Here is a 72,089-nt window from a genome sequence, read left to right on the forward strand (position 1 = left end):
AGATAAAATTACTCCCAGTAAGACTAAACCACAATATATATTAGCAAGGAAAATGCTTCTCCTAATCCCATTCTGAACTGTTTTTACTTTTTTTCATAGAATTCTTCTGAAATATTTCCATCCTGAAATAGACTTCAGGATAGAAAGGATAGAAAAAAAATACTCAAACAGATAAAAGTCTGCAAAGATGCAAGTAACTGAAAATAACAACTTAAAAATGAAATGTGTCATGCATTCCCATGACTGGGAACCATCACATTGCCTATGTCTGTTATGAATGAGCATGAAGTATTCCTCATTCATTTATGATGAAAATCTGGCTATGGAGAATTGAAATGTCAAGCACAATAAAATCAGGATTTACTAAACTAAACAAACTCATTTTCTACCCTGCTTTCCAGAATTGCCTAATAGTTTTCTCACTTTGGGCTTGTCAAGATTTTTCTCACTGTTTTAAAATCCTTCTCTTGCAGCTTAATGCAACACCTATTAATTCCATTTTTAAAAGTCAGGATACGCCAGTATGATCTGAGATTAATACTAAGTAAGATATAAACCCAGAATGTTTAATAATTTTAAAAGTATCTGAGGTAAGGTATAAATAAATAAATAAATTTGAAAAAAATACAATAATAACAATAATATCCCCAGCATTCTACCATTTGACTTCACCTGATTTGTATGCATAGTCTGAGAATAACATATTGGGGATGAGTTTGGAGACATATTTTGAAATCATCAGTAATTTTTCTAGACAAAGAAGTAGCAACATTCATAAGAGAACCATATAAATGTGCACAAAAACAAATATTTAACTTCTATTGGTTTATGAAAATTGTGTAATTAAAATCACAAATGAAAACTTACCATAATGTAGCTGGGATCCAATTGTGGTCTTCAGATGATTATCTTCATTTTTACAGATCCTCTAAGCGGTGAAAGAAAAACTCATGATCCCTGCGTGTACTACATCGGCATGCTACACTGCATTTGCATGAAACCAATGGAGCTATCAACAAACATGGTGTGGTTTAAACAAGAAGTTTTGCACACACTTATTTCAAAATAATTGGGACACCAAACATCTTTCTTTATTATTATTTTTTAAAATCAACATCTCTATAAACATACAAATAATCCAAATATATTATATTTTTGTTGAAATACCATCTCAAGGTTTTATCATTAAGGGTTATTTTGAGTTTTCTGCTGAGTGTAGGAAACATTTAGAACTTGTAACACTAAATATAAATACATATCATTTTGATTTTCCTACCTTATTCTCTAAAGAATGCTATCAAATTTAAAATTAGATCCTTAGACTGAAGGAAAGCAAAGTAAACAAAACATGGAATAGAATACGAAACTAATTTGTAAGGAGTCTGAAATATCTTTGTTTAGACAAGATTCAAAGTTACAAGTCTTTATTGCCTTTGATCATGGAAACATCCAACTAAATGTTGAATGTCATTCAACATAGCACTTGGATTTTAAGCACAGAAACATATTTCACCAGAGATAAACACAGTGCAGGGATAAAAGTCATTTTACTGTGTAGCACTCATGAAAATAAACCACTTTGCCTTTATAGCTGGACTCTCTTCCCAACAACATACATAAGATTGCTAACGAATTGTGAAATACTGGAGAATCCAACCTAGATGCTTCTTGCAATGCCAATGAAATTAAACTATACTTAAATTAAAATCCAATACACTGAATACTAATGGTTCAGCCAAGCGGTTCCCTTGCCTGAATACAATTTTGTAGGCCAACCCTCCTCAGCCACATTTTCCCTGTAAGCACTTCTGTCTCCACTCATACAAGAGAATGTGCCTTCATTGCTTCTAATTCCAACCACGCTTCGGAAATGTCTATTTTACAAGTTTATTCTGAATTCAGAACTGACTCAGTAATTCAAAACTATCCACCAAAAAAAATCACATTGGAAGGATAAACCACTAAGTGACAACTGTCTACAAAACAGAGCCTTACAATTTCTGTAGTTCAGACACCTTGGGCTCAGTGTTCTTACTGTTTACATGAGCATAAATCAGAAGTCACTTCACAAAGTAACTCAAGAGTGCAACTATTTGGACAAGAGATAAGAGCCTTTCAATACTCTTTTCTATCACTGGTCTACAGAGTTGGTAACCAAATGACAACATATCATATCTTCATAGCGGAACTTTTAAAAGTAAAAAGCAGGATGTTAAATATGCAAATGAATAATATTAACCACCATTAAATAGCTAACAAATTATGAGGAACTCTATTGGTGGCCACTGTAGTGGAGCTTAGAGGAGGTGTTCAATAATTACAGCAGCAGATTTCAAACACAGAGGTCTGAGAGATCCCCTGTAATGAGAAAGTCATTAGGAACATAGCTAATTTCCAGTTATCTTCCCAAACATTCTGAAAAAGCCTTAGGAATTCAAGATTAGTGGTGAAAATCACATGAGATGATAAACAACTAAGCTACAACTCTGTATATGACAGAGCATTATAAGCACGTTAGTTCTTGGCAAGTAACTGGAAGAGAGCTGTAGCTGTTAGAAAGTCAGTTACAAGAAAAATGGGTGTTGTTTTCCAGTCAATCCCATGGATTTCATGAGGCAGCGCAAACCACTTATGTGTATGTCATCCCAAACAGAGGGGACGTTTTTTTGTTTGTCCCACTTCTTGTGCTCTTTTGGTGCAGGACCTGGCTGGACTTCTTTTCCAACATTAAGTCCTATGTAACAGCGCAGATTTTGCTGCCAGCCACAGGAAAATTTAACGGAAGAATCACTTTCTCCTCAAATGTTTTATCTCACTTTAGAGATGTGGTCATCAGTAACACCATACACATACAAACATTCCTGTAGCCCACCAAATTTGAGAAACACGGGACCAAGTTTGGTATCAGTTATTACAACAACAGCTCCAGTGAAGTCCCAGAAGTTACACTGGTCTGAGAGCAGTTCTGGGGAGAGAGTTATAGTGCCCATGAACAAAATTTTAACAAAACAGATTAATTTTATCTCATTTTCCTGCATCATCTTCAATCACAGTTTCTCCACCATTGTCCTTGTGGCCTACTGTATATGCAATTTTCTGGACTCTCTGTGCACGTAAAGGCTATCTCTTGCAAGAATCTCCAATAGAAAATTTTCATCTCTAAGAAACCATCCACTAGTCTGTTTTCTCTCAGTGTCCTTTTAGCTGCCAGTTTAATGAAATTTGCAGTGTTGACCCTAAAAGTGATACTTGCAGAGTATTCATTGCTAAAGTATTGCTCACAGTAATTCTTCCAAGAGGAGACAACAGGGAAGGACTGGTAACAACCTCTCTATTCCATTTTTATTTGCATTGTTGTTCGTTGGTTGGTTCTTCAGTGCACAGAAAAAAACAACGAGGGCTGTTTCAGTGTTTCCAAAGTTCCCATTTTCCAGTGGCTTCCTCTTTTTTCCACTCAACTCAGACTTCTTCTAGTCTGGCTGCATCAGCAGGCTGGCTGGGGCAGGCTGGCAGGACTTGTGGTGGGCTCTCCAGGCAGTCTGGGAAATGCCCTTCTCTGCTTCCGCGGGTTCAATAAATTTTTCTCTGCTGGGAACCTCTTCTGGGTAGCCCTGCTCTTCCTTCTCTTCCACCAAAGTCTCTGCCACTTTGTCATGTGTTATAGGCTGTTCCACTGAACAAAATGGGTATATGTTACTGAAAGCCCATTAGGATGCTTCACAACGCCTAAGCTAAAAGACAGCGAATGGTAACTTTGAAGAAATTTACAAAAAATTTAGAAAAACAACTGATATAAAAAGAATAAAAAAGAGAAAAAGTCAAGAACATGACTGAGATTTTAATAAGTGACCTAGTCATTGCCCTAGGCAAATCTCATACTTTTCTACTGTATCATGTAAGATCAGGGAAAAGACATGCCTATGACAGGAAGACCACTTGCCTGGCAAAAGTAAAGCCCCCACTCCAAAGTCTAAAGGTCTTAGAATTATTCAGTGACATGGTGAAGAACCTTCCTTAACATCTTAAAAAAAGGCATTAGATTATTTATCAGTCTTGTTCCCTAAAGTGGTTGAACTACTTTTCTGAAAATTTTCAGACACCTGTCATGTGAAATTTCAGCTCCAAAAGCTGCACCTGATGAAACTATAAGCAAGAACAGAGTCTCCTAATGGGAAACATCAGGCTCCCTTCACTGGATAACATGGTTCTACACCTTCACGATATTAGTCCAACCAAGTAAATGTGAGGCATATTTTCTCCTGATGAATAAACTGACTTCCCCAAATATATCTAAGGATAGGATACACAGTTATGAAGATCTTACAAGATGCTTGCCCATTTCAGTATCCTCAAATATTTGTGTTTGTGTATTTCCAAATGGCTGATGCAAACCAGGCTGTCTGGTAATTTCTGTGGACAGGAAGTAAGTATGATAAATTAGACAAATAGTTAAGGGCATCCATCTTTCCCCATCAGTTTTCACCACATGCGCAATTAGGAGATTCAGCTGACTCTACAGTTCTGAGTTTTCTAAACTCAGAGCAATCCAGCTGGTAACCTGTGGGCCAAGAAAGACTGTTGTGCGCTCTTGTGTCACCTGCCACTTATGCATCAGTGACGGGAGGAATATCTCCTTCATTCATCTCATCTTTTTTTAAGCACCATGCATTCCTTGGGCAGTCAAATATCTTGTTTAACACAAAAAAGCAAAACTGTAGTTGCTGCACCAGGACAAAATGTTTCTAGGGAGATCTGGAGTCTTCACACCCTGTCAGTTATCCTGCTTGAATGAGTAAGAACTGTCAAAGCATATCTTCCCAAGGATATGCATTCCCCATCAGTGTGATTTGGATAACCCATTGCTATGAAGCAAACCCGTGAAATTTTATGAAAACACAAATATGTTATTACTATCATGAGAAGCATCTGGCTTCTTATGAGTGTGAAAGCATAGCTGCAGTATAATTCCTGATGAATAATCTGCAAAGCAGAGGACCAAGTGATTTCACAACAATGCAAACATCGTTTCTGCGGTGCATAGTCTGCTTTAAACAAGGCAGTGGTATCATTTGATTTCTCTGTCTCCTCCACCAGCCACTGCTCCTGCAGGTACAAAGGTGAGGAGAGATGTAATAAGGAAGGAAATCCTACTCACCATATTGTGAAGGACAGGCAGGATGAGGGTCTGCTGTCTCACACTCAATTAGATCAACCGCTTTAGTCTCCAGAGAACTGCTACACTCCTTGACAACCACAAACTGCAAATACATACAATACACACAAAACATAGCCCAAATTAATATGAAATGAACCAGTTTTCTGAAACCCAAGAGGCAGACTAGAAAGGCCACACAATCCAACCAGAGTAGGGGGAAAAAGGTCATCCTGGCTTCTGGGATGACCCTTCCCCTGCAGATAATTAAACATTGGAGTTGATGACAGCCCTGGTCTTTCTTTGGAAAGTGTGAGTCCCAGTCTAGTAAAGAAGTGCCCGCTCTCTTGCTCTGCAAATCAGCCTTTCCAGATGCAAGAACAAAAGTACATGAAAACTGACTCTCTCCACAGTATTTAGGGCCATATTTAAAGTATTAAAAATGCCGGTAACCAGACAGCAGGAAACACTGTCAGACACAGGGAAGGAAGCAAACCTCCCTTTCCCAGCTCCTGGCAGCACCTGAGGGTGCAATTCCTGTGACAGCAGAAGACAAGTGAGACCGCACCATGAAGATGGAACCCTCTAGGGGAGCGTGTTGTAAAGACCAGAGGGAGAAGAGAAAGAACAGGCAAAGGGGACAGTGATGTACTTAAATAGTATAAAGGGAAAGAGGGAAACTCAGCTGAAGAATAGGAAAAGGGCCGGGGGGGGGGGGGGGGAAGGAAGGTGGTATTTAAAGAGCAGAACCAGGGAAGAAGAGAAAATATCTGTAAATAAGATGTTCCAAGAAGGTTATTGACAGATTCAGTGGTCTAGGTGGAAAATTGGTGGAGTTGTGTGACTAGGTCACATCTGTATCCTCTGTGACCATTTAGGCATCTTTTTGCGTGCATAAAATCCATGGTATTACAGCTGCTAACCCACAAGTGTCAGATCCCTCAGAGGAGCTCCAGCTACACACAGTTTTGCAAAATATCTTTGATTATGCAAAATAGAACACTTGCAGGTTTATAAGTCTCAGAGTAGCATCAAAATCCAGGCATGTGCTGAAGTTTACCAAGGCTTCCATATTCCAGGGACAAAGCTAGCCTGGCTTATGGATCTCTAGTATGAATGTGAAAAAAAATACCAAATTTGAATGAGGCATACCTTCACTCAAATGCAGCTTTCTTTAGCAAAATAAGCAGAGAAGTGAATGGTCATTAGGAAAATTGTAGGTATAGTTTCGATATCACTATACCTAGCATTTGGCAAGTGTGATAGGATAAAAACTCATCCAATACATTAGCTTGAGTGGGCAACACCAAGAATGTCTTTGCACTCCATCCCTTTTGCCAGAGTCACAAATTATCAGGAGCACTACAGGCTACAAAAGGAGAGAACTTCATCAGTTCTTTATTAGAACTGCTCTTTTTTTTTTTAACATAAATCTGCCCAACAAACCACTTTAAGTGAACAGAAGTGGGCAACTTTCTGCTGCTTTTTGGCAGCTCTTCATTTTCTAACCTGTGTGTGTGCATGCATGGAGCCCCACTGAACTTAACACATATGGTTACATCACCACAGAGAAAAATCACATGCATGAAACCACAGGAATCCATTACTGTGAAAGATGCAATAATCAGCAAAGAGTCAGTGATTTCCCCTTACAGTCTCCAGCAAACCATTTACAATGAATTACTTTATTATTAATGCATTTGTTTTCTCCCAGAAGAAGAATGTGTGGTGAAATTCAACACAGGTGTGTAATAGATGAATAGGTAGGATTTGTTTTTGTTGATTCAGTCCATTGCTTAGCTGTCTAATTAGTCCTATGTCTAGCAAAAATATCACCAACCACTAGCATTAACTGCAAGAATAACAGCAGGCAGGGACAGAACTGATGAGTCGCAGGCCTCCTAGAGCAGGGCTCCCAGGCAACAAGCTGTTCTCAGTCCCAACAAATGTTTCTGATTTTGCCAGTTCCAGATATTTGATATTTTGCAAACCACTTTTTTTTTTTTTTTTTTTTTGTCTCTGCTGTGAACAAATGATGGCATCACAAAGATTCAGCACATTTGTTGTCCAGTATCTGGAGGAAGAGTGCTGGCCAGGTCAGCAGCTAGTAACAAAAGGTCCACAAAACTCTCAGGCTGACCAGCTAAGGAGCTATTTCACATCATAACTAGGGTCAGTGCTATTTGGACATGTTCAACAGTGTATTTCAGCAGTTGCCTGCTCTCAAATCCTGCCAGACACTCAATATAAACTATATGTGAGGCATTCTTTGTGTTGATTAAAAATGTTCAGATTTGCACTACAGATAGTCCATGATTCTCAGCCCTTCAAACATACCCTCAAGCAGAGCAAGCTCGTCTCTTGCTGGATTCAAAGTGCAGGAGCAGAGCCAAACTTCAGGCTCAGGCAAATAAAGTCTAGATTTAAAACTAAAGTATCCACTATCATTAAAGTAAATGTATAAAGCCAAATTCATCTGTGATCTTGTTTACTCTGCACAGTTTTCATACCCTCCAACTGTGGCTTGACGTGAAAGGCTTTCAGTCCTTTCAGTAATACCTATACTAGAATAATATGTGTGCTGTTATCCCAGTAAAAAGTAGGTGCATCACTAGAATTCATCTCCAAGCCAGCACAAGTAAACTCTTTCAGCAGTCTTTCCCACTGGCATAACTGTTCTTATTTGAAGAGTATATGCTGCTTAGCTAATGCGATGCTGCCTAGACGTGACTGCTACCTGCATTACAGCAGCTTATACAGTGTTGGACGATGCATGTGTGCAGACAAGATCTCAGGCAAAGTCATGCTGTTCTGGCAGTAATTTCTGCTTGGGCACAGAAGTAGCCACAGATGCCAATTATGCCATTTTGTCCCAAGGTCCAACTGCCATCACCCAGCAGCATAATGTTCTTTTAACACCAGTGAAAATCAGGTCCCTAGATCAGATCGCCTGGGTCCAAATTTGCTGGTGCATCTTCAAAATCGACAGTAGGAACAGGTCAATGCAAGCATGGCACTTCTACCTACATCTGTGCTAAATTCATATTTTATATTCCCTCCCAAACTGCTACTAACATCCTGGGAGGTTCTCTTTACAGGGCAGCAGCTCCTAACACCACAACATTTAATTGCATCAGCCCCCAAAATAAAGTTCACCATCTCAGGTAGCACACACAATACTTGTCTTCCAAGAAGCCTTTTATATGGAGGGCATACTTTCCTGTGAAAATAACTCTGATATGCCATGTCATCACATTGCCATTTCCTTAATTTAGAACACAGTTCCCCAACTGTTGTGTTCAAAGCTAACAATAACACCCGCTAATGGTTGCAATACATCCAGGCAGCTGTGAACTTTGAGGGATAACAATGAGGTAAGATGAACTAGGGTTCACAGCAAAGCACTCGATGACTCTAGCAGTTATTTAATGTATTTAAGATGTGAATTATTTGATGGATAAGCTCAAGTGGATCCCTAACACTCTTTGATCCTTCCTACTTCCCTCTTCACTCCATATTAATATAGTTACCCGAGACTTGTTGCAAGTAGGTGTCACGTTCTCATTGTCAGTGCAGCTACTGGCATCTCTTATCGCTTCTGCATAATGGTTCTTCATACAAAAGTTTTGACTTCTGTAACAGAACAAAAGATGAAACAAATTATTTCACTTTGGGAGGAAGAGATACTCTTTCCTTTCACATTTTACTCTGCAGGTATTTACAGAAGGGACATGTATTTTGTTTTATTTCATTTCTCTGAGAAGAAGTATTAGTGTTAACTACAGCATAGAAGTTAAAACAGACAGCTTAGAAATAAAAGTCGGTAAGAAGCGATCTGTGAAGGTTCATTCATTAGAAAAAAGTAGACCTTGTAATTTTAAACACCCCTTTCATTTTCTTATACTTTTCTATAAGTAAAATCTTGAGTTAAGAAAAGGTTAAAAAAAATCAACTCCAAGAGGCTATTCTCTACACATTCAAAAACGCTTATTTTTGCAGTTCAACTGTGATCACTTGTAAGGAAGGATTAAAAGCCAGTGTAGACTCCAAAGCAGAGGGCATCGTCAGAAGAAAAAGAGCTCATTTACACTGTGTGAGATTCAAATCAGCACATCCTTACTGACTTTATGTACTCAATTTTTCTTCTCCTCAACATCAGATAAAGAAAAGTCATGTTTCACTCTTTGAATTCCTGAATTTTCAAGGTATAGCTTCCTTTTACTTGATCTTTTTAAAATGAAATTTAACAGGCATGTACCTAATAAAACAGGAATTTTCCCTTTATTCTTCATAGGTCTTACGCCAACTGGAAACATGCATCATGCCATAATTACCACATGTTACTCCCCTAATGAAAATCCAAGGTAAATAAGACTTGGCTTCTGCTAGAAATGAGATAGACACATCTCCATCATGGATTTTCTCTCCAGATTCTCTATAACTTGCTGCTACGTGTTCAGCCATTAAGAAAATTTGTAATTGTCTCCAGCAGAGTGTAAGACTGAATCAAGTAGGTGTCAGATCTGAGGACATATCCATGAAGCAGAATGCTGAGCAATAAGTTAAATTACTCCATTTTTACCTTCCTGGCACCACAGCAAGTTTGTGTTTTAAACCTCACCTGGACATGTCTGCTCAGCACTGCAACTCATCGTGCTAACAGAAGTCGAGCCCATTGCTCCATGGGCAAAACAGAGCAGAGCGCATTGCACCACAGGCACAGCTCTCGGAAGGATGCCCTGCTCAAGAGGATCACTCTAATACTGTGGCTCACTTTGCAGCTCACAGAATGACAGATGCCAGACGGACTCGGTAGGCACAGCAGTCTCTGTGAGCACAAGCAGGAGGTGGAATCATGTTGACTGAGCATGGGCAACAAGCCAAAGATTTCTCAGTCCTAATCGCAGGCCTTCTGCCGATCTTTGCGTGACCTCAGCCAAGCTGTGGGTGTTAAATTTGTGATTTTTGGTTGGAAGAGAAATTGTTTCCTGGCTCCCCAAAGAAGACAGAAAACTTGGAATCCTATACATATGGTCAACATAAACCTTAAGTGAAGGGCAACACTGTTCCCTACAGCAGGCTACAGCCACTGAACAAACCAATACAATACTCTGGCACTCTCTGCCTCCAGTTCATACAATTTTCAAACTGGAAAATGGAGCTCTTTGTTTCCTCCAATTAGAAAGAGACTGAAGACTGCATCATACTGGGGAAGGAATCGGACACCTGTAGACTTAATTGGTACATTTCAAAATACAGTAGATTATGGGAAAAAGCACTATAGTGATTTCAAGACAAATATTGGTTTCTAGACTCCAGTTAAACAGGGATTTCAGATCAGCAGTTTCATTTTGATCTAGTTAGGCTAGTAATAGCTGCAGTACAAATGCAGTCAAGCATGTAATTGAAAACTTGTTGTTGAGATAAATAGTTATATTGATCAAAAGCATTTGGCGAGAAAGAAAAGTAAATCAGGGAGGAATGACATGAAGGAGAGGAAGGGAAGAGATATTCATTATCTTTATACCTTAAAACTGGCCATATTGTAGCTATTTTCCATGACAGTTTAAAAGACATATATGGGAAATACAAGAATCTAATGATTTGTCTATTCTGCATGTATCATTCCACTGATTAGCTTCTGAATCCCAGGTCATGAGAACAAATCAGCCTGCACTTAGCTTTAAATCTGGAGCTCTATCACCAGCTACCATCACACAGAAATGTGACAGCTTATCTACTTTTATGGACTAAATATGCTGAGAACCATTAAATAGGAGCAGAAAATATTAGCTTTCATAGCTAGCTTCTCTTGCAGCTTAACTTTTTATGCCCAGGAGGTTCTAATTTTAAAATTAGTCTAAACCACAAAGAAAACCCCATACATAAGAAAGGCGGGTAGGCATGCAGTGGGGGACTGTTGATTTGGCTGCTGTCTGGCTTTTTGTTTGTTTACTCTGTTACTTGTTAAATAAAAAAAAATGTACATTTAAACAAGAGTCTCTGAGAACAGTTTTCTGACAAGGTCATGGCCAAAAGACTAACTTATTAAATGCTGAATACTTTCCAGTCTAAGGGACATCAATGACATTTATTTCACTACAGAGTGGGTTCTTAATGAGTTCTTAAATAGTGACTATAAGGATTTTTTCTTTTTGCCACAAGAAGAATCCCAAACTTGCACAATTCATTACAGCCATGGAAAATGCCAGGGAGTATTTTTCACAACGGTGTGGGTTCTTAAATAGTGACTATAGGGATTCTTTTTGCCATGAGAAGAATCCCAAACCTGCACAATTCATTACAGCCATGGAAAATGCCAGGGAGTACTTTTACAACAGATGTGCCTTAGACCCACATCTACTACCAGGAAAACTGTTTTCACATTCACTGCTGCAGGCATCACTGTAGAGATGGGCTCCTGGAAGGGTAACACAGTGTTTTTCTCACTGGCAAGGAAATATCAAGGTATAGTCCTACACTGAAAGGCAAGTGAAACAAAACTGATACATCTAGCAGAGAAGATCAAAGCCCTACCGTGGCACCTGCAGGCATCCAGAGCTCTTACAGGAAACTAAGGAAGAAGTAAATACCATGCTCTGAAACTCTCTCATCAATACAAATTATGGCTCCTCTTCAAACCAAAACAGGTTTATTCTTTCTCTCCCCAGACACACGTCACTCTTTAACATCAATGTGAGTACTGCAGGGAAGGGGCATGCCAGAATTTTGTGAATTATTCATAGAACCAATTACTGAAAAGCAAGAGAGGAGCAAGGACATGATGGGATTTCCAACAGCTGAGGAACAGCACAAATTCTTCTCCACGAGCCACCTGTGAAGGCCACAGGCACCTCGGCCCTTCTGCCACGTGCTCACAACATGAGTTTGGAAGCAGTACCTGGAGCAGTAGGCAGCCAGTGACCCCAGCAGCAGCAGCAGCACGGCTATGCACACGGCGATGGTGATGTTCCGCACCTTCACCCGCTCGGCGTGCTGCTGCTCCCACCACTCCAGGTCGCTGAACTGGCACCGCTCCCCAACGTAGCCTGTCACACAGCTGCCAAAAGGAAGCAAGAGCACTTTGTGAGTGGCAGCAGAGAAAACAACCCAAATCATCGCCTCAGTCACCTTGCGTATTGATTTATTATTGGCAACACCTACAAAATATCTTGTTGAATTTAGCAGGGGTAAAGACAAGATGACATTAAAGGAATGTCTGCCAGAACATGTAGAATTCAATATTAAATGTAAATATATTAATGTTATTGTAACTTTAATATAAATCTATTGAAACACTCCATCGAATTATTCAGTGAGATTGTATATCTCAGATTCCAAAGGGTAAAATATTTTCAAAAATTCCACAGACTGCTTTTTTATGATCTGTGTTTCCCTTGGATTTTCTATTTAACCCATTTCAGCAGCAAGGTTCCCTTTTTTTTTTTTTTGATCTAGGCATCATACAAGTTATTATCTCTCAGAGCGTCATTTTGTTGAGGAAATTAAATTTTAATCTGAATAATTACTAAGAGAAACAAAGGTGTTTGAAAAACGTGTATGGGTTAGAAATATCTTCATAATTTAGTTTTATTACAAGCTTATTTTGTAAGTTCTTTTTGTTTATTACTTTGAAGATTTTTACCACTGTAAAAGCCCAACATTGAAATAGCTTGTCGAGGAATGGAACATATATATCAAAATTACTAGAAAGTAAAGAAACACGTCAAAAATATTAATATAATTAATGAATGAATACACTTTGTAATTTGTGAAAATTCTGCTAGATAACGATTTTCCATGACTTCCCTCTGCTATTTGCAGCCTACATGAATGAATGCTGCCACCTAGTGTCCACTGTGTAGAATCAGTTCAGAGCAAGTCCTCTCCCTCGCAGAACAGAGCTAGGTAGGGCTAGTTCTCAATTTATTAAACATCTTCCAATTCCAGTACCGAAAAATACAGGAATGTGGGTTCTTATTATGCAGTAACAGTTAAAAAAATTAAGATAAGTTCCCATTTAAATGTTCTGCAGTTGTAGACTCTTCAGTTTCAGTATGAGGAACTGAATGTGGAGAAAAAATAGACCTTTGAATGATTCTGTTATTTATTCTAAAAAATTGTAGCCAACACCAGAGATGTGCATAAGTCATACCAACTCCTACAACAGCCGTGATGACCTTAGCAGATCCACAGCACAAAGCATCTACTTCATTCTCATACAAACACGTAGAGACATATGTTCTCCAGTTTTTCTTGAACATACAGAGGTCAGGTGGTAGCAGTAAAAGAACAGCAAGGCCAACAGGCAGGCGTGAGCCAGCACCAGAGGGAGAGTAAGCACCACCTTCGCATAAGGCTGTGAGCACCAGGTAATTTAACAATTTATCTCATACTTCAAGAACAAAGAATTGAGTCTTCAAGGAACAAATCCAATCCTACTAATAATTGCAATGGGCATGAATGAAGTGAAGGTTTATAGAGAAGTCCAGAATCTAATGATAATTACCAGCATGGGTGATGAAGGGACAACCTATGGGCAAGCACTTCATAATCTGCACTCAACTGTGCCCCAAGGATGCCATTAATCAGCACAGACAATATACAGTTCTGTACTTACTTGCAGGCATAGTCTTGTAGGTCGGAAACATAATTGCACACTCCTCCATGGAGGCAATATGAATCATAGGAAGGGGGGCATACTACGGAGTCACCTGGCAATGGGTGCGTAGAGTATTCATCGCTGACAACAGCAGGAGGCAAAGTAGATTCTGAAACACAGGATTTCACAAAGACATATCAAGCTGTTGGCTACACTGGCATGAAAGAGTTCCAGAACTTCAAGATAGGATAGTAGATAAGAATCTCCAATTTCAACCAAATATTTGTTTTTAATCTATTTGCTTATTTTTATTATCAAATTTAGGCACACATAGGTTAGCTGTGTTCCGTCAATTTAGATGTGTGAGTACAATCCTGGAAAACAAACAAACAAACAACTATTTGTTGCCTAGTTATTTACAAGTAAATGATTTCTTACCCTACTTGATGGTACAATCTCCACCATGCACAGAGTCAGACGTACAGGTGAAGGGTGACTGCACTTTGTGCATATGGATCTCAACTTGAAAAGTTTTCACAGGCAAATGGACATTTTTGTACAAACTATATCTGCTCTGCAGCCATCCACTTGATAGCATCTGTGCAAGCTATCTCAAGTATAGTTAACAGCTTCACTGGAAGCAAAGAACTCCTCTGACCCAATTCTTCAAAGATTTCTGTAGCCTGCTCGCAACTGCAGAGACGATCACCTCCATAAGAATCCCAGCTGGCTAGTGTTATAGGGAGCTCCGATATCTCTACGTATGACCTATATTGCAGAGATGCTTTTATAGGACTGGAGCACATTTTTGCCTACTTCAGTGCTACACTGAATCTGTAAGTCAGAACCGAACATCCAGACAGAAAAGAATTTCTAGTAGTGTGGCTTAGCAGCAATATACCTAATCCCACACATTTATGGGATCATTTTTATGACTCATACCAGTTTTATTGCAACATGACCTTTAATGACATTTGTTTTCTTAAAATTTCATTTGCAGGAGAACTGTCAGGGCAAAGAGCCCAGACTGGAAAGGAATAAGTGATAGCAGTGAATCCCATGTGTTCTGCATTCTGCAAAGAAAATTTCAGCCTGCTGAAAGAGCTTACTAGGCAAAGACTTAAAACAGTGTGTTAACACACATGAAGACAGGAGATCATATTTACAGCTGAGGGATCTATAAGGCATTACTTCCAAGTCATACATCACTTAAAATCATAATTTCCTGAGCAACACTTGAAACTACTGAAAGCTTAAATGACTGAAAAGAGGGTGAGGATTCTGATCGATGTTCTGCTTTAAAAAGCCATAACTTCCTTCTGCTTTTCTGCAGAGAAATGCCTACAACAATCACACAGTGTCCTTCTGTCACCAGTCACTTGATCTGAGGTAAAATTCACCCCGATGAAGAAGGCTGACACAGAGGAAGGCTATGTGTCACTTTGCTCCACATTTTCAGAAAATGCAGCTGTCACACTGAGGCACTGAAATGAGCATCAGATACTATGAGCTTCTCTTTTCATTAATTTAGTAACCACATTTTCTGTAGAGTTTCACAGCCCTTTGAAAAATTAGGATCTGAAAAACTAAGTTATTCTGAAGAATGAAATGGGACTTCAGTTACGAGCAACCCTTGTGCTAGAGTCCTGCAGAGATAAAGAAAGCAGATTGGAGAATAGCACGGCCCAAAATCAACTCCAAAAACATCATCTCCGAGGAGCATTTACTTCTGCTTTTGATTTCAAAGGCCATTAGGTAGATGTGTCATTTCATTTAGGCAGTATAATTTAGCACTGAACATTAATGTAGATATTTTCTAACAACTAAACTCAGATCCATTCTCATTACATCATCCCAAAGCAGCTACTTGCAATGTGGCTGCCTCCTAAAGCAAAGCTGAATGGATTCACAAGCTGCCCGACATACCACTGCGTGGTCGTTCCTTAATTTCCCAGTATAACAATTTAGCTGAGACCGCAGATCCTAGTTATGGGCCACTTCATTTTAATTCTCACTCCAAATACTCACCACAGTCCACAGCAGATCCAGAAGCATCATCAGGACAGGAGCAAGTGAAGTTTCCTTCCAAATTTGTGCAGGTTCTGTTCCCTCCACAGGTGTGGGTCCCCATCTTGCACTCATCAATATCTATCACCCAAACAGTCTGCAGTTAGAAGAACGAAATGCCTCAGAGCATCGGTTAAAGGGGCGGCAGCAGCACCACAGTCTCCTGGCAGTGGGGAAGAATGCTAGGGGCCTTCTTTCCACACATTTGCCTTGGTAGAAATTGGAGCAGAAGAGCAACCAGCTCTGTTGCAATATATTCATATTCCAAGAAACGTGATGAAACACAAGATCAGTTCATCTTGTTCTATCTCTGAATGTACTTATAGGTTTCTAGACACTGTGCATACAACTAGGCATCTAAAACTGAAGTATAAAATTACTTAGACATCAGTTTCTGTTTTTTTACTGTACGTTTCAACTCAACAAATGCAAAAGTAGTTTCAGTCTTATTCACATCAAGACAGAATATCAATGTTTATAAAATGTTATGGAAAAGTATCTGGCCACATCATGAACTTGAAGACTTGAAGATAACAGACTATTTTTAATAACAGTGATGGATACCACAGTGATTCTAGTGGAGCACCTGAATCACAGATAGCGAGAACCCACGGCTGCCTGGAGGCTTGCCTGGTAGGTGGTGAGGGACAGCCAGAGGAGGTAATCACTTCTGTCTGCACTCCCAGACATTCTCAAAAAAATATCTCTGACCTCTGGGATAGAAAGGTGTCTCCAGACTCCTGTCTCTGACACTCTCTACATCCTGCCCATAATAATATCTTAATTTTTCAGTGGCCCTTACCTGTGTTGGAGAACCAAAGTCCAGTAAAGACCATGTAAGATTTGGGTCAAGATTAATGAGCTTTGAATTAGGCTATAAAGTAGGAAGGAAGAGGAAAAGGACAAAAGAGAAATGAAGACTCCCTCAAAGCTCTGAACAAACTGTACTACTCAAATACTGGAGGGGAAAAAAAGCTTCCCATTCCTTCATATTTGATGTAAAATGGATTAAAAAAATTAAGAAATGTAGGTAATGAACTGAAGACCTGGCAGTAGAGCTGGGTGGGAGAGTCAGTGAGTCTGATTATTAACAAGACTCTAAATGTATTCAGATTCTAAGTGTCAACACCTTGAACCTCATGCCTATCAAGCCAACTTGTAATTGTTTGATGAGTATTATGACACACTCAATACCTGCTTTCGTTTGTATTCCTGACAATGATTTCCAATAAAGCTCTACTCATTTGCCTCCATTTCTCTCCTCCACTTCACTCATCCTTTCCCTCTTGCTTTAGCTACTAAAAAGAGTGCAAACAGAGAGGAACTATACACTGACAACTACAGGCTTTGCATAATGATTAGCTGTTGAGGCTGCCACACTTCAGACAGGAAGGAAAGAATCAAAAAGCAAGAAATGATTAATGTCAACTGTCTGGGGGAGCCACTGTTAGGATCCACACCCTTACCAGATTCTTTAAAAAGAACCAGAACTAATCATTATGGACATGAGACAGCTCCACAGCTTAATGCAGAGCTAGCCCAAATTATGAGAAGTGTCTCTTGCTCATTCCTCCTGCTCCAATTGACCAGAAGCAGCACAGCCCTCATGCACTCCCATACCTTCACAATGGAGCCCATCTCCTGTGTAGCCCTCCAGGCATTTACAGACATAGCCCCCTTCGGTGTTGATACAGCCTGACACCTTTCGATTACAGTGGTCCATATTTGCAGCACACTCATCGACATCTGTGAGACAAAACAGGGAGAAGGCACACATAGGTCATGAAACCATCATCTCTCTCAGACAATGCCGTTACCTGTCATTTGCATGCATGAATTAAAGAGAAAGAGAAGAACTTTGTGTTCTTTCTTTGGTATGAAATATGACAAGGATGCTCTAAAAAGCCTGAAAAATCAAGCAGCTGCTTCCAGCCGCAGACTCAGATGATCCACAAAAAACATTTGCTTCAAAAAAAAACCCTATTTGGATGGAATTACCCCATTCAAAATTAGTCTTCTATCCTTATCGTCTTAACCTCCACTCAGAGACAAATTTTGTGTTGAAGGAGAAACAGAGTGTAAAAAATAAGTACCACAGGTCATTGAAAATAGAATTTACAGCCAAACCACCTCCCTTTTTCTCTTTTTTTTTCCCTTTCTGTATAAACATAGACTCCTGTGAGTCTCCATGCTTGAACAAAAAGAAGTAACTTGTTCTTCCTCTGATGCCTCCTGGTACGCACGTCCAAAAATTTATTTTAAAGAGAGTGATCTTTAATCAGCAAAGTGTCTGATCATTAGCTTCTCTCTAGAGCTAGACAAAAACAGAAGCAGCCCTTCTATATAAATACTACATTAGGAATACTAACTTTTAAGAGATTTCTTAGCATGTACTTCTAAATTATACATCAACTCTCATGTCTATGGACTGAGTTTTTATAATTGGACAATTTTTACAAATAAATACTCTAGGCTTTTATTCCTATTATCTCCATTATTGCTCGTTAATATTAATAGGATTAACACTCATGTTCAGGGGAAAATAAGCTGTGTGATAATCAGCCATTTCATCTCACATGCCCTCTGCTCATCACCCATTTCAAAACAAGTGATCTCATTGACCTTTTTGTGATGGCTCACACAGCAGAGCTGCCAATGGGAGAAAAAATAGGTTTGCTTCCTTTGCCCACATCTATGTTTTTCCTGAAGGTTGTGTTAAATGTTTTCCATTACCATAACATGATTTGCCCTTCCTGGTAAATCCTTTCAAACACTGGCACACAGCACCATCTTCCAGTAAAACACACTGTGCATTGACATCACATTCTAGTGCAGAGCAGTCATCTTCATCTGTAGCACAAAACACATATATATATTTGTATGGATCAAAGAAGGCACTATATTAAAAAAAAAAATCAATTAGAAAAACAAAACATAGGATCCTAGTTTGAAGCACAGTGAATGTCATTGAACTTTATTTAGGCCTGGATAATATTATCTACTTTTGTTGGCATAGCAAAGCATCACAAAAACAAACAAAAAAGCAGTTCTACATGGCATAATTGCATAGACCAATCTTCTTGCAAAAATGTTAAGAACACCATCAGTTTTGGCTTGAGTCTTTCTTTCCTTAAGACATAATTTCTTAGTGAAGGATGGCAATTTTCAGATTCTACCTGATATCATGATTTCAGCCATCAAAAAAACTTCAGTTTTCTTCTTTTCCCCATTGTCTGTATCCTTAAATATTGCACTGCTTCGTGTGCTCTGGAGCAGGGTCTTTGGTGTTGGCATTGGCCTTGCCTCCTTATGCATGGAGATGGTTTCTGAAAAGGGAAGAAAAAAGTTACACAGACTATTTACATTTACTGAACTAACTTTCTGATTTTCTATAACTGATCTACTTTCCAATCATCACAGTGTCCATTTTTTAAAAAATAAAAATAATTTTCCACCAGGCTAGCCTGTTTCTGGCTTCAAATTATTCTTGAAACCACTTACTAGTGGTTTTTCAAATACAAAGAACAAGGAATGCAACTATGTCAGCACCACAGACATCTCTCTGACAGATAATATCAAAGGAAACTTGCAATGGTCAGATGACACCTTATTGTCCTAGGACAACATCCCAGTGCTTCTTAAGGAAATTTGTTCTATTTGTTTCTTGCAAACAAACTAAAGCATTCATGAAAAAGTATCTTAGATGCATTAGTCCCTCAGAAGGAGTGGCATGTCCAGATGGGAGACAACACATCACCTGTGGAGAGCTGGGGCAGAACTGCCAACTGTGAACTCAGGGTCAGTGTTCAAAACAGAGTACAAGGACAGGGCTGGAAAGCAGAGTTCATTCTGACATATCTCGAGAGATACAGTAAAGAAGTTTCCACTCTCACATAAGCTTTGGTACAATGTAAACGTCCTTCTTCCTGCAGTGTCTGCACCCAAACAAATACCAGTAACTGTTCAACTGAGCCGTATCGGTTCAATTAGCTGCCAGTTTTACTAACGGACCTTGTGAAGTTTCTTGTAAAAACAAGACGTGGTTCTAATCACAACACCCTAATCAAAGTACCACTAATCCGTGCATGAAAAATTACATCACAAAACTTGAGTGATTCAGCCTCCTTGGCATGGAAAAAAGAGAGAGAGACAAGGTGAGAAGCAGTGTGAAACTATATTACATACAGAGGAAAATGCTTATTATTTTCATTCTTCAGAGAAGCTGTCATTCATTATGTAGAGGAAGGTGCATGTTTTTCAATGTTATTTGCCAGTCTTTAAGGGGGTCTTTTTTGGAATTAGAGGATTGTACCTGCTGTCTCATTAGAAGCATTCAGAGGGTGACAGGTTTTTCCATCTTGAGTTTTCCCAAATCCTGGATGGCATGTGCAATGGGCAACTCCAAAATTGTTTTCACAGATCTGATCACAGCCTCCATTCATATAAAGGCAAGGATTTGCCCCTAATAAAGAAAAACAGGCAACTTAACAAGCTGCTTCTTCAGTGAACATCTCCTCTTAGCCATGCAGAGTTAGAGCACTTTGAAACACAATAAGGACTGAAAAAAACTAGTAGGTTTTTAATGGGCGCTTGTTGTTTGGGTTTTTTTTTCAGGGTTTTTATTTTTTGTTTCTTTTAGGTAAAAGCAGATGTATATAGTAAAGCATAAATATTATCACCTAGCCTCTGGTAGGAAAGAAGATTTGCATACTCTCTTTTTAATAATTGTGTGACTTTTTTATTGTTATTTCCTTATTATCTCTCCTTTAATTTTTAGAGTCCTAACATTCCCTGAAAGAACATTATGAGGGCATGAGGAACTTGTGACTATCTTCTCTCAGTCATGGTCTATTGAATGATTTGATTTTTTTTTTCTGCTTACAAGGAGATTGTTCCAAACAGAAAATCAAATTATTTGATCTGAAACCAATATAAATTACAAAACCTTTCTCCACATTATTTTTCATTATTTCTTTGTGAGAGGGGGTGCTAATAAACTAAGATAAATAGGAATTACAAGATTGTGGTAGCCTTGTGGCAGTTGATGAGCATACATTCTTGGGCATGATCATAAATATAAAAAATTTGTTAGTGTTCCTAGACACATGCCCAGATGATGCTTTCAGTGAATGCCAGTTGAACTGCAAGAGACCTTTAAAGAACCTGTTTCTGAGAAGATAATCCTCTCCCCAAGGACATGAGAACATCTATTATATTGACATCAGTGAACATCAAGAGGAGGCTGGAAGGGAATGACTGCTTAATTTTTGCAGTATACCTGGTTTCGCCAAAGGATGAACTACAACCATTGATGAGGGTCTCAGCATGCTGCCTCGAAGACGTACCCTGTTTTGGCCGGTCTTCTTGTCCACCCTCATTAGTGATGGCCTAGCCCAGTCAGAAATCCAAAGGTGATCCTCAAACACCACTACAGCAAAGGGGTGGCCTACAAAGAAATAAGATTCCTCATTTCCACATCTGTAGAATACACAAGAAACCAAGTATATAAGATCAGTATCTGCATAATAGTCTACTTCTTCAAATGGCTTCTCCACTTTGATGTCTCATGAGGAGTGCTAAGCAACCATGAATGATGGACTATAGGCACTTTTTACTTATGCTCTTAGTGGAACAACAGCAGGTGAGAGAAATCCCAACTCAGCTTCCCAGTACATAATTTTTTCCTTGGTAGCACAACACTATCTGTATCAGAAGACTCCATATCACTAGTTTGACTTCCCAAGAGAAACTCAGCAATTCAGAGACCACAGGACACTTTCATATATAACAGTAGACATAAAAATCTTTGCAAAATTATTCTGTTTTTAGCATTTCTGTTGTGGTAGAAAACTGCCATCAGTCCAAATGAGACTATGCCTGCTTTCTATTCATTTAGAAATCTCCTGATTTCAGTACAGCCCATGGACACATTTTTTGCAGTGGAAAGTAAGAACAAATCTTGATCTTCCATGGATGTCTAACTGGTATCACGGGGGTCCTTCCTGTCTGAATCAGATTTGTTTCCTCCTGGTCCTCACCCATAGTCTGAATATGCATCTCACTTGGTACGACTGCTGTCTGAGCCTCTTTGAGAGGCATGTCTTTTAGACACAAGATGTTGTGCTCTGTGTTTTCACTTTTGGATGTAAGCCTCAACTAGATGATGTTTAGCTTCAGTAACAAATGTGAGACCCCCAAAAGTAATAGCTTTAGCAAAAATCAGAGCCAAACAAAACAAAGAATTAGATAAATTAGATCCTTGGAGAAGTAATATATGTTCATATATCTTAAATACACACCTCAGATAAACTGGAAAAAAACCCTGCCTGAGAAAACTTCTCTTCTTTCCATGAAATTTGAGCAACTAGCACAAGATCTATATGTTGTCTCCATCTAAACATTTATTCACAATTTAAAGATCTATAGCCTATACCATCAACAAACATCACCTCCTTTGACCAGAAATTTTTTAAACTTTTCACTTGTAAATATATTAGGGATTAAACATGGAGGCACAATATCATTAATGGAGATAGCAGGAAAAGGAAAGTTAATAGTTACATGTAAGCAGAAGCCTTTCCAAAACAGCACAAACTCAAACCACTGCATAAAGAAAATGAACGGTTGTGATATTTACTGCCTTGGGCATGTGCTTACAAGCTGTTTTACTTAAAGCTGAAAATGGGGCTAGGAGAAGAGCAGTACTAATCTTACCTATTTCACGTTCAACTAGACTAAACGGAATTCTCAGTACAAGGGCACTAGAGGGAGCTGCTGTAATAAAAATTCCTACTGGAGCACCACGGGTATCGAAGAATCAAGTTCATTTGAGTTGGAAGGAACCCTAAATGGTCAACTAGTCCAACTTCCCTGCAATGAACAGGGACACCTACAGCTCCGTCAGGTGCTCAGAGCCCCTCCAGCCTGACCTTGGATGTCTCCAAGGACAGAGTGCCACCACCACTCTGGGTAAATTGTGCCAGACCCTCATCACCTGTACTGTAAAAAAAACTTCTTCCTGATATCCAGTCAAAATCTTCTCTTTCCAGACCCCATCTCTACACAGCCTAGCAGCATCCCTAGTCTCCTCCCAGGTTACCTGTCTCTGCTTCCACTGCCTATTCATTTTCTTCTTGCTCTCCAGTTTGATCAGCAGATCCTGGTTCAGCCATGTCAGTCTCTTGCCTTCCTTTCCCAATTTCCTGCACCGAGGCACCCTCCAATCCTGATGGCTCCATTGGTGAGCAGCAGGTTCAGTATGGTATCACCCCTGCTGGGGCCACCTATTTCTTATCACAAGAAATCATCCTCAGTACATGCCAGGAGCTTCCTGTGCTACTTTTCCAGTAGATGTCAGGGTAGTTAAAGCTCGCCAGTAGGACAAGAGCTTGCCATTATGATGCCTCCTGTAGCTGGAGGAAGAAGTCTTCATCCACAGGTTCCACTTGATCAGGTGGCCTGTAGTAGACACCAACCACCAAGCTCCCTTTGTTGCCTTGGTCTCTAACTCTCACCCATAGACTTTCAGCTTGCTCACAGCCATTTATCAGGGACAGCTTTTTACATTCCCTGTGAACAGATGCTGCCTTTCCTTCCCTCAGAGTAACCCTGTCCAATAAAAAAAGCTGAATTCTGGTCTCACTAATCAGCAAGACATCAAGATATAAAGTCTCTCTACCTCTTTAAACTCACAACTCTCCAGGTCTGCACTTATCCCATATAGGCACTGATGTCCTTTTCTCCCATCTCCAGTCATCCGTATCACTGTACAAACCCTACCTCATTTACCATACCCTGTGTTTCTCCTGTGCTCTTAGCCCCCTTTCTCCCCAGCAGACACATTTCCCTGTTCCTTGTGGAGAAAGAAAGTGAGACACTCAATAGGATTCAAGGCCTTTCTTCTCAAGTCATCTGCAAGGAGAAGTGTACAGCAGAACATGCAGCAGGGCAAGAGAGAAATGCTGACAGATCATTTTGCTCAGGGTTTCTAATATCCTACAGACTGCAGAACAGTACTTCCTCCTAGATCACACCCTGCACACTTCTGAACAAGTGGGAAGCCAGCTGGGTTGGGAATGAACACAAACCCTCACAGAGCAGAGCCCAGAACAGCAGCAGCTTAACAGTAATGGCAAAGTTACTGCCAAGTTAACAGTAACCGTGCCAGTCATGGTGCTGAGCCAAGAGTCCTCATTCTGCCCACGTTTTGTATGTAAACCTACAAAAAAAAAAAAAAAAATCTGGTCCCCAGAGAGGTATCATGCACAAAAGGGAATTGTCCTCTGCCAAAATGAATTTGCCATGTATGAGATTTTATAACACATGGTTTACTTTAAATGTGGTACAACATCAGTTCCTCATTGCTAATACTTCTGTTTTCTTGCTCCAGAAAAAATCAATTATGTGTCAAACAATAGCAATCTCAGCAATAACAACGACCAGCATAGAGCACAAATCATTTTTCCATTCAATGTCTATTGTCTGTTTAGAATTTTTCCAGTGTTCAACACTGTGCAGATGCAGGTTCTTTGCTCAAGGACCTTAACAACCAAGATTAATTGTCTTCCAGCTTACGACAGTGTAACCCACTGGCATAATAAATACAGCAAAACTTGATTTAAACTAAGCAGCCATGCATGGATCAAGCAAAACACAGTTTTAACTTTTTTCTTCTCTTCATTTTTGCAGGGAAGGCAGAGAAGGTCTCTATACAATGCAAAATGGCTGATGTGTAAAAGCAGAGATTGTCAGAAAGGCATTCTTTTATTAAATGGATCAATAAATGTCATTTGGTTGACAGATCAGAGAATTAAGTAATGCCATTAATTTCAATACAGAGTTGCAAGGGATACGCAGCACAGCCAGCAACCAGCAATTCCCTTCCATAGCCACATATGCACATACACATACATGCTGACAAGAAGCAATAGGTAATTATCAACCCCAAAGCCTCACCTACATCATTCTGTGTGAGAATTCGACGACCAGAACCATCCAGATTTGTACTCTCAACAACTGACTGCTTAGCATCACACCAGTACAACTTGTTGGCTAAGTAGTCGAGAGCTATTCCACTGGGATGCACCAGACCCACGCTGGCTATAACCCGACGATCGATGCCTTCTAATGAAGAGCTGGCAATCTGGGGATGGACCCCCATTTCAGTCCAGAATAATCTCCTTCAGAAAATAAAACACACGCAGGAAGTCAGTAAGGAAGCGTTTGTTATCCACTCTGTGGAGTTCTTTCAAGAAAAAGAAGGAAAGGTGCTTGCTTCAAACAAATATATTGGCTGCAGATCTTTTACAACTTGCCATAAGATTCTGGCTGATTACACTGGGACTTACGCAGAATCCCTGCTATGTTCATCAGCACAAAATCTTCTGAAACAACTCCTATTTATGCTATCTGCCAAATCCTCCTATCTGCTTTTTGCACTTTGCACAAGTGCTGGTAGCCACATAACAAACTCAGGCAATGGAAGACTTGACACGTTACCCAGCTTGTTGGCTGAACAACAGTGTAACAATGCAGTCATGCAAATGATGTTACCCACCACCCACACAGAGCAAGCAACAGCCTTCAGGCTGTCTTCAAAAAACAAACCTGTGTCAGATCTTGCCTCATATTTTAATAACTTCGTGATTCTCGGGGTATCCCTCTAGAGTCCTGCGTATTACACAGTGAATGCTGAGTGTTTTTCAAGGAACAGTGCAAGACAGCTTAAAACAGAGATGGCTAAACCCACAAATTACTTCCAGAGTTTGGACTCAGCCCCACAAGGCATTAGCTGCCTTCATCAGGTTTACAGAGATACCCCTGGATTCACTTAGCTTTATTTACACAAGCAGTTTTGCTGTAGCCAATACAGGGATCCGTATTCTTGATAGTCTTGCTTGTCTCAGATTTCTCTTTAGCGTTGGCTTTACAGTTACAGACATTGTCGCTCCTCTCACCACTAACCCTCTAACAAAGCAGGGTTTAGCGACGTTTCCTTCTCCCTTTCCCCTGGTAGCTATAGCTGCAAGCTGTGCAAGCTTTATGCCTCTACTGATACTTCAGATAAGCAATCTCCTGAACAGATCTGTTTTGTGCAAAATGCCACTACCGTCTTCCCCCACTATGAAAAGATTTCTTCAGTTCCTCTATGCCCACAGTAAAGCTAACAAAACACACTCCCCAATTCAGTTTCATGCATCAGTACTCAGTAACAGCAGGACACGAGCATACAAAATAACCTCAGCAGGGTTCTGAATCCCTTTAAAACTACCTTACTACAGGCGTATGGGCTTCAGCCCATGGGACTTCACCACTGATTAAAATGGTCAGAATTTCATCAACAGTCCTAAAATTTTAGGGTTTCTCTGTTCATCTCAGTACTACCTAAGAAGATGTAAGGTGTACTTAAATCAACACACCTCCACAACAGTAAATTTCTGAGGAAACTGAAACATGGCCATAAAAAAATCGTCCTTAAGCAACATATGTTGCTTGTGTCTACACCCTACACACATGGAAAAACAAAGCAGTTATCAGTTAGGGTGATTTTGGTAGCTTGTACTTCTCTGTAGTTTCAACCACATACAATATCTTTAATGGTTATAACTTTTTTAATCTACACGAGAAATTAACATGTCCCAACTCACAACAAAAAAAACAGCAATAAATCACTGCAGCTCACATCACTCTACTAGGCAATTACTGTCTTAATGTAAGGCTTAATGTAGTTTTTGTCTGCCAAAAGGGCAAGGCTGGCATGCTTATTTTTAAAAAGCCTCACTAACTATTACACAATTAACCACGTTTATCACTCCTTACCTCACAAATGGGTGAATAGCAATCCCTCGGGGCTGGGAGATATCCTCCCAGATGATCATTTTTCTTTGCATTCCATTCAAATTGCTCCTTTCAATGCATGCCTTCCTGCAATACATAAGGCACCGTTAGGCCCTTCCTGTTATCGTTCTAATTACCTTTTCAGGCAGAATGTACTAAGCCTTTTCATTGCTTTAATTTAGCACAAAACTGTAAGAAATCACTTTGCAAAGACGTAAGTAATCGTGCTGCTATGGGATGTCCAGTTCTTTTATCTACAAGTAATTCACATTACAGCCCCGTTATCTGGTCAGGGACATGATGATAAAATACCTGCTGCTCTGTAAATGACCCAAAGTTCTCCTTTTTTGGGAAAACAATGAGTTGGAAGTATGATTGCTAACAGATTAATGTTAACTTTAAAAGGAGTCAGGAGAAAAAACAGCTCCTAATTGAAGGACATTATCAAATTTGTAAAGAATACTTTTAAATAGCACATTTTGTAGCATTTTCCATCCACAAACTGCAAGCAATTTACACATTGTATCTATTTTATAGGGAGAAAAGAAGTGAAAGTCCTTATGATCACTCCTATGATCTAGAGCAGTCAAGTCTACAACCTACATTGCCTGCCTCCTAATCCATTAGGAGAGAAAAATATATATGAGGGCTGCTCTGAAAGTAATGCCTCCTATTTTATTATGTTGGCCCACGATGTCAGAAGAGGCTGTTGGTGGTACAGCAGTGAAGGGTTGAATCTTCCCACCAGTATTGCACCACGTGTTGTTGCCACATGGCAGATGGCAGCAGAGGAGCAGTCTGACAAAATGGTGTCTGACACAGAAATGTGTGTGCAGAAAAACTGTGTCACAGAATTCCTCCTTTGGGGAAACATTGCACCCACTGACATTCATTAATGTTTGCTGATCATTTATGGAGACCAAACAGTGGATGTGAGCATAGTGAGGCCAGGGGTGATGCATTTCAGCAGTGGTGACAGTGACATGAAGGATAAGCCACATTCCAGATGGTCATGCACAGCTGTGCATAAAATGAAGAGCGTCTTGATCAGGTCATTCATGTGAATCAGTATATTTTGACCAGGAAATTGTGTACAGAGTTCAATGCTGGCTTCAATGTATTAGAGCCAATGGTGGCAATGTTGGAATATCACTAGGTTTGTGCCAGGTGAGTCTTAAAATGCTCACACAGGAACAGAAAGAATGCCGTATGCAAGTTTGTCAGGAACTACTGAAACAATAAGATACAGTTTCCTGTATCACATCATTACCAGTGACAAGATGTGGTGTCACCACTATGAGCTGGAGTCAAAGCAGCCATCCTTGGAGTGGCAAGATGTGAACTCTGAACTGAAGAAAACATTTGAGATGAAGCCCTTGGCAGATAAAGTGATGTGCACTCTTTTGGGATAGGAAATGGGTGATCCTTCTGGATTTCCTGGAACCTGGACAAACCATCCACTATGACCACTACACCATGGTGCTGACTAAGCTGAAGGCTTGATCTACCAGAGTCAGACCAGAGAAGAAGACAGCCTTTCTCTTGCAATGAAAGATGGACTGCAATGGCAACATTTTCTCAACAGCAATGCAATCATGCTCATAGCAGCTGTGAAACAATGGATCACATCTGCTGGTGAAGATTTTTACGATCACAATGTGCAGGCTCTTGTTCATTGCCGGTGAAAATGCATAGCTAATGGTGGTGACTATGTAGAAAAATAGTGCTCTGTAGCTGAGAATTTGCTCTATCAAGTAGTGTTATTGTGCTCTTCGTATCTGTTGTAGTTTCCATGGAAATAAATATGAAGCATTACTTTCAGAGCAACCTACATATTTGTATATGTAGAATAGAAGCAGGTAAACCCAGGAAGCGAGGAGGAAGTAGCAGGTACAAATTCATGGCTACATCCTTGGATCTTGTCTTACAGAGCATCACAACTTCCCATTTCACAAGAAATTCTGGCATATTTATTTGGGAGTATGATTGCATAGACAAGTTTGTACCTAATATCACGGAAGTGGACTAGCTGTGTATCTAGCAGGAAGAATGGCCGTGATTGGGACTTCTAAAATCATCTTTTTTGACTAATAAAATATGGGTTATGCTGAAGCATCATGGTGGCTCTTCAAGGAGTCATCACTGCATGTTCTGTTCTGACACTGGCTTTTTACCAGAGGTGAATTTTGTTTCTCTTTCTCCGCCTGTACCAGCTGAAACATGAATTCATACTGATTGCCAGTGGTCAATTCCCTTTAATAACAGACAAATGACATATATAAAATTAACTTAAAATAATTGCCCATTAGCTTTAAGGAGCATAACTTTAGCTGTCAACAATACTGAGTCCATCCTGAGATGTATTCAGTGCAGTATTACTCGCAATTTATATTTATAAACATGCATTGTGAATATATATGTAATGACTGTATACATATATATATTTACACAGGTACACGCACATATATGCATATATGTGGTACGTGCTTTAGATTCTTTGCAGCTGAGTCCAAAACCTTGCTCCTGTGAAAGACAAAGATAAAAATACAACAGTAGACTGCATATGAACTCCCTGCATTAGTTTTTAAGAGCCTTCCAACCGTATATACCAAAGGTTACAGCTATCCAGTCAGAATGTGAAGCGTTACTGAATTTAGAGTGATATCCCAGCTATTCCTGTATCACCAGTCATTTATTCCAAATATCTTATGGCATGCTTCAACATAAATGCACTGTGGAGCATGTACCCTCGGTCTGTCCAATACAATTTACGGTTAATCCAGTCCACAGCAAGGCCTTCGGGTGTATCTATAGCTCCATGAATAACTTTTTCACGATTTGAGCCATCCAGATTAGCTCGTTCTATCCACTTCAAGGCGGTGTGGGCAAAGTAAATCTGTGAAGAAATAACACAGGATGTATATAGTTCCCATTGCACTTTCTGCTTTATTTCCCTCATCTCACAGTTCCTCTTTTGAATGAACTTTTTCATCTCAGAAGTCCCCTGAATGCTTATTCTCAAAAGGCTGCACAGGCCACCTGTGATTCCTGACCAAACGAAAGGCACATGTCCTTCAACCAGGATGACTGCTGCAGGCTGCTTGTGCTTAGTGGTAAATCCTAATTGCCCTACATACTGTCGCCTCAATATCCTGTGGGTTGTTGCAGTGAGCAGCTGCCTCACGTGAAGCACAGCCAAGAAAGCAAAAGCAGGAGCAAGCAAAAGCACGTTATCATGTCACCGCCTGCTCATTTGAAAAAGGGGGCTAACGGCACCAGAGCAGGCGATTTACTCTGGGTACAATGCAGAATAGCTGCGAGCTACTCCACAGGGCCCTTTTTCAGGGCAGGTAGCCATGTTCCAGCAGAACTTGAAATGATCCTCCTGTAACATGGCTCTGGTAACGTTCCCGTTTTTTTTTAGTTCTGTCCATCTGGTCCCTAAGACGTTTCCAGCAACATAACCGAGTTCCTCACTGGCTTTCACTGTACCATCCAGTACTCTTTTGTATCACACTCTAACAGTTGTAAATAAATCTCACCATCCAAAAAAATGGCTATCTCCACTGGAGATTCAGCAAAGTATAGCTGAACTCCTCTTCCAAACTCCACAGGCAAAGCGCAGGGCACTGGGACGTGGCCACACATAGAAACTGTTCTCTCTGAAGAGAAGACTCCTCTTTCCCACGGGAGTATCTTGTAATAAGAACAATAAATGCAGCAAGCATTCAGCATTTTTGTTCAGTAATTACCATTACTTCTAGGTTTAGTAGGGACTGTGGCATGTAGCTTTTCTGAAAAAAGCACACTAATCCAAATTCCCTGTCAATTGGCCGTGTCAAGACATAGAGCACATTAAGGCAGTAAGGAGGGGGTGAAACTCTTCAATTTGTGTTTGGCATCTTGTGCCAGCAGCGCTCCTGGACAGGCAACAGAGCATCACGCAGCGCAACGTGTAATCTGGATCACTGACAGCAGAAAGGTTAAGGCACATGAGAGCCCAATCCATTTGTCCTTATAACACTTCAAAATCCTCTCATTTTTAATACCTTACCTTATTTTCCACTGGGTCAGAATCCAGCGCTAAGACTACTCCCATCTGCCCATCAAATAAACTTGCATAATCTGTTCCATCAAAACTGATCCGGCGGACATCTTGGCCATTTGCAAACAACAGAAATGGCCTAGGGCCTGTTGAAGAAAAATTGCACATGCATTAATTCTACCAGCTTCAAAATGGTCTCTAGACTACATCACTACATAGGATGCTGTGGGTGGGAGCAACAGCTCCTGCATATGCTGTTTCTCTGTGTTCTGCTTGGCACTTTAATAATATAATCATCAATACCTTAACTACTGAAGTAGATTCTGGGTGCTTCTTCTTCTGTTTCTTTTCATATTTTGTATTTTTTTTTTCTATTCTGTATAACTATATACAACTTTTCAGGTCAAATTATTTCATTCTCACTTAACTATATTAATTACTTGAGGCCAGCCCCAAGCGAGCAATGGAAGCTTTGTCTTTGGAAGGACTGAAAGTGTGAAAGCATAAGTAAAATTAAACACGAAAAGAAGAGACAAGAACCTGAATAAAACATTTAGAAATTAAGATATACTTCCACCTCCACTGCTGGGTAAACATCTTAAGCATATAGCAGAGAAGGACCGAAGGAATTCGTTAGTATTTTATTTTATTAGCCTCCCACCTTCAGAGCCTAGATTTAAATCTCACACATATCTGAGGTAACCGCATGCATCTCTTAAGTTAATTCAGCAGTCTAAAACTATTTCCTGAGAGAACGTTGCCACCATTATTACTACTGAGCTAAAAGCAAGATTAGTATTAACTGTGCTAGAAACAGTACATTTCCAAAATAGGTTATTTTTCAAAGTGTTGCACAAAGTAATATAGAACTAGTGCAAAATTGCATCTGAGTTATGCTACTCACTTTAAAAGCCTCTGAAACATTTTTTATTTCATTGGCAGAAATAAGCAGGCTTATCAAGATACTGACCTATAGCAGTGCAATGCTTTCTGTCTCGTTGAAGCTTATATCCAGGAAAGCAAGCACACTCCCAGGAGAATGGGCTTAAAGAAGAACATATCTGGCTACAGCCACCATTATCTGGAGATGTACAACCTTAAACAGAGCATTGGAAAATTTTAACTTTGCCATCCTAAGGAAAAAATACAACAAAATTGTAAGTATAACTAAGTGAGCAATCCACTCTGGTTTGGATTTCTACAGTATAAAGTCTCCCCGTGATGGACAGAACTCTGAATAACCTCATGTTGGAAGCAGAAGTCTAGGGAAATGAAATACAATTAGGTTCAGCTTCTCCCACAGCCTTTCTTGAAAATTCAGGACAGAAGGTGGGAGTGCATGGAATTGAGATATATGACCAGGCCTCCATGTGTTGATTGGTTGTGAGAACTTCTTCATCCATGGAAATCTCATCCAAAATGAAACAGTAACAAATTCTACCAGAGATGGCACTCCATGCAAAGCAGCGGCTAATCAACTCTATTGTCCAAGTTAATTAATCAAGGACAGTGAATTGGTGAAATACAATGACTTTCTAATAGAACAGGGGGAGATTTTATATGAAAAGAAACCATTCATCCTTCTTGGGGCCGCACAATTCTGGTCTGAGCTTACTCAATGGAGCATCCCCAGCAAAACTCATCATTGGTGAGGCCCCACCTTGAGTACTGTGTACAGCTTTGGGTGCCTGAATACAGAAAGGACATGGAGGTGCTGGAGCAGGTCCAAAGAAGGGCAACAAGGCTTGTGAAGGGCTTGGAGAATATGCCCTATGAGGAGAGACTAAAGGAACTGGGGCTGTTTAGTCTGGGGAAGAGGAGGCTGAGGGGACACCTTATGATTCTCTTCAAATACCCAAAAGGTGATTGCAGTGAAAGTGGGGTTGGTCTCTTCTCACTGGTGACAGGACAAGGGGAAATGACCTCAAGTTGCACCAGAAGAGGTTTAGGTTGGATATCAGGAAAAAATTCTTTACAGAAAGGGTTGTTAAGCACTGGGATATGTTCTCCAGGGAGGTAGTTGAATCACCACCCCTGAATGTGTTTAAAAATCATTTGGATGTGGTGCTCGGGGACATGATTTAGTGGTGGGCTGTTAGAGTTAGGGTAGTATGGTTAGGTTGTGGTTGGACTTGATGATCTTGAAGGTCTATTCCAACCTGCACAATTCTATGAAAACGGCAACACTGCTGCATGTATACGGTACAGTTCAAAGTAAGTAGTGGTTGTAAAAGGGGAAGGGAATTTGTCAAGGCATGAGATTGGCATTAACTGTGCTATCTTGATCCCTAGACTTACAAAAATACAGCTGAAAAGTACAACCTCCTGAACTGAAAGAGCTGCTGAAATGAAGAAGGACAGATGAGTAGGTAGAGCTTCTCAAAATACTTCAACTGCAAAAATTCCATTTGTGGCTAACTAGATGAAATTGCTGCAAGTTAGAGTGACTCAGAACTTGGGTTGCACAACATTGATAAAGTCGTCTTCAGATTTCACCCAAGCCCTGATTTTTTTTTTTTTTTTTTTTTTTTTACCATCTGTCCTATAATTCCTCTCAAATTTAAGCTGTAGTTGTCACCTGCAACAAACACCTCGGAGATGCCTTGTTCTGTGCTGACAGCAGAAGAATTTGGCCTGTAAATACTGGATGTTGTTGCTATTAAGAATCTATTAAAAATGAAGTTGAACATTGCACGTCTCAGTGCTCAAAGAGCCGGACATTCCACTGCCTCCTATCTTGTACAATCTTTTTCAGCTGTGCAAAATGGCTGTAAAGTGCCATCATTTACTTCTGGTTCTCTGTGCCAAGAACAAACAGAGTTTGGCAGTCATTATCACTAGAAAAATGTTAAACACTTACCTGTACATGCTTTACCATCTTCTTTGAGTACAGATCCTTCAGGACAAAAGCAAACAGGCCCTTTAGATGTCTGAAGGCAACCGTGGCTGCATTCAGTGTCGTTATTTACACAGGAAATTAGCTCTACAGTAATTTAAAGAGGAAAAGAAGTCATAAATGGTAGAATAATTTTTTCTAAACCTTCTTCAAAAGTTGTGTTAACATTTTCATAGTTGTTATTTGGTTGGGGTTTTTTTTCCTCTTTCCAATTTTTTTTTTCCACACTCTCTTAATTACAGCAAAAGAAAAACCCAAACTTACTGCTGAGTCATGAAGCGTTTACACTGACCAGTCTAAAATTTACAATTTTTTTGTGAAGGAATGATATTAAAATAGAAACAGATAAGAAAATGATCATTTTTAAATTTTATCTAAAGTAGATCAAGCTTCCAACGTATGAGGAAGTCAGACTTAAATGTGAAAAACGTGAAGACAAGAAGGAGAAAACCAGTGACTCCCTCTTTCATGCAGTTCCATGGGATCCTCTTCTTCCACCTCTGCCCTGCAGTGCTGCATCTCTTTGCAGCCCCACACCAGCACCACGTGGCAGCACCCCCTGGAACCAACGCAGGTTTCGCACAGTTGCGTCTTGGAACCAGCAGCATACACCAGCTTAAATGGGGCATAGCTGTTGCAAATACTCCCCAGGCAGCTGTGCCCCAAATTGAACTGCTCTAAATCTTTAGGCAGAGTGAAGAGGGCGAAGAAACGGATCTCATGTTTATTTCCCACCAGAGCATGTAGCTTCGGATGAACAGCTGTGTATGGGACAGTCTCAAGGTGCATAGATGGTGACATATCTGCCTTGTGCTACAGTGGTTATGGAGTTACACTGCCCATGCTTCATCCCTAACCTATGTTAGAAAAAGTGCATTTTTTATCTAATTTGAGGCACTCAAACTGTAGCGCAGAGTTTAAGTTAGTCATCCAGAGTAGGAATTTGTCATCTTGGATGCATGGGAACATCCCACCACCCAACTGCCTCTGGCCACAGGTCTTCTGTCACATCTGATTGCCTCATGCAGCCATCTCCCACAGCCTGGACACCCATGCTTAGGTCCCTGAGCCCTGTACCTGGCTTCCAGTTAAGTGAGGGAGAAGTGCCTCTTGGAGTTTTAAAAACCAATAGACTATATGGCTATATTTAGACTTTAGTATGGATATTTAATACACCCTATATCCTGCCATGATCCAGACTGAACTCACTGCTGTGCACCAGCACTTCTAAAGAGGGCATATAGCAATGCTTCATTTCTGTGGAAACAAGGAAGAAGGACCCTTGCGTGTCACTTCCAAGGTAGAAAAGTGACTGGAGATATCCCAAGACCTGAAAACTTTGTTGGATTTCACATTTTATGTTCTAGAAAAACTCAATTCATTTGTAGGCCGAGTATACATAATGCTGCATTATGGAAGAAAAGGTGTTGCTAGCTAGAAAGCAACTCAGCAAGCACTGTAAAACTTAGGACCACAACTCAACACAAGAGCTGCATGGATGCATGCATCTAGAACCAGATACACAGATGAAATCTGATTCCTTTTTGCTTCCCAAGAGGCCCCCACATGATTACTCATGTGTGACTTACTTCCTTAAGTACATCATCTGTCTTTGGTTCACACAGTTTAAGCTGATCCTACTTATATAGTAAAGGAGAGAAGCAATGCAACACACAAAGCTTTCAGAGGTTTCAGTGTTACACGAGGACTATCTCCAATGTTATAGAACCACAGAATAGTTTGAGTTGGAAGGGACCCTTAAAGCTCATCTGGCCCAACTCCCCTGCAACAAACAGGGACACCTACAGCTCCATCAGGTGCTCAGAGCCCCTCCAGCCTGACCTTGAGTGTCTCCAGGGATGAGGAGCTCTCCACCTCTTTGGGCAACCTGTCTCATCACCCTTATCATAAAACACTTCTTCCTTATATCCAGTCATACTGGAGATGTCTTTGAATTAGTGCTACTTACCATGACATGTTTTCCTATCAGGCAGCAGAACAAAACCTCTTGGGCAGGTGCAGTAATAGGAACCAGGGATATTCACACAGCCCAGAGTACAGCCATGATTCCAGAAGCCACATTCATTTATATCTGCCAAAAGAAGCACTCACTGTGTCACAACACGGTCATCAGCCAATGTCAGCGAATTGAATTAACAAAGCAAACTAACAGTCTTCAAAAAACATCTCTTTTTCCTATTCATTTTATAAAATATGTTGGTCCTAGTAAATAATTTTTAAAAAGCAAGTTTTCAGACCTAATTCAAATGAGCTTTAAAAACCTTCAAGCAACATATTCAGGCTGTATGTGCCCAGCATATGTGGCTGGAGGCAAAGTATCAAAGTATGCCTTTCCATACAGATTCCAGTGCCAGAATCCTATGTGCACCCTAAAAATTCACATTAGATACTTCCTTCTGACAAAAATTCTTTTTTAAAAAAATGGCTCCAACATGACTTGAGAAGAATTCTCAAAACAGGGAAGTGGTTTAGAAGTTTCATTTTGGAAAACAATTATGGCTGATTTGCTGAGAATTGCATGGCTGCTGTAAATGTTTTAAGCTCATAATTTTGACATCTTTATGTCTATCCAACTTTGGTCCTGTGGTGAAAAAGATGCTTCTAGAAGTCATATGTTAACAGTAATTAATACTATTAGATTTTGATTAAAGCAATCCAGACTCCAACATTTATACCTGTTAGGAATTAATGCAATTTTTAAAGGCAAGGCTTAAAATAGCCATTATGTTGCAATAGTTTTCAACATTTCACCTTTTGTGATACAATCCACTCTAAGTTTTATCAGGATTCATAAGAAGGACAACTTCTTAGGCTAAGACCAACATTTCTCACAAAGACAGCACTTGTGGCATTTTCAAATGTCTCCTTTTAGACTGTTTTAGAATGTGGAAGGACACTAAACCGACATGGAACCTTGGAGTGTTTCTTCATCCTCAAGATTGGAATAAAGTAAAAGAGCAGAGGAATCTTTTCATCTGGTGGAATAAAGCTGAGAGTAGATCCATGTATTACCTTCACAAAACTGTTTATTTCGACTTAAAATAAAGCCACTAGAACATTTACACCGATGAGTCCTTGAGTCCGGCCTGCAGATTCTTCTTCTGCACTTTTCTTTGTTCAAATCACAGATTTCTTTTTCTGGAAGAGCAAACATAATGTAAACGTAATCTTCTGTTCAAAGAGGAACTGCTTTGAGCAAAGATGCTCAGTTACATATCCTCTCCTTCTCAACAGTTACTTGCCCAACCTGAGGAACTTATTTTATAATACCTTCTATTACTTTCTATTGGTAAAATCGAGCCAAAAATTCACTATCAAATTAAAGTGCTTGTAGGACAAAGAGTACGTTTTTCAAAGACAAAGAGTAAGTTTCTTCAGAGGAAGAAGAAATGAGCCCTCAACAGGAGCTTTACTACTACTCTCGCTTCATAGAACAAGGCAAACAGACGTTGAAGCACCTCTTTCCACAGGAAGGATTGGCAGAGCCTCGTGTCGGCTCAGCTACCTTCCACAGCTGGTGCTTCTGCAGATATGCAACACTCATGCTCTTAGTTTTGTCTTATAAATTATTATTTTTGTTTTAATCTTCCTAATCTTCTTCTGGGGTTGCTTGCCCCTTTTCCAAGATGAGAATAGCTGAACTGCTGCCACTGGATATGGGTACGCAGCCACCCACACACAACTCTGTGCTTGCCCTCTGCTGAACATGTAATAAAGGGAATCATGGGCTCATATAGTCAGGGAAGACACTGGATGTGAAGGAATTGCTTATACTGTCTCCAGTTCAACCTTCAAATTCCAAGAGATGGGCACCGGAATAAAATTAAGTTTCAGCATTTAGCCTTCTGCTAGCCACAGAGGAAGAAAAGCTGGCCATCAGTTGCAATGACAGATCACATCTGTAAAAGTGAAATAATTTCCTGGATAGACATTTCATCTTGGCTGAAAGCGGTGAACTTCAGCAGTGGACATATTTGCATCAGACTGATTAATTTTTCCCTAACAAAAATCATATCACTAAATGAAAAACAATGAATGGATGACTAGATGGATACTGTGTGCTATTATGCATGTTAGCTTATCAGAAACTTGAATCTTATGTAGTTGTAGCTGAGCCTACCTTTTTGTATAATCGGTTTTGAATTTACAAACTAGACCCTTAATCTTTGTCTCTATTGCAGCTGAATCAGGCACATATTATGGTGAAGTGTATAACTTTCAAATACAGAACAAATTACAATGACAGCAATGCAAATATATGCAGTCTCAAAACAATAAAATGCTCAACCATATGATACTCAAGGCTGCATCTCAAAACTAAATGTGAATAGTTACTAAGTCATGAATCACAAAAATTTTGAGATAATCTTCTCAGTAGAAATAGTCACTATGAACCATATTTTCCTCACTACTCCCTACCCTATCACTTTTTTAAATGGAAATTGTTCTCAGATGATAGCCTGATGCTAGTATTTCACATTGGAAAGAAACAGAAAGGAATTCCTTCAAAAAAAAAATATCCTGAGAGTTCCGAATAGCATTTCCTCTTAATTTATTAACCTGTCAGGGAAGACATTTTTCACAAATTCCAAAAGGAGCCTTTGAGATTTTAAGGTAATTAAAGCATTTTATGAGCCTTTAATAAAATTGGGAAGAGCATTCCAGCAGGCATTTGTAAATACACATACTGACATCAAATTTAGGGTTAGTTATCAAAGAGACTTCAGTTAAACTAAAGGCCATCTTCCAGATACTACCATGCCAAAGTTGTTCTGTGGGGTTATAGCAAACCCCAGCTGAGTTAATGATCTTCTTCCTATTTATTGGATCTGATCGGTTCAGGAAAGCTTTTTGAAAGAGAAGGAGAAAAGGGGACATGAGAAATGGAAGCAGTAAAATAAATAATCCAAATTCCTGTCAAAAATCTGATCGTTTTAGTTGAGCACTTCTTGTCAGTTCCCTTTTCATCTGAAGGACTCATTTGCTATCTGCTTTAAAGAAGGCCTGATAATTCACAGCTGACACTACAGTGTAACATACAACTTCTTAGCTTGTACAGAGCATCCAATTAGTTTAGGTATGCTTTTATCTCCAGGTTTCTCTGTTGTAAGATCAGCTATAAATCTCATTTGTACTCCAGGCTCATTAGCCCTTCTTTCATCTCAGTTCTTGCACTGGATAAGCCAAGCAATGTACATGCAAAGTCCAAAAGGTTCATCTGGATTCAGCCTGTTAAGCTTCTTTCTACTCTATCACTTCCCAGACATTTTTACAAGGTATTTAGAATCAAATAGAACTACTGCTGAAAACACTGTCATAGTTGTATAAGACACAATGTAAGTATAGGAGTAAATGATGCGAGGCATTTAATAACACTAGTATTTAATTTATTAAAGGGAGGTGGGGACAACCTCCTTCCAGTGGAAAGAGAAACACTGGAAAATAATATGTTCTGGGAGGAAGAACTAAGTGCCCATAGTCAGTGAGCATTATGCTACACCGTTTTGTGGAGAGAACATATGTAACAACTGATAGCCCCTGAGGTTCAGGAGAACACTGTCATGAACTACCTCTCTCAGTCACTGTTTCTCCCACTCTATCTTCATGCAAATGTAGATATGGCAAGAGGTGCTACCCAAAACGGCTTCATGAGACACTACATGGGGCCTTCCAAATTTTGAAATCTTTGCAACAATGCCGAGCCATATGTAAACTTATTACTACACTGTCTACCTCACAAATGCACCCTTTCATAGTTATTCTGTGTGTAAGCACCAAATACATGAGTCAAAGTGCTTTTATTTGCCAAGGAAAATGTTTTTCTCAAAGGAAGCACAGAACCAGTATTGCCTCTGAATGAAAGTTCCCTGCAATTACAAGCGTAACTTTGATTTCCAAAGTTACTTTCTATTCTTCAATTCAACAGAACCTTGCACTGCAAAAAAAGCATCTGAAAGGGAAAGTTCCCTTGAAGATTTTGATTTTCCCATTCAGACCAGGGTTCAGGAAAGAGATACAGCACGATACCACATAAAGCTATTGGCTGGCATGAAGAAAGACAAAGCCTATGATATAGTAGATATTTCAGAGTGGCTCGAAAGACACAGACACAGTTTCATTTTTGCTCATACAAGTACACGTTGCTATCTCCTAATGCTTTTATACTACCTATACCTCTTGGGGACCCATAACCGTATTCCCCTGGGTGTTCTGCAGTCATCGCTTGACACTCCCAAATGTCTGTATGCTCAGTTCTTCATGCCAAAGGAAAACTGGTGACAAAGGCTATTCAATTAAAACAACATTACTCTATGTCTGCTTTCCAAAGATCAGAGAATACTTTCCACTTCCTACTGCCTCAGCAGGAATCACCAAGTAGAGATATCCGCAGTCAACTTTCATTTTCTGATCCCACAGCGAAATGTAGTGGCATGGCTATCTCATACAACAGGCTACAACTGATACCAATTAAAGACATCTAGGGCTCTCTTTTAATAGTTACTATGGCAACTTCAGACCTATCTTAAACAGGATGACTCAATCCAATGAAGCTGAGACATCCACACTATCACTTGCAGGTCATACTATGTTCTTCTTAAAATCCTTCAGTGCCATAATAATCAGAGGTATTTAGATGTGCATTACATTAAAATTTCCAGAAGAGAACTGGCATTTGATGAATATAATCTACACACACACACACACACACACACACACACACACACACACACAAAAGCTGTATGCTCTTCACATTTAGCAGTAAAATATAAAAAGATATTTGTGAGAAAAAAAAAAAGGAAGGAAAAGTGAAAGGGGAGGGAAGAAAACTGGAAGGGCAGGGAAAAGAGATGACAAGGAGAAAATCACATTTAGAAGCTCAGGGCTGGAAGAGACCTCTGGAGCTCTCCATAAGTATTCAGATTAATGAAATGAGAAGTTAATGTTCAGCAGCTTCCTGCCTGATACTCCAGTGGACCTATGTGTTGCTGAAGGTGAAGGAAACTTAGTCATTGACTTTTCCAAGGCCTGGAATTTTGCAGAAGAAAACTATTACTGTGAAAGGTCAGTGTTTACTATATAATGGTTCTCCAAATACGTTACAGTTTACTTACCGAATTCTTGAAGATCTGTTCTTGCACCAGGCTGTTTAAATGGATGCACTACTTTTATCTCCACAGGTGGAAAAAGTGATGGTTTCAGGCTAATAGTGACTACAGCCTTTCCAGTATACTTGTTGGCTGTCCATATCGTACCAGACTTCAACTCTGAATAGTACAGGTGGTCAGCAAAGAGAGACATACCAAGCAACTGAGATCTACAACATTGAGAAAATAGTATGAAATGGCAAATCACCTGATCCCAGTATATACTGACTCATACATTTTCTGAACATTGAGTTCAGTCACATTATCTGTAAATACCCTTTATTTTCTTACAGAGTATATGTGATTGTCAGATGAGATGCCAGAGACACTCCCAGCACTAAGAATCCTTCAGGTTTACAAGAAACAGCTACAAAAATTGTGATCATTTCTTACAGGGTACAAGAGATGCTGTTTAAGACTGACTCAACTGACAGATGCTGATTCTACTGAACCCAGCAATTAAAATGCGCACTTATTTTGTCGAAGGATTTAGGCCAGAAAATTCCCCCCAATTCCCAGTGTGGCACTGGAAAGTGCCTTCTCTGAACCTTCTGACTGTCCCAAGAAATTAGAGTGGAGATGGAAGGACAGGAATAGGGTTTTCTTCAGCCAGGCACTGGGGAGACGAGGGTAACTGAAAATCTGCTGATGATCTCTGGAGAGCCTGAGCACAGGGCACCATCCATGCCTCCCTGAGCAGCAGCTGAGGAGGACAACAGGCTTAGAGGAGGGCAGGGAAGACCTGATAGAGCTCAGGCTCTTCAGCACAGCTCAGACACCTGAGCTAACCTATGGTGACCTTGGACAAATCATTTAAGCTCTCTGCTTTCAGCTTCTCTATCTGCAGAAAAAGGCCACTAATAAACACTCCGAGAGGATTTCTGAGGATTAAGTGGTTATCATTTGCTAAAAGCTTAGAAGATGGAGGGTACTAAGTGGCAGTATTATCTACAGTGAATACAACAGTTATTTTTTTCTGTTTTCACATTTGTAGAACTACAGTTACAAGCCATTTATATGCATTATGGCATTGTGAAGTGACAAAATAAAAGTCTCCTTTATGCTCTCTTTAACTGCATGCCCAGGAAATTAGAGTTTTATTTCTGACAGCCCAGAAAAACTCACCGACCAGAACTTCGGAGCAAATGAACAGCACCCCCTTCATAGTTACATGATCCAATACGGGAAATCTCTTTCCCATGGTCATGCTGGATCCAGTAGAGCCTTATGTCAACCAAATCTAGTGAGATGGCTTTTATTTTTTCTGTGGTTCTTAAAATATTTCTCACATCACTTCTGTAGAGGGACACACGATATATGCTGGAAACTGTACCATCTGAGGACCAAAACAATATCCTGCAGGAAAGAAACATGTTTTGGACAAAAATAAAATATTTATATGCTTACATGATCACATCACTGCTACATACTCCTTGAGCCTATGTACAGGCTTTTTTCAATCTTACCACAGTGCATCCAGAACCAAAACTAATAATAAAGTAATGGGCTTCCTCGATACACGTTGACCTATTCCAGGAAAAACCCATATATGTCTCTCAAAACATAACTCTACTTAGAATGGAAATCATTTTTGCCAACAGCGTGTTGTCTGTTTAATGGAATCAATATTACCACTACTTTTTTGTTACAGTTATTTTCCTGTTTTAATAAATTTGTTTCTATCAGAGACTTTATGACTGTTCAGGAAGCAATGAGATACTAGAAATTCATCTCATGTAGGTCAAGCAGGAATCAGCCCAGCTTAACCACGAGGCACAACTGTCTCTGTCCCTGCTTTGTTCCGCTATGCAATCAGAGAGGGAAACTAGAACAACCTCTGACGTCTACAGGGGACTGCTGCAAACATGGGAAAAGGCACGTGTTTGAGGCAGACTGTTGCCCTTTGCCTCTGGGGAGGAACTCATCTCCAAAAATTCCAGACCAACACAATGCACAGTGGTACTTAAAAATACCAGATCATTTTCTTCTACTTTCCTCCTAATTATAGCAGCCAGCCTATGATGTCGTTAAATTAAGGCCCAGTCAAAATAAAGCTCCAATACCCAAATCAGTTAGGCACTGAACCCACTTTCATCTCCAGTTATTCGTGGATCAGAACTCAGATTTAGTGATGTGACTACGGTTAGCAACAGTTCTTCTAACAGGGCAAGTTAACCCTCATTTTTCTGTTTTATTTCTTAAGGCTTGGGTTTAGATTTTTTCTTTAGATTCTTATACTCACGCACAAAAATTCAAAGACACTTTATAATTTTGCATCGTCTTCAGAGAATTGCAAGATTTACAGTATTAAACAGCATGAAGCCAGCTTTACTGTGTTAATCTATTGTCAAAAAACCCTGAAAAGGATTAGATCTCACTGGCAGGAGATTGTACTAAACAAGTAGGAAGAATCAACCCTTGCCTCATGGCTTTTTCTCCCTGCTACAGGGTCTACAGTCATCATAGATTATTGAAGTAGATGCAAAAACATGTTTCCAGAAGGACAGTCCAGTTTTCTACTGCCATTTTTAACACCTGCTTACATTTCTATTCCACCTTTAGGTTATTTAAGAAACTTCAGTGCTCTGGAAGTAATTATAGTCTCAGAAATAATTATAGTCTCTGTGCAGATATTTTGCAAATCAGTTTATCATATGAACAAACAGGAAGAATGAAGAACAAAGATTATAAGTCAGCCTGAGTAACTGCCAGCATTTAACTTATTTGCCCTCTCTTCCTTTTATTTTTAATCCTCATTTTTCAGCATTTCTGAATACCATTCAAAAAAAAAGATCAACCTTACATCTATAGTTACATTATTAGTAGTAAAGTAATCTTATCACTGCTAATATCTACGCACATTCATTAAGAAAAACTCTATTACTAAGATAGCACATTGACTTTCATTATTTAAGAGTTGCACAGATTTTAGGAAAGATACTGTTAACATCAGACTTAGAAAATGTTTATAACTGTGCATAAACATATTGGGTTTTTTTGTTTGTTTTTTTGTTTTTTAAATTCACATTAAGAAGAGAGCATTTAGGATTTCCATACAAGCAAAACACACCAAGACAGAAATGAGATGTCAGACTCCTTGGAGTCTATTTTCTTTACAGTTTATTACAGGCTTATTGATCTTTCTGTAAGCATATAAGTACAGTTGCAGTGCGTGGTGAATCACACCTACGTAAATATACAAACTTGAATCTCCACATATGATTCCATGAGTTCAGGAAAGATATTTCTGTGTCATTGTAACATATCCATCCACCACACGTGACAGTGGATTTAAGGACTCATGAATATTTCCAAAACTGGTAAATACTATATAAAAATCAAATCAGAAAAAAATATTTTAAATGAAAATACACTAATTTATAGTCTAACTGTGCCAGGTTGGGAGCAAAAGGAACTTGCAGCATTTACAGGCATTGTAGCCTTTGCTGCTCCAATTCTTTCTGCTGCCCTGAAACTGCTCTCTTTGAGAAAAGACCAGCAGATCCTCAGATCTCCTCACTAATGAATTTTTCTCTGATGACCAGTAGGTATAGATTCTGCATTAGACCTCAGCAGGCATTTCTAACACACTTCTGTTTCTCTCTTATATATTTATTAATCTTTTATTCCATTACCCCCAAAGAGGGGAGATTTAGATTAAATGTTTGGCAGAAATTTTTCACTTTGAGGTGCTGGCACTGGCTGCCCAGAAAAGGAGAGGATGCTCCATCCCTGAAGGTGGTCAGGACCAGGTTGGCTGGGGCCCTGGGCTGTACGACCTGGTGGGGGGCAACCAGCCCACAGCAGGGGGTCAGAACTGGGTGGGCTTAAAGGTCCCTTCCAACCCAAGCCATTCTATGGTTCTATGATTCTATGATTTTGTCAACATTCAAGTACGTATTGTACTACAGATAAAACACCATGCACAGAGTATCTCTACAGTCCATAAACCACAGTCACAGTACTTAGTATATTAGAGTTCATTTTAATGAAATTACTAACCTAGTTAAAATTACCTTTGCTCAGCATCAATGGCAATCTTTGTGGGACGACCGATATCTCTCAGAAGAACTCGGCGTTTCTTCCCATTCATGTCTGTTGCTTCTATGGTTGCTTTCTGTCTATCGGCCCAGAGAATGTCCTGATTTATCCAGTCAATAGCAAATCCTGAAATGCCTTTCTCTATATAGCATAATCTCTGTAAACAGCAAAAAATTGTCAGCAAGAAGCATTGTGGTTACCATAAGCTTGACTTTCAACACATTGACAGCTGCGCCAGACTGAGGTTTCCCATCTCATTCCACTGGCCTGCTTCATTTTCTCTCAGACCTGCATTTTTGCTCTCTTATTTTTTAATCGTTTTCATTTTCTCTTTGCTCTCACATACACTCCTTCTTGAACCACAGGTAAAAGTGAAAATATTCTTCATAAGTGATACACTGGACTGATCTTCTAGCTACAGTTTCTGCCTGCATTTCAAACCATATGAAGTACCGCAACGGAAGTCAGCCTAACACACTGTTCCTGGAGTTTGACCCTAAAAAACAGCTTAAAATACATAAGTTAAGATTCCACATGGGTACAACAAAACTAGCAATCTCTCTCCAACAAAAGAAGGTTCTCATTGCACTGAAGTACAGCCACACCAGCCGGTCTTCCCTTTAATGAGCCAGAGACAATGAAATGCACAGTTTTTTCTGAACAAAGGATGCATTTCTAAAAGAAGCATTTATGCAACCATAGAAACCAATAAAAAGTTTGAGAAAAAAGAAAGAGTAGAAATTCAAGTACATTCTTCTCATACCATTTGTGCTGGTTTGACTTACAGTAATCTGGAAGACAAACTTTCATAATGCCAAGGATTAATTTAAAACTGATAGAGATATTATTCTCTTCAAAGGTTTGGCTTTTCTACATTTCTTCCCTTTCATTTGATCTATAGAAAATACTACCCGTACTGTGGATGTTAGTAAAAAAGCCTAGGCTCAGAACCAGGACCATTATGGCAGCAAAAACTGTTTAATAAGTCTGAAGTATCAATAAATAAACAGGAGCTGCAGAATTGCACCTAAGAGCAGGTGTTTCTGCATAGAGTTTTATGCCCAGTAACACAGAATTTGAGATAAATGATGACTTTACCTCTCTTTTTGTGCCATTCAGGTGAATTCTTTGCAGAAGTCGCCTTTCTGAATCTACCCAATACATTTTCTCTTCTGTATAATGAAAATCCATAAGTCCTGATGGACCAGCATCAGCTACCAATCTTTCATGATTGGTCCCTTCAGTATCAATTCTGAAGATGGCGCTTCCATGGTGAAAAAGTAGGAATGGTGCAGGGTCTGGTGTGGAGAAAAAAAAAAGAGACACCAATTAATAGATAAGCATTGCATTTTTGTTGCATTGCATTAAGTTTCTGGTTGGATACTAGGAAATATTTCTTCTCCAAAAGAATGGTTGGGCACTGGAATAGGCTGCCTGGGGAGGTGGTAGAGTCATCGTCTCTGGAGGTGTTCAAGAACTGCATAGATGTGGTACGAAGGGACATGGGTTAGTGGGCAATATTGGTGGGTAGGTAGACGGTTGGACTAGACAATCTTAGACATTTTTTCCAGCCTTAATGATTCTATGATTCTAGTATTCTAAATTCTCATCAGTATTATCCTAGACAAAGTAGATTTAACCTTATCACTCATATTTAATGGTAACTTTCTAGGTACATCACAGAGAATCAATGACCAATGTGATATAAATATACTGGTCCATTCACATTTACTGCTGAAAATCCATTAGGTCAAAAATCTGAGTAACGGAACTGAGATTGCAGAAAAATTTCTAATTAGAATATATATATCTGGAGATACAGAGACCAATATTTTATATACCATTAAAGCACATTCAAAGGAGAAAGTCCCATGGTGGTTGTTACCGTGGGGATTTATAGAATGGTTGCCTGAAACAACAGATTGTGGCATACAAGAAATACTCTTGTTAAGTGACTTTGAAATACAAGTATTGATACAGATCCAAGAGAATGACAGCTTTAAAACCTATCTAATCACTTGTTGAATGACTTTTCCAAGAATTCAACCCCTTTCACAGCAGAGGAAAGAGCTCAAGTTTGATTTCTCCATTGACCAAGTTCTGACAGCACCCAGGATGTAATTAACTGCTGCTCACAAGGAAGATGATCAGCACTCTGATTTCTAGACTATTACACTGGTGTCTATTTGGAGTTTTCGAGGTATTACCCAGTTATAACAGCTGCTCTGGGATGTTAGTCTCTCCCTTTTTCTGCTGCTATTTGCACTGAGCAACCCCATGTGAGAGAGTTTAAATTATGAAGACATGCCTTACGTAAATGGTAAATGAACAGCAAAGTGTAGCAAGGTTGATTTATCTCAGGAATGTGACAGCTGTACTATCAGCATTTTTGCCAACTAGATGACCAAGAACGTTTTCATACTTTGTTTTAGACCTTTCCACACTCTGAATTTCCCAGCAGGAGTCTGTAAATGAGGGCTGCAATTGGGACTGAACAAATCTGATTCCGATCACAGAGGAGCCAGTCAGATTCAGGATTAAACATTATCACTCCTCAACTATCATTACTACTACTATAAATATAAGTAATAACCTTTACAGAAGTTGAAGCCCTCCAACAATATAATAAAGCAAGATTGTTATTTGAATGATTCCTGAGCACAAATATCATTGCAAGTTAACAGGTTTGTTTTCAGGTCTCTTCAGCTCAAAGGTGAATGTGTTACAAAGCAATCAAATTAAAAAAAAAAAAATCTATTTAAAAGTCTAGACGTTTTTAAGCAGTACTAAAAAAGAAGTCTAGCCTGGCTCTTTTGGTTGGTGACAACTGGGGAGTTGCATGGAATGCTTTTGATTATTGTATTGTATTGATTATTGTGAAGACTAACTACATCCAAAGGGACTCAAGGACATCTACTAACTCTTTGTTTGGAAACCAGCTCTGCCATTTACCATCACCACAGTAGGGATAGTCCCAGGTGAACATTAGTCAGTAAAAGAAAACCTGAACTCCTGGACCAGGAGGGAGTTGTAGCAAATCCCAAACAGAAACCAAAACCAGATGCTCAGGAAACCAACAGGGAGAGGTTAGAAGTGAACTTCAGAGCACTCTCACACCATATTCTAGATGCAATATAAGGTTTAAACAATTAATGAAATCCAACACGATTTTTTTCCCATGAGTAGCACCAGTTGAGTACAAAATTAAGGTTACTTAGAAAGTGTAATGATGGATATTTTCTTCTCAGAGGGGTTAAAATCTTTTCAAATGTCAATGCATCTTACATGTTCAAAAATGAATCAAAATCCTCAAGAGAGCTGGAGAGAAAGACCTCACGTTAGCACTCACGTTTGTTATGAAAACGCCTATGGATCAAACCAAAAATAAGCACTACCTGCCTAGCATTTCACAGCTCTGTGTCTAACCTAAATACACTGGGCAGACATCAATGCCAACAGGTTAAAAGAGATAAAGGTAGCAAAATCTTACATGCTGGTGTCTTTTTCTGGTAGAAGTAAGGACAAGGTAACAGAGTGATCAGAGTTCTGATCACAGAGCAGGAGTAGCTTTGCTAAATACAAAATCATGGTTTGTTTTCATTTATTTTTGTGTGTTTTCATGTTTCCCACTACTGTAGCTTCTATTCTTCACCATCACTTTATTATCTTTCCTCTCACGATACAGAAGAAGAAGTTTTTCAGCCACCAAACTAGAGCTGCTATGGAGTATCTAAGTCAGCATCATGAGTGGGGTCTGGTGAGACGTGGTTCACTTTGAAATATAATGCAAACTGAACTCTAAAGTACTTTTTTAGTCATAAAAAAAAAGAAAATGAACTTACCATTCACGTAGCAAGACCGTTTGTCAATATCCAACGTGTAACCGGGCAAGCAGGAGCAGAGGTAGGACCCTGGCACATTGGTACAGGTTTGGCCACAGGTTCCCAGACCACCTTCAAGGCATTCATCAATATCTGAAACGTGGTTTTGAATGGATCAGGGCAATTCAACTAGAAACAACAGTACAGTGCAAACAGAAAGAAAACCCTTCACAGAAAAAGCTAGGTGAAAAATACCCCATTAAGAGAAGAAAGTAGGGTGACTTTATTGCTTTATGCATTGCTTTCAGGGTTGCTTCCTTTGCTTGCCATCACATGCACAGTAATTTTTATTTTTTTAAAATACTATCCAGGGAAATTACCATTGCACCCAGTGTCTGGGCACTCTACACAAATGGTCGCCAATTGCTTAAACAAAGGGAACAGACTTGTCTGATACTCCATTTCTGTGATTTACATAATCATTTGCTATGCAAATATTGCCTGCAGCTGCTTCCCTATATCATTACCCCTCTATCCACAATAACAGTTTTGAAAATAAACAACCAAACTGCAAAACAGTAAAGCAGCAGTCTGCCATGGCAGTGAGCTCATTTTTGTTTAAGCCCTTTCTGTCTGAGTTTCAAAAACATGTACAAAACACATAAAAATGTAATACATAGAGATGTATTCTGAGATAAGCATGCCCAAACCAAGGCAACAAACAAACTAGTTAGAAACCTGACTTTTAACTGATAGGGTATAAATAGTAGTAAATATGAAAATTAAGGACCTTATTTTTCAAAAAAGTCACCATTGAGGATCCCATTCTACTAAAAGAGTGGAAGAAATGACCCTTTTTGGCAGCACTTAGCACTGTGGATGATGGTCCCTGAAAGTTCAGAGAATCTTTAGTTCCTGCTGAAACTAAATGCATCTGATATCGAATTCCTGAGGTCGCTGGCATCATACCCTTGTGTATTTCTTGAATAAACACAATGAAGGATGCTCTGAGGAGCAGCTTTTCCCTCAGCCAAGATTAAAAAACTCAAAAGTGTATACAATAAAGATAAAAGCATGATTTCAGTATACGAAAATAGCTTTTCAGTGAGACATTTGAGAGCACTGTCTGTTTAGCTTATCAGAAAGAAACCTGGGAGAAGACTTGATCACAGCATACAAATACCTTCACAAATTACCAGCTTTTCTAAGGGACACTTTAAACTCCCACAAGAAATAATTAACAAAGATTCATGGCCAATTCCTGAAATGAGGGAAATTCAATTTGGTTAACACAAGATGTGATTCAGTAAGGGAACTACTAAGCTACCACAAAAAACTGTGACACTGTGAAAACCACTAGTGGATGTTCGTAACGTGGGACCAGAATGGGGAGACATGCTTTAACCAAGCACAGGATACTGAGCTATATACCAAGATAACTGCACAATGGCCTGTGGTTTACAGGGTGGTCTCTTCCAGCATTAAGCAATATGAGTCTACAGAACTAATCATCCAAGAAAGATCACACTGACTGTTTGGGCTAAAAGAATTTATGCTGCTTCTCTGGGTAGTTGTACTTGAAGAGAGGATTGCAGGGTTACCAGTGTGCCTGTTTTCACCACTAGCAAAGTTCACACAATAAAGAAAATTCAGCTGAAGATTAATTGCCAATGAAAGCAGAGGGATGCAGAGACAGAACACCCAGGCATCAAGGGGTACATCTTCCAGTGGTAAAGAGGAAGCAACAAGAAACACTGAGCCGTTGTTAAAAACACTGTAATAGTGTTAACACTTGACTTTTATTCTGATAACCATGGAAGAGCATCCTGTTCTTAACATACTCCCTTCTTTTTGTAAAGCCTGGGAGTGGGGGGGATGAGAAATAAAAAAAATAAATGTTTCTTAATGCTTGGGAGAACTTGACCACAACAACAACCATAAGGTGAAGCCTGCCATGCCTTCACCTGCACTCCTTGTGCCAAAGCAATGCACATAGTTGTACAGCATCCTGCTGTAGCTGTTTCACATCTCCTGGCAACCGCTTCCCCCAGTGGGAACTTTGTCCTGTGAAAGAAATCGGCTTAAGGAGCACAAAAGCTGTCTGCAGGGCCCTGACAGCCAGTTCTGAAAGGACAAATGAGGTTCTGCTCTGTTCTCAAAGGCTTCTTTATGCAGTAAATGCCTTGAGAATCAACAAAAACGATGAATCATTTCATCATGATGCTGGCAGCTCTCAATGACTTTGCATACAAATATGCCACTTTGTTAAGAGTCCTGAGAAATGCTCTAGTTACAGAAGGTGAAGCATTAGTATGCCTGGCAGGGACACAGAGAAACCACAGTGAGCCAGAAGTCGCCTTTCATTATGGCTCCAAGCACACAGATTATAGATGTAAAATATACACATGCAGATAGGCGCACTCACTCAAATTTGGTTAACGTGGACTTTGACTGGGGTTGAATTCAATTCACTTTATCTAGCCACCAGCATAACCTTTTCAACTAGGTTGAACTTGACATTTCAGCTGGGATACAAAGAAAGCAACTCATCCTTTTCAACTATATAATTAAAAACATACAGCTCAAAGAACAGAAGATAGCCAGAGAAAATGCTTCAGCTACCAATAGGTCACGGTAAGATTGAAATGGTATACTCAGTATCTCTGCTCCCAAATTTTTAAGTGAGATTTGAAGTACAACTCAATTGCTCACAGTTTTTCATAGGATAGAGGCTGTGGACTGTTCCTAAATCATGATAAGAAATAAAAGGTAAATATAATAAGGTTGTTATCAGCTCCTGGAAACTTCCAGTGCAGGGCTACAGAGGAAATCATATCACAGAGATATGCAAGCTAGAGCAATCATATGTTTTAACCAAGCACAAAGTAGAATCAAATTCAAATTCAGAAAGTATTTGTAGACATCTTGAAGAAAAATGGCAAAAAGATCCCAAGGGTCTATGATATATTTAGCATTCTACCTTTCTGGACTCAGATCTCAAGAGTTAAGCCACAAGAATGGAAAAATAAATCAATGTTATGCATAAATTAGTAACTACAAAACACATCCTTGGTACTTTATAGTTCCAGCAGACCTCCACTTTCCAGATCACAGAGTTCAATTTTCAACATAACTTTATTGTCTTGCCTTTCATGCTGCTCAGACTTCATGATGCTATTATCTATCCCTCTTTGAAATGCATCAGTAAGTAATATCTTCCAGCTCCCTTTAAAAGCAAATTTCAAATGATATACTAGAAAGTCATCACTTTTGCTTAAATTAGAACTTCAGATTAATATGTTATTTTTCACTGAGAAAAACGTTGTTGAGTCTTGTAGTAATAGTCACTGGCCTTGGAATCTGCTCCTTAGTCCTTTTCAGCATTAAACTTCACAAGTAGAATGATGCCAATTCCGTCATTTCTTGTGGCACTTTTCCTTCCTTTCTATTTTGACCCAGGATTTTATAGGTAAGGACAGTATTTGCCCATTTGCTGTATCCAATTTCCAGAGAATTCAGTGGGAATCTTCTTGCGATTTGGCCTTTGGGTTCAGAGCCATGTTGAAGAATTCTCTGCTATTATTTGGTAACAGTATTTTCTATCAACTTTCCCCAAGGCAGTGTAATATGAAGTGAGATAGCTGGAAGACAGCTGCTGAAAATAGGCAAACAAACGTGCCTCTACTTCAGCTCTTCTGAAAAATAGGGATACAGCGGGATCTCAATAGGATTATCCCTAAAGCTGAGACATGACAGGGATAGACAACGCCATTTCCAATTTCACTGGCCCTTACATCTCCTTATGCAATGTTTGCAGAGTCTGTGAATTTGCCAGGTTTTGGCATTTCAAATTTCCCAGAAAACATATGAATTCTTAACAGTGTGTGAGGCTGCATGGAGTAAACTGAAGCCACCATTTAGCTTGCTAAAATGAATTTAAAAATGTAATACAAAGAGGAATACTTGAACATTCCATGTCACCAGCATTCGATGATTGGAGAGTGGTGAACAGCAAAAACAAGAAAGGAAATTTTGAGACACAGAAAGAAGCATCTGACTGAAAGTGTTGACCTGGATAGCTGCAGTTGTCACCTTCAATTGCAGGCTTTAGCTCTGTAGGAATGTGCAGCATGCTGAAGAAGTGAAAAGAGCTGATCAGTTAATGTCAGAAGTTAGTAGAGTCAGTAGAGTAAGGTTCTGTGGGTAGGTACAACTTTAATGACATGGGTTGTGTTTTCCCTTTTTTTTTTTTAAATATTGCTAATATACATATTTTTAATATGCATCTTTCTTCACCTTTAAAGCTTATGGAGTGAATTCTCAAAGTCAGGCCTGAAGCCAAGGTACATGCCAAATATTGTAGTATTCGTATCATAATATTCTTGGTAGCCCAAGAGGAACAGGCATTAGTGTCCTATTGAAAACAGGTAATACAAGAGGTTGCTCTATGGGTGTCTTCAAATAAACACTGCCATGTGGGAAATTTTCTTGGTTTCAAGTGGGGAAAGTATCTATATCCTGAGACTATAAAAACCAGCGTTGTTAAACCAATACTTCAGGAAGGGACAATCACTTGATTTCAGCAGGCCTAAGAACCATCTCCTGGTGTACCATGAATGCTTAGATGGTTAACAACATGAAAAATCAAAGCTTTCCCTATGTAAATATTTTTTACCTTGTAGGAAGAACCATTGCGTGGCCAAGACTATTTTATTTTAGAGTAAGGTTTTGTTTTCATGAGGGTCTAAGGAAGATGAATTATTTAATGGTAACCACCAAGGCCCCACTCTACATCATCATAAAATAAATTAAGTCAAGATGGCAATGCTTCCAATTGCATCATAGGTTTCTTATAAATGCATATGCTCTTGCAACAGGCCAGTCTTATTTTGATCTCATGCTCTGTTCTCCCATACTTTGTCTCTTATAAACTTTGCTGTTCTGAGATACATATCCTCCCCCAGCTTAAAGGCCTTTCCTCTCTTGGCATACCAAGTCAGGATTCAAATAATGTCTCTTAAAATAACTGTATAAAATTATGTGAAACATTTAGCGTTAGATTTCACTATCCTTCAACAGGATGAGATGTCTTTGATCTTTGAATATCCCTAGAAATAAAAGGAACTAATTAAGAAGTGAGTTATTTAACAATGTAAGAAGAGCAAAGCCTAGGCCTTCATTTGTAATGGTTGTATGGAAAACAGTTGGAAAACACTTTCCTGTCAGTGCTGTTTGTAAGAGACAGATTCTCAATTCACTGTACTCCTTATTGCTGGCAGGATGCCACCACGGTCACAGATGATACAGAACATTTTACAATTGGTATGTTTATTACAGCTCACCAAGAATGGTTGCCAAGCCACAGTTCACAGCCTGCTGTCATTGTTCACAGCTTAGTGGTATGAGTCATGTCTCCCACTTACTACTTGCATCCCACTATTACCTTCAAAGTCTGCCCCCAGCTTCCTACCACTTGCTTCCACTGCACCCTCTATCTCACGTAGTTAATGAACTAGAATATCACACATCCGCTCTTCTGGTCAGAACAGAATTTGCATATCCAGTTCACAGAAGAAAGAACAAGGGAAATCCATTCCATCAAAGCATCCTTCAGTCTAATATCTCATGTCAAAATTTTGTCTTTGCTTAATCCCCTGTAATTCAGTGGTCTCTCATTAAAAATATACCTTAGCATAGCTCATTTTTTTGGTTTATTATATGTTATGCAGAACTGCTCACAGTAACATCAGCTCTTACGCAGAAGACTACTTCTATCAGTACTTTTGCACTGTCTGCTGAACTAGAGGCCATTCTGTTTTGGTGCTTTACCCAGACTCTCCTCAAGGCCAATAGGGCAATTGAATATCTAATTTTCAACAGAAAAGACAATGTTTTGTCTCCATTAATGGAAGAATGGTGCATATTCATGTGCAAAATATGTCACTGAAATAAAAAATATATATATCTTGTCACCTTTCGGATCTGGATTACATTTTGACCCAAAGGAAAGAGCCATCAGTTCACTTCATTTCAGAATCGCTCTATTACACGCAAGGTATTGACTAGGCAACCCTATAATGCAAAAGTTGTAATTAATGTACATCCTAATTAGCTCATGGAAGCTAGGTTCATATCAGTAAATAGGAGAGGCTCTGTAGAGTGCAACATTTGGTGGGGATCTGACATCTAGATTGCACACATTTCCATGTGGGGTTATGGAGAACAAAGTCTAGTCTGGTCTTGTGGACCAAATGGCCACCAACAGCAGAGAAGATGGATGCTCTGCTAGGATACCCCTTCTGGTTTAGTTTGACCTAAAAGAAATCCAGTCCATGCACTCTGAGGCTGTCCCACAATGCAAACACAAGCATGGTAAGAGGCAACAGTATGGAGGTTAATTTCAGAAAAGTGTTCCTCCTTTGAATTCAAGAATCAGTGTAGAGGTACCCTAGATGTGTTTGGTGCTCTGACAAGCCTTTGGTCAGGCTTATCATTTGTACGTAAGAAATGCCTAGTTCCTCTTCTCTCAATATGAGGACATTTAGCATGCGTACTTCTATTTTCTGCTTACAAGTTGGTATTTCTTGGCAGGACGCGCAGAGGAGGCACCTGTTATTAAGTCACTGGAATCATGTCAAGAACTGAGTCAGAGCCTCTGAAGCCCAAGTAACTAAGGCAAAAGCATGAACTCCAAGTATTAGGTTTGGGTGCAAGGCTTCCAATGCATTTCCTTATCTCCTTACGAGAAAAAAAAAAGTCCTTCAAGGTAGCAGGGTGGGAAGAAGGTTTCTGTCACGCTTTGTCCTATGCTTTGTGAATAATAAGAATCTGCATTTTACACGATGCAAATCACTGGTGGTTATTATACTAACATTAATGTAATACATTTCCCTCAAAGTTTAGCTATACAGTTCCAAATACATCTTTATTTCATGTTTCTAAGAGTCATTCACTGTATATTTGCACACAGATCTATAGATAACAATACTACCATAGAAAGAGCAGTTTTTAAGGTTATCCAGCCCACAGCTAAGTATTTACTTGTACACATACACAATCATTAAATTTCTCTTTCTACATGCATAACTGCAAAAATACGTGTACAAATTATACACACATAGAAGCAGAAGTGTGTAAAAATACAGAGACTACAGCTATGTAAAGGAAATTTTGTGACTAGTGAGCAGTTCTGACTTCTTATTGACCACATAAACCTTCAACCTGCTTTCTGATAGCTGAACTGGCAGACAAGAGACCAATTTCTGAATAAGAAACTAAACAAAATGTTCAATATAAGAAGGAAGACACACCGAGAAGCTGCTTTGTCAATTCCGCTGCTACAACGCGTAGGCAATCTGTACAGAAAACTCATGACAAAGCTCAGTTAAACAAATACAAATGTTTTTTTTCTTAATTTGTGAATGGTCCACCACTTACCTACACAGGCAGAGCTTTCACTCTTTAATCTGTATCCATTAGGACAGTTCCAGTGCTGCAGAGCTGAAGGGCTGGCAAAGCCAATGATAAAAAACACTGGCAAGAAAGCAACAGGGAAAAGAAACATAGTCTTGAGTTTTTTAACTGTCACTTGAGAAGAGCTAGCTTGTCTGCAGTCATATCCAGGGTGAGATGAACATATGTAATCCCGAAAGGTCTCTGTGATCTCCTGCTTTACACTCAGACATCTTATCACAGCACGAAGCTTTATCTTTGCCTTGCTTTTCTTGTCAATCCAGCGTGTCTGACTACAACCTTGAAGAAATTCCTGGGAGATTTCTTCCCCACACACGTCGTTCTCTCTCTCTCTCTCTCTCTCTCTCTCTCTAGTTTCTTTTTTTTTCTTTTTTGGAAGCCAAGTATGAAATGCCTGACGCTCTTGCCACAAATTTAACACAGCTTAAAAGCAACACTCAAAAGGATCACTGCAAACTTCTTCACAACACTCAAAGCTGCCCTTTGGGTCTTAAAAGCAAAGATTTCAGAAAACTTCACTGCTGCTCTCAGTGGAGTACAGGGAGTGCGATCTCCAGGTACAGTCCTGCAAAATGCAGTTGCTTTTCACACACAGAATTGAACGGACTCCTCTTTCCTTTTTAATGCTCCGCTTGCCCCACCTCTTCTCTTTTTAGTACCACTCGAGTGAACCCTGTGTTTGCAAATAGTAACGTGGTCAGTTCCTTACTCTGGGGAACAGAGCCAGAATGCAGATACACGGCCGCCCATAATGAGCAGCCTATTTAGAAAAGCAGCCCCTTGTGCCTGAGAAGTACCTATGGTGTTACGGCCACGTTTTTCTCACAGACTGCAGCCTGATTTAAACCTTCCCTGTTCAGTTGTGATTAGCTGCATTCATTTTAATAACTTCTTGCATTTTACTACCACAAACAAATCTTGTCACCAAAATGCTCTGTGCTAAGATCACTCCACTAACAGGAAATACAAACTGGCTTAAGGTCAGATTCAGATTTAGAGTATGTGTGTCATTCTGGTTTTAAAAAAGGTGCATCTGTCTCTTTCAAGCCAGAATGTGGCCCTTCTGCCACCAGAGATCAATACATTTCTGAGCACACGCTGCTGATATAAGGGGCTGCCATTGGGGTGTAGCGCAATTTCACACCTGCTTGGCTGAGGTAGATGCACTAGAGAAATTCCAGATGCATCAATCTCCCAGATCAGCAAAGTGCTAGAGCACAAATGTGAGTAAAGTGCTGAATTTTTCATGTGCTGGCAGCTAAGCAGGTGCTTCTGTGGCTGTCCGTGGCAGGCTGTGTTGTGCTAACTGCTCTGAGGCATTTTGGTTCTGTTGCATTTTTCTCCCCCCCCCCCCCCCCCCCCCCATGTCCTCAGTATTGCACTGGAGTAAACACTAACACAGCAACAGCTGGGAACAGCAGTACCAGCAGACAGCAACCTGCAGCTGTGCAAGCTCCTCCCTGGTAATCTCCCCTTCCCCCCTAATACTTTTCTGATTTGATAGGAGTCCTGACTTGCACCAACAGAAAATAAGAAGCGTAAAACCTGATTATCAACTGGGCCACTGTCTACTAAAAGCAACTGTTTCTTGAGGTTTCAGGTCTGTAGCCACGTTCTGCTTGCTCAATCTTCAGTGCTACAGCTACTGCAACTAATTAAATCTGGGCTGACAAATGGGAGCCACATTTTCATATAGTCTGCTCAGAACTGAGTCTCTATTCTGCTTGCTATAAAATCCAATAATAGTAATGCAAATTATGCAGGGGCAGACTCATGCCAAAACAGTATTTGCTTCTCCAAATAGTCCTCTGGAATACAAAAGGGCAACCAATGTGAAAGTGGAGTAATGCCATTCCACTGAGGATTACAGGATCCTGCCCAGAATCCATGGTACATGCCACATGGTTCTATTCTACTAATTCTGCTACCATGGGTTCCTCCTCACATTATTTTCTTTGCTGTTCATGCTGGGAACACACAACCTGAGCAGCTGGGAAGGAATGTGGCACTTCTTTGTGAGTTTGCTGGATCACAACAGTGGCAGTCCCGGGACCACTCTGACCTCTTCCAGCAGAGACTCAGGCAAATCACTGGGAGACAAAACCAATAAACTCTCCCTTTCACATTAGAACACAGATGTAATTTCTGTGTTACTCCTGAAGCTCTCACAGTATTTTAATATCTCATTTACACTGTTGTTCCTTAAAGACAATTCCTTCATTCTTCCCCCCCTCAACCGCTATTCATTTAGTCTTTTTGCCTTTACAAAAAGCACCACCAAAACCATGTCCAGACCTTCCCTTTTGTCTCTAAATTAACAGTGAAAAAGAGAACTGTCTGATGTGTCAATACCATGATGATATTTCCTGGAAAAAGAGATCCCTTCTCTGCACTCAGACAAAGAGTGGTTTATAGAGTCCTTGATATCGCCATCCTAGAAATACAGGGATAGCTTAAAAACAGGATGAATAAACACTTAATAGTGGAAATAGGTTTTTGGTTCTTTTAATGCTCACAGGCCAAAGGTACGTCAGTCCAAAATTAAACCTCATCCCTGTTGTGTGAAATGATCAAGGCCTGAGGATGCACACAACTGAAAATGGATAGAACTGACCGTATCTCCCTAGACCAAACCAAGAAATTCTCAAGAATGAAATCCACCCAGCTGTATCACAGCTAAGCTCCTCACTCATACCGCTTTTCACCATGTAGTTCGGCATGCCACACGTGATGGTTCCTTCCCACCCAGAGTCATTCAGCATTTAAGTCATTTCAAATATGCTATCACAAAGCGAATTATTGTGCCCATCTAGAGGTATGAAGTACAGAAATTTATTTCATCCTAGCATTCACACAATAAATTAGATAAATTAGTACAGTAGCCTCATTTGTGCCACTCATTACATAATCAGCCCAAATTATCTCAAATTCATCTGTCCCTGTACATCAAATGCAAAGAGTTGACTTAGTTTAATTTGATCTCCCAACTCAATGATCAATGAACTAATAACAACCAAACGCTCTTTTCTCCTTTTCTTTTGGACTTCCCACTATCTCACTGAGCTTTGGAGGGCTTTCTTTGCCAAAGCTGGTAAAGATCAGCTAGTCATCCAACTGGAGAGGGCCCTGTCCCCTACCTTGGCAAAGAGCTGCTGTTGTCTGATTCAAGGACAATATGTTCTGGCTCTTTCTGAGCTGTGAAGGAAAGAGAGCCCTCCCTCTGTTTCCCAGCTTTCAGTATCAATATTGCATTAATTTGCACATTGTTCAAATTGGCTTTTATTCTTGCTTACTACACATTATGCTAGCTTGTCAGCACTTCGAATTCTCTTCCTGTCAGCCTCTGGAAGTTTGATCCTGGCCTCAGTCATATTTGAATCTGGTTAAAATTATATTTTATAGTCACCACCATACTAATTACTGCTACTACAGGTTAATATGCAAGAGTTCACTGAAACAGCGTAGAAAATGTGTAGTGGCTATTTCTAGTAAGAAGAGCGCAGAGGAGCAAGGAGCCCTCAGAATCCCACAGAACAGCCCCCAGATCCATCCCAATGACCCCAGCCCTGGGTCAGAGTGCCCATAGGACAGGACTAATTCTGACAGAAGGGGTATTGCCTCTGAGGCAGTAGCTAGTGAACACACAATTTTAATGACACTGGGGATTTCTGATAGCCTCCAGGGAAGAAAAAAAGGAAGTAAAAAACAATCAACAAGAGAGAGAAAGCACCATATTCTAGTGATCTCCAACAGCCAGGAATGCCTGAAGTATCCTCCCAAGGTAAGACAGCCATTCTGCTTTTGTCCTCAGGCATGTCACTCATTGGTCTACTCAACCCATTTGCAGATAATACTTGGCTGGCAGGATGTTTCAATTTAATGTATTGGTAAAATTAATTGAAGAACAGGGCTTTAACCATGAAAGGATTATGGAAACCGAGTGCTGTTGCAGGTAACCTCTCTCCAGTTGTCTCAATTTCTTTTACAGCAGCAATTACAACAAAAACCCACAGTAGGTTTTTTGGCTATTTACAATTTTTCCAACTGCAATCTGATCTTAAGAAAAAGACAAAAAGGAACAAAACAAAACAAAAACACCCAACCCTTTTGAATCTTTACTCTTAACTACCACCAATGCTGTCTTTTTAAAGCCCTTTTATGTTTAAAGTTTTGATAGGCACCTTCCACCACTGACATCCACAGAAGGATCCAGAAGGAAAGTTCAGCACACTCTCCCTCACACCCAGATAGACAGAACAGCAGCAAAACATTCTGGGGAAGCCACATAGCACATTGCTGACTTATGACATTTATCAACGCTAGATGCCTACATTAGGCCCCTATGTTAGCAGACATAAAGGAGTAGCTGAAATAGCATGTTGAAGGAATCATTTGGCTCTCTGAAGTGGAGACAAAACTGAAGATAAAGCAAGTCATTAGTTACCATGGATAAGGTCTATGCAGCTTGTTATGTGAGAACATTTGAGAAAAGATCTTAGTAACAGGTATGTATGGCATTACTTCACTATCGGGGTCAAAAAAATGTGTCCTCCCCATGTTTTTTGCTCCACAGCTACCTTCCATCCCAGAGATAGCAGACTCACAGCAAAAAGATTTCTTATGCATTAGGCCCTCCAGCAGATCTCTCCAAGGAAAGGCACTCACTGAAATCTGACACTGATTCTCAGAGCTGCTAAGCGCTCAAAGGTTTCCACTCATACCAGTAAGAGAGCAGGATTTCACATAGGATGTAGGAGCTTAATCTGAAGCCCACCTATCAGAAATATTGTTACCTTTACCCACCTTTACCCCTTGTTTTATCTCAAGTTCCAGGCTAGAAAGATGAATCTTCAAAATGATTGTTTCAGTAAATTTTTGTAACCCCATTACAGACATTTTCAGCTGGTTCATTCCTCTTGTACTCTTGCTTTCCAGAAAATAAACACCAACAAACATTTTGTGCTTTTGTTTTATGGCTACGTGGAGTAAAATCACTGCGACTCACCAATCGGATCCACTTTGTGGTTCACAAAGGTGCCTCTGTCATGCCCATTTGGCAGGCTTGTACGAACACACTACGACATGAGCTTGTGTCTGTGTATCATTGATGCACCTGGGTGTTACTGATGCAGGACCCAACAAGATGGTTAATAAATAGAAGGAACAGCTATTGCTGCAGCCAGCTTTCCACAGCAAAGCGTCTGAGATGAACTCAAGAGCCGAATTACCAGAGATGCAGTCTGTGCCTGGCCCTGAGCTCCCGTGAGTGGATTACAGGATGCTCCCTGTTGCTGCCAGACTTGAAAGCTCTTCACCTGAAGTGGAACTGGCCTGAGCACACACAAGCCACATTCTCTTTGCAGAAATGCAACATCTTCCTATGAATGGCCACACAGCTGGTGCCAGACGAGCCAGTTGGTGAACGGGTGAGTGACCAAGAGCAGGTATAACCAAACACACTGCTAACTGTTGGGCATGTTCAGTGCCCTACTTCTCATAGGACATGCATCTCCAGGACCAAATGTGTCCTAGTTAATAAATAGCTAAGCAGGAGAATCTTGCAATAAATTTGCCCAGACTCTGCTGAAAGTTAGTTTGCACTGAAAGAGCAAGTTTGTGATGTGATGGCATTTAATGAATGAAATAATTTCAAAGGCATGCTGCAGATCTAAGTGAAAAGAATATACATATCACTGATCCTACCCACAGTAACCATAAGAGCCCCACATATGGATTTCCTAGCCCATATCAAGAAGAAGTTGGCAGAGAAAATGGCAAGTGATCTGCATGGGGCTGCCAGCAAAGCCGGCAGCCTGACCTGACACCACCTCAGAGCAAGCCCCACAGCTGCAGCGAGTGCAGTGCCAGAGCCTCTCACTGACCCAAATGCCACCAAGAGAATGATACCCCAGAACTTGGCATCCAAATCCTGCAGCTACCAAACACACCCTGCTTGGGGCCACAGCTGTCAATTCTCCACCTAGACAGAGACACAGAAAGAAGAGCAGTGGGGAAAAAAGGCAGGGTCACTCAGCGCAAGCAATAGCCCACATTATATTTAACTTTCAGAGTGTGGTTCTGCATACCTGAAAACTTCAGACAGATCCTACACTGCTGGTGGGAGTGTAAATGTGGAGACTCCAGCTCATACTTAACTAGCAGGCAATTTCAGAGAAGGGGAGACAAATCTTAGCATAAGTTTCTTTGCTTCTAGTGTCTTGTAAAACACTACTGTTCTATGGATATCTTCTGAGATTGTCTGTAGGACTCAGAGACAGTGTTCCTATGTTTTCAAAGATAATAACACAGCCTTGGCCTGAGACCACTGAGCACTAGGTTAAGCATTAAGGAGCAGGGAAAACCAGCATGCAGTGACTGCAGAACCTGCAAACCAGTCTGCAAGCAAAGTGCTCACTAAAAGTGACACATTCTTACAAAACATCTACTCAGCTGCATGGCAACCAGCAATGTTGCCCAGCTAGAGAGTGAGCAAGCAGACTCCTGAAAGATCTGGCTACCTTATTCGTATCTGCCAGCTTTTATTGTTAGGGAGGTGGATACACAGAAGTCCTCTGTGATTTTACCAGAGCTAGCACATCACATATGTAGGAGTATACCTTACTGCACAAAGTAATAAGAGAGAATTTCTGAGACTCACTGCCTTGTATGCTACATAAAAAAAAAAGCTTCACTCTCTCAAGTCATTTCACTAGTTAAACTAAAACACAGTTACAATGAACAAAGTAGCCAATATAAAGTCATCATCTATAATATCTACTCCAACTTGTTATAGCACCTGTATTAACAGCTAGAGTACTTTAGGGCCACTCTGCCTAATATTATAATTCTTCCATAGTGAAGGTCAATTGAGCATTAGGACAAAATCTTAAGAGGAAGTACCCACCCAAATCCTTCCCAGTTACATCAGCAGGAGAGATTTGGATGTATCCCTTGGGCAGTGTTTTGAAAGTCAGCCATGGGTGCCCGGTTTTCCAAAATGAAACAAGACTGGTAAGGGGAGAGGAATTCTATTATAAGAGCATGCATGCATGCATTTCCCAGTGCTACTGAAACCTCTCCATTTGTGCCTTTTCATTTGACTGCCTTATTTAGAACTGGTCCAATGGGCAAGGCACCATGTATCTTCAGAAGATATCCAAATACTTAAAACACCTGGGCCAACTAGTAAAATTGTAATATTATTGACACATCTCTAGGTAGACTTACAGAAGGACTTACCTTGCAGATGTTGGTATAGGGGTCAAAGACAGCAATTCCTGCATAAATTCTCAGTGCTCACTAGGTGCTCATCACTGCAAAACACATGGACACAGGGCAGGGACTCTTCTCAAATGTTCTTGGATCACAGGCTCATCTTCACATTCCAGGATTAAATACCCAGAGTGACAGTTCTCTGCATTCAGACACTAAGGAGAAACTTAACCTGAGCTAACTGAAGTCAACAGCAAACTTCCAATGACTGCAATATAATCCCACTTGATTCAGCATATCCTATGAAAGAGATAGATTCTTGCCCATCCCCATAGCTCTAAATAAGCACATTTCCTATTTTTCCCACAGAAACCAAAACAGATCCACATCTTGGGTAAGAGAGTATCTTAATGGCATAATCTCCACGGGCCACTTTTTTTTTTTTTAAACCTGTATAGTGTACTTCAAACCCAGTAATCAGAAATAATAGAAATACTATTAATATATTAGTGTTTTTCTGAAGAGTAGCAAAATTAAAGATAAACCAAAAGGAACATTTAAGAAAGGTTGCAGGATATGTTTTTCAGACTATATAATTTTACACCTGTCCCAAACACATTGCTATTGCATGAGCATATGAAGTAGGCATTTATTTTCTGTCTTGTTCTTAATAAAGGTCCCAGCAACATATATTAATTAGCAATCAAAGTTCCTTCCTTATATTTCTTCCTTAAGGCAGAAATTTTTGCCTGTACTGCTGCGTGGCTGTTGAGAAGTCTTTCTAAAGCTGCAGTCAAAAGGAGTAAATGGTAATGTTCGTATTTCACATCACACTGGGTCTCTCAAGGCTCATCAGATGAAGCACACGGCCAAATTCAGGCAGCTATACAAACAGGGAAAGACTCTCATACCCTGACTTTATGTGTTAATGTAAATCAATTTATGATGAAAACTTACCTCCAAAGTTGTCATAATTTCTCCTGACTAACAAGCTGGACTACTCCTAGAAACAATGTGCTCACTATTTACTAGATTAAAAAAAGAAAGCAATTCTTGTTGATGCAGCAAAGACCTTGGCAACCAGCGCTCAAAGGGTTTGAACAAATACTCTTCAGATTTGACTGCCGAACCCAAATGAACTGCTTTTCTGTAGCTCCCTGTAGAGTTACTGAGGAGCAGAATTTCCACAAAACCAGATAAAGTAGTCAGCCAACACCAAAGAAGGAAATGGTATGCTACCTTGTCAGTGGCAGTCACTTTACCTTTCTGCAGCCTCATTACTGAGGCAACAGGTACATTAAACTTTGTGAATAGCACCTTTATGGTGACTGGCACAGTTGTTTCTCACAAACCACTGACCTCTGAGGATGGTGAAACTGCAGTGCAACTGCCAGACAGAGCTCCTTGCTCTTGCACAAGCGCCAGGTACAACATAGGTTCCTGATGGGTATAAAGACCAGCTCAAAAAATCATGAGTAATATTCATTTGTCTGTGATTATCAGTGATTACTTACACACATCGGCTTTGTATAGCGATGTAAAGAGATCATGCAGTAACATTTGGCTACTGCCAATCACAGGCTCCATCACAGGCTCCCTTACCATGCGAAAGATCTTGATCATCTATGGTCTCCCTAAAAGGCTGTCAGTTATCTTTGGAGACTTTCCTTATATCATCATTTCTTGAGATAGTTCTGAACCTCAACAGTAAGGAGTGCTTTGTCTAACATTTACTATCAATACAGCAAGTAGCTTGTTGTCTTCTGGTCACGCAGCTGAAATTATTGAGACATGGAAACATCCTCTCAATCTCTCCCTTGGCCCAGCCTCTTGGCAGACACTCTCCTTATTTGTGCGTACTTATTCTTGGTGTCTGAAAGTTGCTTGAAACAATGTGCAACAGGATTCATCTCACTGTAACTGGAGTACTGCTTCACATTCTTAAACTGCCAGCATCTGCTGAAATGGCTGTGGGCTTAGAAACACCATAGAATGTCAGTTCCCAGGATGTGGTCAGTAAGATATTTAGAGTATATTTTCAGAACCCATTTCTAATTTTTATCCCCAGTCCACACAATTTGGCATCACACAGTTCAAGAAGACTATGGCCTCTTGCGGAATTTACTCCAAATATTCATCACAGGAAGAAAGCTCATCATTTCAGATATACTTTATACTTCCAGGTGGTGATATTTGACTTCAACTTCCTCCTTCCTATATATATATATATATATATATATATATGTTATTTTTATACAAATAAATATATAAAGAGAGAGAGAGAGATTAAAATAATGCAATTACTTAAGCGTTACTCTAGGTGGAGTTTTGTTTGGCATCACAAGGTTGATCAACCCTTGAAAGAGTTTTCATTTCTTTATGAAAGTCAGTAAGCTTTAAGAATCACTTTTTCTTCTCTCAGATTATTTGATCCACACTTCCCTTCTACACAAATCTTCAGTAATAAGAAACTGAAAAGTTTAATCAACTTGTGACAAACTGCCTGAATGTGAAGTGTTCCAGGCAATCTGTAGAGCTAAGTCATCGTTGAAAACTCAATAAAATGTCGCTTTTCTCTATCAATAAACAAGGAACTGCATTAGTTCTCTCTCCAAACCTTGCATCACTAACTCCCTGTCACAAATAAATGCTCCATATATGAATGCTGGACAGCATCTATTCAGTCATTGTGCCTGACCAAAACAAAGAACATTATTTGTCTGGCTTGTGAAAAACGTGGCTTGCATTGTTTCTGCTGCTGATTACCATATCCAAAGGGAATGTCTGCTCCTCTGTCAAAGAATAAAGAATGTTCAAGCAAGATAAAGAACAAATAACCACATTTTTTTGTCACAAAAAATCAGCCTGTACCCCTCTAGGAAGTTTCCTTCCCAACATAGAGAAATAATTAGGGACAATCTACTAAAGCAAACTATGCTTAAATTTTAGGCCGAAATCAGACTGATTGGAAGAGATCTCTAGGAATTAAGTGCTTTGTATGTATTGATGTAATGCAGATGTGGCAGCAAGCACTTCAACTGCAAGGTGGAAATGATCCTCATCCAAGAGTTTGAGTTCCAGAACTGGCAGGAGCATTACATTTTCTGATTTCACTCTCCTGTTTCAGAAGGAAGGAAACCATGCCGCCACATCACACTTGCACTAAAGGACAAGAAGTATAAAAGTATTTTTATTTTTAAGCTAATCACTGGGAAACCAAAAGAGGTCTCTCAAGATCTAAGAGTTTTCTCCATGAGAACACCAATAGATAATGTCACTCACGTGTAATCTGAGGCTAGCAGCACACTGCAGGATTAGTCTAATGTAGAAGAATGCTCTATCAAAAGCTAAATCAATATAAAAATTAATAGAATTTCAGGAAAAAGTGCTATTACTTTGAATTTAATTTTCCACATCCCATAGCTGGCTGTTTACTATATCGTTATATAGACCTCTTTCTCCCTCCATAATTTAAACTTCCACATGATCTTAAAAATGGGAGATCAGGCTACAAAACAAAAAGAAATATAATTTTTAAAGATTATTTTTGGAGGTTTCAATGTTTGGTCAAATCTTAGCAGCATAAAATTCAGGACACATGACTCAGAAGTTGATCCGATCAGCCCAAGGCATTAGACTTCAACATCATTAATTAAATCAGGTTCTCACAAAAAAAATGTACTTACAAGTATTGGACTTAATATCCCTTTTCTTCAACAGAAGTACAATTGTTCTAGAGGCTGGAAAATTTTACAAAGCAGACTGTTCACATTATTTTGTTCCTATTTATCAAACAACATGAAATTGGAAGAATAAATGCTAGAGAGTTAAGCAATAACATGATTTTGAGATCTGTTTAGGAATTTACTCTTTGAAGGATTAGAGAAACTGTTGTTTGAGGACTCTAAAGGACTCATTCAACTGTATGTCTAAGTGAATGGAAAGACTAAAAATACACCAAAACACTTGTTTTGTTTACTGAATAAGCAAGCCATTGAGTTTACATAATAGCTGCACTGACTCTACCAGCAATTGTCCTTTCGGTTGGTTCTTATTTTCCATCTAGTCCAGCAGCATGCCTCAAGTACCAACAGCCAGTACCAGAGGCCTCAGAAAAAAGCACTTGAACTCTGTCTTGAGTAACTCTGGAACATTCTTTATCTCTACCCTCAATCCATATGTGCATAAAGCTCTCTTACCCTATACTGAGAAGAAAGCATTCAATTTCAGTCTTCTCTGGACATGAAGTATTTTACCAAATTCTCTGCCAGTCATATTCTTTCCACTAAAACAAAAACAAAACCCCCATACTACTGCCAAATACCTTTCACTCCTCCTTAAAAAGATGCGTCTGATCTTTTATTACTCATCACACAAATAACAAAGCATATTATTGTCAGTCCTCTCCAAAAGTTGGTAACTGCCACATTGTGGATAAACTGGTATTCCATTGTCATGAGAGGTAAAGTGCAGTCAATTCCTTTCATAACACCCTTAATGTCTTTCAAAAATGCCGGAACTTGGTTAGATGAAAAATATTTAAGATGCATGCCTCACAGGTGCTACTAAATTTCCAGCAATAATTGGAGCAATTTCACATTCCCTTCTAAGCAAAAAGTTAGGATGTTATTTCATAAACAAACAAAAAAATAATTTTTAAAAAATGCAGATTTTACTTAGTTCTTGGGGAATACCTTTTCATTTGTAATTGCTTTCTGCATTACCAGTTGAAAAGATTCCCATCCTAAACATTAGTGAAAAACATACACAGCACGGCAGAGGGGATTCTCTCCTTGCTATTGGCTGTCAGATTGATATTTCTGGGTCCATGAAGGAAGCTCAGGTTGGTCTACCTTCCAGACACAAACCTAAGAAAGATGCCATTTTAAAAGAAAATCAGAGATCATAAAAGACGGTATATATCATAAAAGATGGTATATTACATCTAGGATTCATTCCCTAGCCAGAACTGCTTCTGATGTAAACCCAAGTAGACTTCAATTCCAATTTAATGCACATTTTTAAATTCCCATAGTACCCTTGTTCCATACTCCAATTTTATAGCTGTCCTCAGTTTGTCAGAAGGGTGTACGTATAGAGCTCTCCTTGTACTATGCAGGCAGAACCTTCACCATCCTTTTATGGCTACCTGTCTGCAGATACCCCTCAGTATCCTTGCTGTGTGCGTAAGAACTGCAAGCAAAGAACTTCTCAGCACATAGTCCAAGCATTCTTGAGGATATTATCCCTCCATGTTCTCAGCCTTCTTTTGTATTTTCCTCTCATTTCTTTTCAGATTTCCTCTTATTCCGACAGTTACACTCATCACATACAATTCAAAGCTATAAATGAAGAAAGAAGGGTCAGGCAAGTACATGGTCACATATAAAAACAATGTTTTATTTTCACATCAAAACAACTACTATTTTAATTACTTCTTTCAAAAGGTAATGAGTTTAAAATGTCCTTTCCTTAGTCTATCAACTAAACCTGAATATATATTTTGCTATTACAGATATTTTCACGGTACACATGAAAGAATTCTCTTTCCTAATCCCATACCTGGGAAAAAGGTATGAGACTTACAGTAGTGCAAAGAATACAAAATCTAGTGTGGGCAACAGCAAGGACTAAAACATGACTTAAAAGTTTGGCTTAGTAAGTGCACATTGAAGATAGGATTGTGTTTAACTATAATGAATGGTAAGACCCATTTAAGTTTTAAATAAAAATGGAGTCTATTTGGAATTCAGTTCAGTTATTTCATTGTAGGTAATGTATAAAAAAATTCTAACTTTTCTGGTGAAACGTGGGATGAATTGAGCCAACAAAGTGCAAAAACGTATGAAAGGCAGCACATTAACTTTGGTCAAATCTTCTCCAAAGACTCCTTCCAGCCAGCCATAGGTTGCATTCTCATTCATCATGATGATTCACTCAGCATTGCATTTCAAAAGACACTAGACAAATAGATTTTTGTTACCCATAATCTATCTTGTAATGATTCTATAATGAATCTTAAGAATTTACAGTATAAAAACTTTCATCTGTTCCAAGAAGTACTTCTTCAGCTCTTCAATTACACCAACCCTGGGTGATATAGTATGCACTTCTTTACTGTGCACTCAATTCCTATCTAAATTCTCCAGCAAAACTTTTGACATGAGGTATATATACCCGTTTGGGGTATATAACTCCATTGTTTCAGGAACTGTGGAAAAAAATAATGTATATAGTGTTCGCTTGAAAAAAACTACGCCCTTCACAATACACTCCATGTTCAATATACTGATAGCACTCGTGGTCCTAACTCATTCCAAACTTTAAAACATATTAATTCCTCAAAGTTTAGTCAAACCAACAGGTTTCATGTTTGCAAATGAGCTCTCTCAAATAAGCTTTGCACTGCCACAATCTGATACACTTACATAGCATCTAAAAATCACTCTAAAATTAGATTCAAGTTTCTTGTAGAGCTTTGAAACCTAAAATCAAATGTTCTCCAGAAATTAAAAAGTAAAGGATAAAATAATCACTCTTATTGATGAAAAACAGTGTTTTTCATTGGGAAAACCTTCAGCAACAGCTGCTAGCTATACTGTCTACATGGAGAATAGAAGGCAAATAGTGTAACACGTCAAGTTAACACATCAGATCTTGTTAAACTTTATCACAAATATTTTTTCAGACAAACTATGTTTTTGACACAAGAAACTCCTTAAAAAATACCAAATAAAGAAAATACATTGAAAGTCAAAATATTCCACTCAGAAAACTAAAAATATTTTCATTGAAATCAAAATTATCCGTGGGCTTACAAGATAGATCCCGTTTTAACCACACAGAAGGAACACTAAGGTGAATTCTAAAAGCACATGCAGGTAAATTAATTTTGCATTTTTGAACATTTCACTTGCTTCCTTAGCACAATTCCCTCAGTCTCAGATATGGGTCCTGTTATCCCTGACTGTGGAGCCCTGACATGTAGATGCTATGGAAATTTTTGAGTGTGTTTGTTTTCTGCCATAATCTTATTTATGTTGTTTCTTTGTGACGAAGAGTTATCCTCATCAGCCTATGCTTTAAACAAGACAAGATCTCCAGCATTCCAGTGGGTAAAATTTAATGCTATACTAATGACACCAAGAAATGCCATTATTTTGAATTTAATTAACTAAGCTTTGGTTTGTAGCTGCGAAGTAACGTTTCTCACTTTGGAAAGAGAGGATTCCCAATTTCCAAGTAAAGTAAACAGTTCTTCCAGGTATAAAAAGGTTCAAGAAAACAGTAGTTTTCATTTTTAGGAAAAAAATGTGATTTCTAATTCACACAATTCTAACCATAATACCTGAACCTTAAACAGTACATTTCTGTCATTTAATTCAGGCATTGAAAAAGCAGCTTCAGAATAGACAGTTCATTATTATTAGTAACAGGTAATTCTACATTCATTGTTATTACTAATACTGGATTTTCTAAAGATTGAGAAGCATTCTCACCATTATCTTTGATAATGTTCATTAAACTTCAGTAGGCATCCAATGTGGCCAGAGGACAAGACTTCCGCCTACTGTATCTCAAAGTATATTCTAGCACTACAGTGTAGTATATAATACTGTATAATATCTGTGTAATATACGGCTATGTGACATTGTGTTTTGTATTACGAAATGCCATGAAATTCTCTCTACAGAGATTTCTGAAATTGAGGTATATAGCCACATGAATGCAAGTAAATTCTAAGGCTAGGATTTTGTAATAAGATCCTTTGCTGTAATTTCACAGTGTCAATATACAGTATCACTCCCAGAGTTACTCATAATGACATCTTACCCGAGTTTCAGTACACTAAAGAGGCTCCTACACCACAGCACCTTCAAAATGACAATATGATGTATATCGTAGCTCTCAGGAGTCCATAAACTGTGGCTACTTAGGATCACTTCCAGTTCTATATACTTTACAAACAGAGCTGTATGAGAAATCCTCAAAGCTTCAACTTTAGTAAAAGTGATTTAAGCTTTTTTCCTATCATTTTTAAATACATAGTTTTTATGAAAGTTGTGATAACGTTTGATTCATACAATGAGCACATCGTACAGTTAAATGAGAGAAAACAAAATGATGTTTTAATTAAAGAAGAAATAGAAGATCTTTAAGCAAGTAACCATTCCATTCTATATTTATCTTTCAAAGAATGCCACTTCTTCACATCCAAAGTCACAAACATACAAAAAAAAATCTTCAGTTCCCTCTCCTATCCACCACTCTACCCATCCGGTAGGGTCCATGATATCAGATGATATATTCTGACCATCACCTGACACCAACCTGCTTCCTGATGCAGTATCATCATTTTAGATAATTTTACCCATTGTATATTCCATCTCCTCCATCCTCACCCATGTTCAACAGAGATACTCAGACCTAGAGCCTTCACTTTTGAAGGTCATTTGAGAATCCATACTTGACCTAGAGCAAAGGAGAAGTCTTTCCGACTCATCTGTGTACCTTCTTGCCCAGAGCTCTCCTCCTGCGTTCACTGCTCGAGGCTTGAGAGAGAGTGTTTCAAATTTCACATAAGTCTCTTTTGCAAGGTCAGCTTCCTTAGGAGCTTTGGGTTTCACACGAAGTTTTAAAACTTTGTAGAGTAAGAAAATTATCAAAGGTAAAACAACTACACATGCTGCACTGCTGGCCATTATCAGAATAGAAAACTGAGAGCCACTTTCATCATTTAACATGTCAGTAGTGAAAATAATGCACTGCTCTTTTGTA

General features: G+C 39.4%; 2 protein-coding genes across 2 annotated transcripts in view; both read right to left on the minus strand.

The window, feature by feature from the left end:
• Positions 1,198–56,634, minus strand: EGF (epidermal growth factor). Its single transcript, XM_021397183.1, has 25 exons — positions 56,064–56,634; positions 48,648–48,779; positions 45,904–46,103; positions 44,781–44,962; positions 41,890–42,120; positions 40,732–40,934; positions 36,632–36,757; positions 35,568–35,690; positions 33,563–33,685; positions 31,673–31,798; positions 30,712–30,848; positions 29,405–29,553; positions 26,640–26,744; positions 24,777–25,000; positions 21,100–21,267; positions 20,134–20,283; positions 18,998–19,147; positions 18,555–18,671; positions 17,442–17,567; positions 15,783–15,902; positions 13,773–13,923; positions 12,054–12,212; positions 8,683–8,785; positions 5,156–5,258; positions 1,198–3,673 (listed from the first exon to the last, which is right to left on the minus strand). Exons 1-25 carry the CDS (start codon positions 56,188–56,190, stop codon positions 3,471–3,473), a joined length of 3,738 nt encoding a protein of 1,245 aa, XP_021252858.1. The 5' UTR covers positions 56,191–56,634; the 3' UTR covers positions 1,198–3,470.
• The window catches only part of LRIT3 (leucine rich repeat, Ig-like and transmembrane domains 3), a 14,744-nt gene continuing 11,457 nt past the window's right edge, over positions 68,803–72,089 (minus strand). Inside the window, exon 4 of the mRNA XM_021396461.1 lies at positions 68,803–72,089. This exon is cut by the window's right edge and continues 730 nt beyond it. Within this exon, the coding sequence (XP_021252136.1) occupies positions 71,720–72,089 (370 nt within the window). The 3' untranslated portion in view covers positions 68,803–71,719.

The sequence above is a fragment of the Numida meleagris genome, chromosome 4 (assembly GCF_002078875.1).
Source record: "Numida meleagris isolate 19003 breed g44 Domestic line chromosome 4, NumMel1.0, whole genome shotgun sequence".
In the NCBI taxonomy this organism is placed as follows: domain Eukaryota; kingdom Metazoa; phylum Chordata; class Aves; order Galliformes; family Numididae; genus Numida; species Numida meleagris.

What these genes read in the sequence shown, in the direction of transcription:
- EGF (XM_021397183.1), bottom strand. Translation starts at nt 56,190, where the DNA reads ATGTTTCTTTTCCCTGTTGCTTTCTTGCCAGTGTTTTTTATCATTGGC. An exon ending in TTGCTCCGAAGTTCTGGTCG is followed by an intron (nt 40,935 to 41,889) that starts GTGAGTTTTTCT and finishes TCAATGTTGTAG; the next exon opens with ATCTCAGTTGCTTGGTATGT. An exon ending in AGATGGGCTCCATTGTGAAG is followed by an intron (nt 15,903 to 17,441) that starts GTATGGGAGTGC and finishes TTTGGGTGATAG; the next exon opens with ATATTGATGAGTGCAAGATG.